This window comes from Ixodes scapularis, unplaced genomic scaffold, assembly GCF_016920785.2.
Source record: "Ixodes scapularis isolate PalLabHiFi unplaced genomic scaffold, ASM1692078v2 PGA_scaffold11__112_contigs__length_91849675, whole genome shotgun sequence".
In the NCBI taxonomy this organism is placed as follows: Eukaryota; Metazoa; Arthropoda; class Arachnida; order Ixodida; family Ixodidae; genus Ixodes; species Ixodes scapularis.
In genome coordinates, this window is record NW_024609837.1 from 5,060,010 (window position 1) to 5,132,098 (window position 72,089).

At 44.4% G+C, this 72,089-nt stretch overlaps 2 protein-coding genes across 2 annotated transcripts in view; both read left to right on the forward strand.

Moving 5' to 3' along the window:
• LOC115310243 (papilin-like) overlaps nucleotides 1-3,905 on the forward strand; it is a 20,044-nt gene extending 16,139 nt beyond the window's left edge. The window contains exon 6 of the mRNA XM_040216573.1: nucleotides 3,679-3,905. Within this exon, the coding sequence (XP_040072507.1) occupies nucleotides 3,679-3,905 (227 nt within the window). The remainder of the gene's footprint in view (nucleotides 1-3,678) is intronic.
• A 27,854-nt stretch (nucleotides 3,906-31,759) lies between these two features.
• LOC115309285 (papilin-like) lies at nucleotides 31,760-47,313 on the forward strand. Its single transcript, XM_040216574.1, has 6 exons — nucleotides 31,760-31,802; nucleotides 32,791-32,985; nucleotides 35,221-35,400; nucleotides 36,696-36,872; nucleotides 40,185-40,355; nucleotides 47,087-47,313. The coding sequence occupies exons 1-6, from the start codon at nucleotides 31,760-31,762 to the stop codon at nucleotides 47,311-47,313; spliced, it is 993 nt and encodes a 330-aa protein (XP_040072508.1).
• The last annotated feature ends 24,776 nt before the right edge of the window (nucleotides 47,314-72,089 follow it).

Consider the following 72,089-nt stretch of genomic DNA (forward strand, 5'->3'; position numbering starts at 1 on the left):
GGTTACGCCGACTCCGACGCCGTTACTGTTGTTTTTTCTTATTTGCCAGCGAATTCATTGTATTTCAGTTTCTTGTGTGTAACAGGGTTCAAGATATTTGCCGCAAGGGTATGAAATGCCCTAGTAAACACAGTGGCGTAGTGTGGTACACGCAGCAAAATAGATAATAAAATTAATATTAATAATAATACTTATTAGTATTATTATTATGTTCACTGATGTCTTCTGCATTCCGTGTTTTTACTGCGATTTGCAAGACTGTTTAAAACGGCAAATATTCCTCTAGAATAATGTCTACTCAAAAAATACCATGATTCTGAAATAAGCAGTCAAGAGACACCGCAAGTTTAGCTTTTAATTTCTGTTGGAATCTTACTTCCATAACAGAAACAGTTAATTTTCATTGTAAATGTAGGGATAATTACTTAAGGAAAATGATATAGCATGCGTCGAAACCGCGGACCACTGCAAGGTGCGTGCTTTTTTCTCTAAACTTTTTTTCAACGATTCCTGTATGAAAATCCCGTGATAGGACAATACCGCCTTACTTAATCTCGATTGATATTAATTTAATATACAGCTGCGCTTCTAGTTACTGTGTTGTTACTGTTACTGTTACTTGTAACTGTGGAAGCTAAGGTAGAACCAAACCTAACATTCTTTGGTTAAAGTCTTAAAATCGTGGCCTCTTTTGTCAGACAAGTGAAAAAGCTAGGCTTCACTGCTGGTAGATTGGCCGTCATCTGACATCTTCGAGCCTAAATTGACGAACATGGGCCCGGTTGTGCCGCACTGCTCCTCTTTCGGTTTATCAGTGCCATCTTTGAGTAGAGTCTAGCACTTCGGATGTTATGTGGCGAGCCAAAGCAAAGCCATATATATGCCAAATAAAAGTACTGTGGCACAAACAAACGCCTTGGAGCAAAACTGTGTTGAGTCACAATTAAAACCCTAGGCAAGCAAAAAAGCGCCGAAAAAATACAGGGACACAGACGAAGGGAAACAGGACAAGGCGCACTCTCAACTGATGTTTATTGAAAAATTCACACGTTATATAGCCACACACACACACACACACAAAAAAAAAAATCTTTTCTATCTACTCAGCCCGCGTTTCAAAAATTCAAACTCATTTGTAGATAAGGATACCGACGTGTCACTTATGCAATTCTTGTCTCTGGTCCTAATTGCATACGCCTCGTTTAATTCCCGCGACACTTTATCTTTGTATCTAGCCAAAATCTTGGTGTCATTGAAGGCCGGGGTGCAAGAGCATCTATTGCAATGAATTGCAAGGTGCCCCGAAGGCGTCGTTCTTGTAGAGGCAGCGTGCTCTCGGGTGCGATCATTAACGCACCTGCCCGTCTGGCCCACGTATGTCATCCCACACGTCATGGGGATTTCATAGACGACGCCAGTGGCACATTCAACGTACTTATTTCGATGTTTGGTAGTGCAGGGATCTGAAGATGGCTGTGGTGAATTGATCTGGCGACAAAGTCGCGCCATCTTATTGGGTGCTGAAAAAGCTACCGGTACATTGTAGCGCTGGGCTACCTTTTTCAGATTGTGCGTTACATTGTGCATATATGGAATGACAACAGGCCTCGTGGTCGGTCTATCGCTGTTTGATTTCCGATTACCTTTAATCTTTTTGATTAAGCTTTCTGCCACTTCAACCAAAGCTCTCAACGGAAAACCAGCCCTCTGCAGGCGTTCTATCTGACCCTCGAAGCTGCCTTGCGCACTGTGCAAACATGACTTTCTGAGAGAAGCCCCCAGGCACGAACTGGCTATGCCCCTTTTCACTACCTTCGAGTGGGCGGAATCAAAAGGAAGGATGCCCTTCCTAGTTCGAGGCGCGTACTTCCAACAAACATGGTCCCTAAAAAACGACAGCTCGAGGTCCAAGAATTGCAGTTTGCTTTCTTTTTGTAACTCATGCGTGAATGTCAACCCGGAGCAACACAATTTAAACACGTCTAGCAACTGAGAGACTTCACTGCAAGGGGGCCCCGCCGAGCGGCTAAGGATGAGGAAATCGTCGACGTATCTGAAGATCTTCACATTGTCATCGTTCGAAATGTTCAAAGCGATGTTTTTTCCACAGCTGCCTAGAAAAATGTCACACAAAACAGGTGCAACACAGGACCCGATGCAAACGCCTTTTCTTTGCACATAAAGTGAAGTCTCTCAGTTGCTAGACGTGTTTAAATTGTGTTGCTCCGGGTTGACATTCACGCATGAGTTACAAAAAGAAAGCAAACTGCAATTCTTGGACCTCGAGCTGTCGTTTTTTAGGGACCATGTTTGTTGGAAGTACGCGCCTCGAACTAGGAAGGGCATCCTTCCTTTTGATTCCGCCCACTCGAAGGTAGTGAAAAGGGGCATAGCCAGTTCGTGCCTGGGGGCTTCTCTCAGAAAGTCATGTTTGCACAGTGCGCAAGGCAGCTTCGAGGGTCAGATAGAACGCCTGCAGAGGGCTGGTTTTCCGTTGAGAGCTTTGGTTGAAGTGGCAGAAAGCTTAATCAAAAAGATTAAAGGTAATCGGAAATCAAACAGCGATAGACCGACCACGAGGCCTGTTGTCATTCCATATATGCACAATGTAACGCACAATCTGAAAAAGGTAGCCCAGCGCTACAATGTACCGGTAGCTTTTTCAGCACCCAATAAGATGGCGCGACTTTGTCGCCAGATCAATTCACCACAGCCATCTTCAGATCCCTGCACTACCAAACATCGAAATAAGTACGTTGAATGTGCCACTGGCGTCGTCTATGAAATCCCCATGACGTGTGGGATGACATACGTGGGCCAGACGGGCAGATGCGTTAATGATCGCACCCGAGAGCACGCTGCCTCTACAAGAACGACGCCTTCGGGGCACCTTGCAATTCATTGCAATAGATGCTCTTGCACCCCGGCCTTCAATGACACCAAGATTTTGGCTAGATACAAAGATAAAGTGTCGCGGGAATTACACGAGGCGTATGCAATTAGGACCAGAGACAAGAATTGCATAAGTGACACGTCGGTATCCTTATCTACAAATGAGTTTGAATTTTTGAAACGCGGGCTGAGTAGATAGAAAAGATTTTTTTTTTTTTGTGTGTGTGTGTGTGTGTGTGTGTGTGGCTATATAACGTGTGAATTTTTCAATAAACATCAGTTGAGAGTGCGCCTTGTCCTGTTTCCCTTCGTCTGTGTCCCTGTATTTTTTCGGCGCTTTTTTGCTTGCAATGAACCAACTGGCCCAAATCTCCACTTTAAAACCCTAGGATTGCACAGCTTGCGTCAAGTTAGGCGGGGTTTTTAAATGCTACCTAGGTTATCTCAGTTAGTGCTTTGCTGAAGCGTATTATAACCTTGCGTCTATATACTCGGCTATTCATATTGATAACTTCATAGTAGTGTCTAAACCAATTTAACCAAACAGGTGTTTCTTTAAAAAATGCACACATTAGATTTCTTTCGAGCGGTGTACTGGAGGAAACATTTCGTGAACTGAGATTTAAACATACTGAAACCACAACATGTAGCATTATCCACATCAGTATAAGCCAGCCTTATGCTAGTGTGCGCATTCTCGTTCATTACATACAATTTCAGGTTTATCCGTTAAAATATTTTAGGGTTTGAATGTTAATAAAACCGAAGCACATATTTTCCTTCCAGAAAACCCAATAAGTCCTTGTGCGCAAAAGCCCGACATTAGTAATTTGAAAGGAGCATTCTATCGCTATTATTATGACATTGATAAAAACGTATGTGATTATACAAGTCAATTTGCAAAGCGCAGTGTCTCTGGACAAACAAACATCTTCTATACTCTCCAAGATTGTCAAAGACTTTGCACTGGTAAGTCTATAAGTTTTGTTCTTGCTATCGGCTTCAGGAGTTAGTGAGAACAATATCAATAATAGCTCCTATTATTGAAACCTCAACGGTGACACACTATGTACACTATATAATAAGGTGATCAAAACTCACCACGTCTTGCGTTTTTTAAGATTTCAGTGAGTATAGAAACTCAGAGAAGGACCACCATAGGTGTCCTGCGTTACCCAAGGGGTGCTGCGAAAAGGGACTTGTTAGGATTTTTTTTGGGGTAGTGCAATCTTGAGCGTCTCAAACTGTCACAGATGTAGAAGCGTGGCTCTTCTGGTTTGAAATCCCAGATCGCGAGAAAAATACAAAGAAACAACAAAAATTTGAACGCAGTCCAAGCGCAGGTTAAAGCTAAGACGCTAAAGGTCCACAAGCACAATCGCGTTTCAACGCATTTGAGTGCGTTGCGGCGCCTTTGCGGCCGGGGGCGGTCGCTTGCGGTACGACGCACGCGGTCCCGCAACGCTCAGTAGTGTGGCGCATGGCGAGGAGATCAAACTATAGGGGGCGGGCTGACCCGTACGTTGTTCTCACAACTCGGTGTTTACCCAACACAAGGCCTTTTGCACATGCCCACAGGCCTTGTGGGCATGTTCATGTCACCTTCTTCAATAGAGCGCTGAGCATGGTTTAATGCAAATATACTAGCAATAAACGAGATTAGCTTAAGTGCCAGATATCTCCCGAAAGCAGTCGTCGGAGTATAAGAGCCTAAACCACTCCGGCTTTTGACCTGGGCTAAGCACCGTGCATGCTGCATTGTTCATGCTGGCCCGATTGGTATAAAAGAGACCCTCGTCCTGCTCACAGAAAAACACGAAATCCAGCCGAACGCTGACACCACGTTCGGTTATGTCAGCCAAGCGCTGAGTCATTGGATTTCTTGCCCCAATCCCTGTAGTTCTAAAGTTAGCCGCTTGGGGTGCTACGGTCTGATCTCATCCCCAATAGAAACTCGCTCAACTTTCTAATACTTTGCGGTGCGTTCGGCCGATCAGAAACCGAGGAAGGAGCGGAAGGTCACGTGTTTGCTCGCGCCACTAATGATGCGTATCCGGCACTCCGTTCGCGGTACCTGCATGTTCCTTTTGGGGTGCGGTGGGAAATGCTCAAACAAGTTTTAATGCAAAAGCATTAACTATTCCATCGACCAAACCGGCGTTATCAGATTTTTAAGTTGCGCCAAACGGCACCTGAATTCCCCTGTCCCATGGAGCGAAGCCTGTAGTCTGTAACAGTCACCCCATTGGCTGGCGCGCGGCGTAGTTCCGAGGAACGCCATCCCACTGAAAAACCCACTTCAGGCGCAGCGTCCCGGCCGCCAGTAAGAGGGAGCGGCTGGCCGCACAGCCAGCAGTGCCCGGCCGGGTAGACTCCTGAGAAGCTGCACGGCCGAGCTCAGCGCGGCGCGCCGCTTGCAGGAATACGCTACGTATACAACTACTTTTGCACTACGACAGGTTAGCAGTCTTAAGTTTCGTTGTTTCTTTTTTTCATTTTTTTCAAAGACAACGATGGTTAAAGCCGGACAGAGTTTGTGACTGCTTGGAGCTCAGCTGGTTGGTATGACATGCTTCTGACTGTTTCTATCTGAACGCTGAAGGAAAAAACGAAGGAGCGGAGGAAATAAGACACACACTGCTGGACTATCATCCATTTACTGAAATTCGTCTTTTTCATATGCTCTCATGAATATACTATCGAGTTCTCAGGGGTAACTTCACCTTCTTTGGTATGACATTGGGTGGCTAACGTTCACGTGTGCCTGACTAGGTTTCTCACATGGAGTGCTCCCAGAAGGTACAGTTTTTCTTTCGAAAATAGCCTAATGGAGGCAGCACTCGCACAGTCGTCCCCGTTCGCCTCAATAGCCAGAGACTCCAAGATTTTCCCTGCAAGCTGGTTTTTGTGTATTCTAACAATGTTAACGTTTGTAGAATCAGGAGCACATTGGCATACTCGGCAATGCGCCGGAAGGTGGCCAGCTAACGCTAGTGCACCAACGGAAGCTACATGCTCCCTGTTGCGGTCATTAATACATCGCCCAGTTTGTCCAATGTAGCACTTGCCACATGACAACGGAATACTGTACACAACTTCTCTCTCGCAAGGGGCGTATGGTGTTTTGTACCCGATGCCGCAGGTGGACTTCTGATTTTGGTCGCTCGTACAATTCGCCTTGCGGCACATGGCATATGCCTTGTTGGGGGCTGAGCATACGACCTGTACGCCTTGTCGGCCGGCGATCGTTTTTAGGCGATGCGTTATCCCGTGGATGTATGGCATCATCACAAGAGGTTTGGGGGGCTTCTTTTTTTGTTGGTTGTGTAATTTGTTATTTTTTGCCACACTTGCTTGCAGAGGCTCTCGCATACCGGTATTAGGAGTGTGCTTGTGTAACCAGAGTCCTGAAGCCTACAGAGCTGTTTATGAGAGTTTTGCCCGACTCTATGGGGGCATGATTTTTGTAATGCGGAGACAAAAGCTTTGGTAGCCAACCCTCGTTTTATAGTTTCTGTGTGTTCTGAGTTGCTTGGAAGGAATCCTTTAGATGAGCTGGCTTCATACATCCAGCACATATGGGTAGTTTAGAACTCCAAGGAGAGATATGGAAACCGTATGGACAGGTTTACGCGAAGTTCCTGGGTGAAAGATAATCCTGGGAAGCTGTCTTTAAACTTGCGTTAGACACTATCTAAACACCTGTTACTCAGCTCGTCTGCATCGGAATTGCACAGTATGAGAAAGTAATCTACATACAGGAAAATGGCCTCAATCCGTCGATCTTTAAGATTTTCTACTCGGGATCCTCTGCAGACTCCACTTTCCTGCACATAGTGTTGCTCCTGGTGTGAAACCACAGTCGCTAAGACGTATATTCCTAAACGCTCCAAGAAGCTATCAAGGCTCATACCAGCTGCACTTTGGAAGCATTGAAGGCCCTGCTCCTTGATGGTTGTCCGGAGGATCATCAGGAGAGTGACATGCGGAATCGAATAGTACATGTCTTGGATATCTAAGAAGAAACCTGGAAAAATTTAACATCTTTTTTCATTAAGAAAGTAAATCACTCGGTCCGAGCTTGTTATCCTGAAGGGTCGTTTACTTTAACTTACGATAGAATCTTCGCCAAAACCTGTAACACTTGACTTTGCCATGTGTGTCTCTCTGATACGGTGGCGCGAAAAGGAACTCCGTTTTCGTGTGTTTTGTTGCCGAGAAAAAAACACACAATTCACTTGGTTGCGCTCCTTTGATAATGATGATAAGGCCTCTGCATTGTTTAGATTCGAGTAATTTTAGGATGGCTTTTCTTGCTGATTGAGTTCGTTTTGGATCTACTTGTTTGAAGTTCTTCGCTATGGCTTGTGTGGATTTTTCTTTATCCGACCCCGAATCCAGAACTACAAACCCTCCCTCTTTGTCTGAAAAGCATAGCCTTTAGTTTTTGCGACGCAGTTCCTGGACGGTTGAGGCAAAGGTCAACTTTGCAGTGTCCGGGTTGTGTAAGCCGGCCAGGCATTCAAGTCCCTCATAGATGACTTGCAATGATGTTTTCTGGGGTGCTTTGAATGCTCTTTCTCGTACCACTAGGAGCTTATCAATGGCGTCTTGCCTTGGTGGGAGGCAGAACTTAGGTCCTTGTTCGATCACGCGTCGGGCTGGTGGCGAATAAGATACGACCCCGATGAACTGGAGCGGCGAGCTTTTGGGTCCCGTCGTGACTCTTCGTGCTGTATGTTGTTTTCTTGTTGGGAAAAAAACACATTTTCGAAAGGTACTCCGTGGTATATCTTGAGTTTCTTCGCACCACCACCGCGCGATAGCAAGTGTTGACCACATAGTCATCACGCGCTATAGGTCTCAAACCTTGAGCGCGTGATTACTATGGGGGCAACTTTCTTTATATCGAGTCACCCAGGAACGAAGCGGTGTGGCATTGTTTCCATAGAGTGGTTACCGAGATCCGAAAAATTTAGTCGACGCTAACAATAGAACCAGCTTTTAAAGTATCTGCAGTTATTTTTTTTTCTGTCCTAGAATGCACGTGACATAGCAACCCATAGCTCTCGTCAGAAAGGGTTCATTCACTCAATAGAGCGTTTTCGTAGATCGTTTTCGCCGCTCCTCAAAGCTCTCCCCAACCCACTCTGATACCCAGAACTCTACAGTCAAGAACATCGGCGCGCAGGCGCAGTAGCGGCTGTTTCGTTGCTGATGGCTCAGCGGAAGGGGAAACGCGGTCTACGAAAACTCCCTATTCACTCAATAAAGGGTCTTAGTAGATCGTTCTGGCAAGCCCCGCTCCGCTATACACTAAAGCGACGACGCTACTGTGCATGTGCGATGCTAGCGGTGCATTAGCAGAACTGCGGAAGCTAGCAGAGGCGCGCTATTTTACGTGAGTTGCGAGAAACGTGGCGCACGTAGCGCGGCGCCCTAGCGTGAGTCTCGTGAGAACAAGTCTCGGCTAGACTAGGGAGAGCCATCAACATGGCCGTCACGCCGCGACTGTCCGGTCTGTCCGCTTCGCGATCGCGGATCTGAGGGGCGGATTATATCTTGCTGCTGCGAGAAGTAGCCGCGACAAAGCCGATCCAGGACTGACACTGGTAGCGATTTATGGCGGACGTGCTAAATACAGCCACGGGGGGAAAACAAGCTGCGCAATTCGTGGTACCTTGAGCACAGGGTGCGGCCTCCTGCTCGGCAGCTATTGTCGTGAGGACACAACCGACCAAGGGAGCGAGCGAGCAGGCGGATCTGAAGGACTTCTGTGGCGTTTTATTTGCGTAATGAGTGAGAAAGATGAAAGAAAAACAGACCGCAACGACACAACAAAAGAGTTTCGGTCGTGGTAATTTATTTTTGAAGATTTCTTCTGATGGCTTTGGCTCTTGACTCATATCGGATTGGCTTGAACAGCTTGACCATCAGTTGTATTCAATTACAAACAAAATAATCATTTACTTAAAAAGAAAACAAGCAAAGAGTAGCACTTTATTCGATAAAATAAGAATATTATATAAAGATAACTACGTTAATAAAAAAAAAATGCAAAAAAATGCTTTACAAACTTTTGCTTTACTCAAGCCTTAGTGTCTCAAAGAACCGCTAGTGGCGTTGCGTCAGTTTTTATAACGCTGTAACATGTAGCAGTTTGCAAACGTTCCACTAAAACGTGAAATGGCTGTTCCGCTACGCTGTAGACAGCACACTCAGCAGAAGACGTTAGGGGATTGCGGATAGCGTAGCGGGAGTGACGGAACGATCTACTAAAACACTTTATTAGGGAGTTTTCGTAGATGGTTTTCGGCGTCCCGCAACGCCCTCCGCAATCCGCTACGGTACCCGGAACTCTACAGACAAGACTATCGACAGGCAGCCGCAGTAGCAACTTCTTCGATGCGGAGGGCTTAGCGGAGGGGGAAACGCGGTCTACGAAAGCTCCCTATTGGCTGCTTGGGGTGTTTCGGGAAGGGGGCGCCGCCGCTGCTGCAGCTGCTTATCGTCTCCGCGGTGTTTGTCTACACCGCATGCGAACGCCGCCGTTGTTGAGGGTCCTGTACGGGTGAAGTCCGGGCGAAGTCATTGCACCGGGCCGTGACCCAACGTTCCGGCCACTTGCAACGCTCGTGTTCGTCGTTCTTCGCTCAAGAATCTCTTCATAATGTCCGCACCCCCTATAAGGCCTTTTTTCAGCCCGAACAAAAGATTAAGTAAAAGGTGTAAAAATATTTTCAAAGACGCACATAAATTATAGACGTTTCAGCACAAAAAAAAATTGATTTAAATATAGTTCTTTTTTAGTACGCCGCGACATGTAATGTATGACCATATACTCTCCGACCAAAACGCAAACGTATCTTTGGCAAGATATTGTGATTTTTAAGTTATTTTACAGTTACAAGTTTATTTTTCTTAATATTATTGAAGTGCGTATAAGTTCCCTGCATCCGTGCTATTAAAAACACACACACACACACAACGAACAAAAAAAACAAAAAAAAAAAGAACGACACAGTTTAACGGCAGTGACGCGCCACTTTTCGCCTTCTTGACCTCCATATTTATCCCCATTTCTACGAATACTACTATTATAAGTGCTACAAAAAATGTCTTCATACTTATTGGTTTGGTTTGATGAAAAAATAATAAAACAAAGTACTTTAAAAGGTATCTAGATTTTGTTCTTAGAAGCCAACGGCTGCTAATATCTACTTCACAAGTATTAGACATTATGCCTACAATATTTGACTTCCGTATTGAATTATTAGAAAGGCGCAAATGACTGAATTGTCTCGTCAACTTAGCTTGAAATTGTGTGAAAAGAAACATAAACCTTTAAAGTAATAACGGCCTTTAGTTTTGTTTATAACTGAAATATCCCCAATATTTACGACGATATGCAATTAAGGTGGTTGTAATCCTTCTTTACTGACATTTTTTACTGTTATCTCATTTATAGCTGCTCACGTACCTCAAGAGGAATATTAAAATGAAGGAGCTGATGGCGCCCTGACTTCTTTGAATAAACTTCATAACCTGATAGTCTTGCTGAGGCATTCCATGAGTCGGCAATGCTTTTAACGATGCCATTTCTTTTAAAAATCTTACTCTCAAAATAAAGGACCTAGTTTTACCTCATCTCTTGTCTTTTTTTATTTTCATATTTTACGTAATTCACGCATGATTACAGAAACTCATGAGGTAAAAAGGCTTGAGTAAGATTGACTACACGCCTTGGCGCGTGTCTGTGTATTTTGTCTGGAAAGATTATTATCAAAAATCAACAATGGGAAGGAACGACGTGCGTTTCATAACCAAGGGGCCTGTGCTGAAGATGAATAAATAAAATGGCAGTATTCATAAATAATTTTTGAATATTAATTTTGCCACTTTATTTATTATTTCCTTTCTATATCACGGAATATCATAAGATTTCAAACATTTGAGCTTTAAATATGAAAAGCCTCATTCATATTCATATCAGCTGTAAATTCATATGAGCTTTCTGTTGATAGTGAACTTAAATACGTAGACACCTGTAATTTAGTCACTATAAAACTCGCTTGCCTATAAGAATGTCACAATTTTCTTGCTAGGCGTACCTGATTTTCTCTATTACTAACCTCAAGAATTAGATTCACAAGCTCGTGACCTTAACGAAGTATTTTCGCGACATTATAAGCATACCTCGTTTCACCATTAGTCACTCAGAGCGCAGTGAAAGTCACGAGCTGATGAAGTCAATCGAGCAGCGTAACAAAACACGAGTCGTTCTTTTCTCAATACTGTGACCAGGGTGTCGAACCGGAACCGAACCGAACCGAAAACCGGAACCGAACCGTTATTTTTAGCCGAACCGGAACTGAACCGAACCGAAATCTTTGCCGCCATCTTGGAACTGAACCGGAACTGAACCCCCAAAAAATATAACGGTAACCGGTTCAAAGCGGTTCAAGGAATTGTTTTTGTTAGTATCACAAAATAAATATTCGAGAATAAGAAATTGGCAGCTGCATTTCTGCATATATTGATCAAATCGTCATATTCAGAACTGCTATGTGTGAGAAATTATGGGTTCCCGTAGCGCTTTTGTTCTGGCAGTAGGATTAATCATGTGTCACGTGGTCACTTGAAGTGCATAGTGTCATGTATAATGATTGGACCGCGTCAGCGACTGGTGTGTTTACCGCGCCAAAAAAAGTGGTCCCTCAATGTCCCCTTGATGACATCATAGAAGTGTTGTGCTGTCGCCGGTCGCGATCTTGGCGGTGTCCCAGCAGCGGTGGTTGATGTGGCCGACGCCTGTTCTGCTGCAGGTCGCTCTCCAGTGCAGCAGTTCACGGTAGCTTCGATAGCCAGAAGTTGGGACGCCATGACGACCGCGACACTCGCGTTCGCTCGTGCTTTTCGCCAGCATTCCTACGACGAACCGCCAGAATCGCGTCATCCGACAGCAGAATACTCCAGCTTTTATGACGTCATTTGGTAACACTTTGGGCCTACTGTTAAGAGAGATGGAACACTAAACACACCAGTCAAAAACGCGCTCCAGGCACCCTAGTGTCAAGACATGCTGTCAAGTAATGTCACGTCACTTGGCCCAGTGACGTCATGTGACTCACTTCGTCAAATTGATTTAAATTTAGAACGTCACGAGATTTATTGGCGTTGTTGACATCGTGACGTCACATGACATCACGACTTCGCACCGCAAGTCATGTTGCACCCTAGCGTACTCGCTTGTCAGGAGCCGGAGTCGAGTGCTCGGGTTTATGACAGTCAGCATCACCAACCTCTCGCGTAATGGGTCGTGGTCAATTAAAGATGAGAATAGTAGAACCTTAACAATGTCTGAAGCTCACCCTTTACTCTAATTAGCGTCCGTTCACGCGACCGCTTGTTCTAATTGCGAGTTGAGTAGGGGGGGGGGGGGATCGTTTCTTTCCTTCATTTTTTCTGCGTCTCATCGGTATTACTATTTTTTCAAGTTATCATAGTCAGGGATTAGCTCTTTACGGTATTTACTGAAAGTACAAAAACTGCTGCACGACCTATTTTACGCCTATACATCATTGAGGCACCCAAACATGTTTTCGTTGTTCCTACTGCCTCAGATAGTTGTCTTCGTGAAGCATTTACGAAATGTATTATTAATTAATCCTATGTTACATAGAACTACAACTGTGTACGAGAGGGATATCGGAAAAGAAAGATTCTAGTGGCCTCGGAGGGACATTTTCCCCCAAGCTTCGACCATCTCCGTAGTTTGTTTATTTTTGGGTGCAAAATAAAAGCGATGGAAAATTATCCTAACAAGCCGAATTAACACCCACAAACGGAGTAGGGAGTCCCTCAGTAAGAAAAAGTAGTCTCTAAAGAAGCAACGAAAAAAGTAAGAAAAAAAGTAAGAGGGGGGGGAGGGTACTTTTAAGAGCGTACTGTGTTGTAACGGTTTCTCTGCTCCGAATTTTCGGCATAGACAAGAAAGCGTGGCCCCGGAAACAAGCATCTTTGCAAAAGATACTCTAACCAGAAACCGCGATTTCGTGGTGCCAGGTTCTCGCGCCGTTCCTCACGACGCTGCTCCAAGCAAGAATAATTTGTGTCTCTCAAAGACATGGCTTGCACTCAAAGTGAACGTTCTGCAGCGTGCATTTTGCATTACCTGTTTTAGAGCGCAGCTCTTAGGGGCCCGTTTCCGGCTTGAGCGGCGTCGCCGTCGCCGTCGCCGTCGGCGTCGCCGTCGGCGTAACCGCGCGGTGCATCATGGGAAATGTCCCATAATGCACCGCGCGAGCCCCCCCACCGGGGTCACGTGACCTCGTGGGGGGTCACGTGACCCCCCCCCCCCGAGGTCACGTGACTCCCCTGAGGTCACGTGACCCCCTCCTCAAGGTCACGTGACCCCCGCCGATGTCGCGTGACCCCCCGATGACGTCATCGTCACTGATGACGTCACCGGCATCCACATCGTCATCGCCATCATCACTGATGACGTCACCAGCATCCACATCGTCGTCGTCATCATCACTGATGACGTCACCGGCAACCACATCGTCATCGTCATCATCACTGATGACGTCACCGGCATCCGCATCGTCATCGTCATCATCTCTGATGTCACCGGCATCCACATCGTCATCGTCATCATCTCTGATGTCACCGGCATCCCCATCGTCATCGTCATCATCAGTGATGACGTCACCGGCATCCACATCGTCATCGTCATCATAACTGATGACGTCACCGGCATCCACATCGTCATCGTCATCATCACTGATGACGTCACCGGCATCCGCATCGTCATCGTCATCATCACTGATGACGTCACCGGCATCCCCATCGTCATCGTCATCATCTCTGATGTCACCGGCATCCACATCGTCATCGTCATCATCACTGATGACGTCACCGGCATCCACATTGTCATCGTCATCATCACTGATGACGTCACCGGCATCCACATCGTCATCGTCATCATCACTGACGACGTCACAGGCATACGCATCGTCATCGTCATCATCACTGATGACGTCATCAGTGACGTCACTGATGTCGTCACCGGCATCCGCATCGTCATCGTCATCATCACTGATGACGTCATCAGCGACGTCACTGATGACGTCACCGACATTCGCATCGTCATCGTCATCATCACTGGTGAAGCCATCAGTGACGTCACTAATGACGTCATCGGTACCCGCATCGTCATCGTCACGGATGACGTCATCAGTGACGTCAGTGATGACATCATCGGCATTGGGGGTCACGTGACCCCCAAGGTCACGTGACCCCCCCTGGTTAGTTTACCCCCCCCCCCCCGTGCCCTTCCCTCCTCCTCCTCAAGAGCTGCGCTCTAATTCGGCATTACAGGGAGTTGTAAGCGGCTTTCATATTTTATTTTCTGACTAAGAGCAATTGCAATAGAGCCTTCCGGAAAATCCCAAAAGATTTCGCTGCAGTGGGAATCGTGGGGCTGTTCCGATATACGCTCGGTGCCGGCTCGAACGCTTCGTATATTTTAGTAGCGACGCGGTTCATTCTCTTATAATTAGGAGCTTAGAACGCCCAAAAATAACGCGGACACAAAAAGAGCTCATCGTATTCTCCGTTTTGCTTTCCTTCTGCCTTCTCTGTGTTATTAAACCACAGAACATTAAACCAACGTCAACTTCGTCCCGACCTCCTGATGAATTTCACGTGCCGTACATCGGAACGTCACAATGCGTCAAGCATACAATGGGGGCGCCACATATTTCCGGAAAGGTCTATTACCACCAGCATAGTGCGATGACGTCACGTGCATACCATGTTAAACAGTTCAGTTTCCTTATGAAATGCGATGTTCGTAACACTAGCGAAAGCAGATAATCGAATTGTATATTTGTGCAGTATAGATAGCAGTCTCGCGATGATATATAGCAGGCAAACAAAATGTTAGAGCGCATGACTGAAAGCACAAAGTTGTAAAGTGAGTGCAAAAAACAAGTGCACGTCAAGGCCGAATGTAACATTAATTTCCGAGGCGGTATCTCCCGAAGTTTCAAGTTTATCCAAACTGATGGCCAAATGTAATTTAAGTTAGTGATATATGAATCTTCGTCGGTCCTTTGTGCTATCTATGTGTAATGGGTATATCATTACGTCTCTACAAAAAATTTTTTGCGCTAATGCGTCGTGCATCAGATTCTTTTTAAGATTACCCATTTATTTTCGTTCTCTTTCTGCCCATTTCGCGTATTTAACTTCAGATCTATTATATTAGCACAAAGTCCTATTATGCATATCCGGCGACCCGGTGTTTCACACTTCCCAATGGCGAAATAAAAGAATAAAAAATGTTGCCACAGCCCTCAACCGCTGGTGTATTCGAGTATTGTCCTTCTGTATCGGTCTCAAGCAGTTATGTGGCATGGTAAAAGAACACCACGTAAAAGACGGGGCAGAGAAGTAACACACAGGACCAGCGCTAACTTGCAACTAAAAGGTATATTTCGTCTTCTATGCGCAACTCTTTGATTACGTCTGTCAACAACTAACGAGCCCGTCAATTCATTGTGTTCAGTTATGTGAACTTAATACAGTCACGTTTATTGATGATAATAAAACTATATTGAATTACTGACTGAAGGTTTTACAACATAAATGAAAGGTCGATCACCTTGAAGATATAAATCATTAGTAAATTCACCCGCAAATTATCTGAAAGATCCTCTGCAAATCTCTTTTGGCATTTTTATCCTCGATAAACCCGAAGCGATTTGCAGTAGCGCTACTGTGTTCCTCACACATATCTAACTTAACAAACATATAGAAATCTGTTATTCCCTCCTTTATGTCACGAACAGCAGTTTTATGTGTCTTTGGGCAGGACCAAAACAAAGTTGACAGGGAAGCGTGACGGAACTATGACGATTACGCACGCAGAACGTCAGGGCTGTCATGTCTAGTAGAGCATAAAATACTATTTTGTTCTAGGAACCACGATGAGTTTCCTCTCCAGCCTATGTTTGCTCGAACTAACATTTTCAAGTTGTAATTTTTGCCACGCACTATATCTAATTTGAACGCACTGCCCTATAATGTTTTTATCTCCCTGACTTCAATAAAGCACTAAATCATACAAACTCGGAAACAGCGCAAAAAAAAACTATAAAAAAAAGCAAGGGACAAAAACGAGAAGTGACCGAGCACAACGCTGACTGGCAACTGAAGTTTATATTTTCTGTCACATTTTTGAATTCGAGCGTTGATTGCATATTGTCACAGTCTTTGCTATTCTCCTTACTGCTAGTTATGTAAAACGAGGATTGAAATTTTAAAATGTGCCTTTTATATATAGATCTTTGCATCTTTTAGATCAGTACGTTGATCGTTTCTTCCGACAGTCATTGCTATTCTTTTTACTGTTAGCTATGTAAAACGATAGTTGAAATATTGAAATGTGTCCTTTTTTATTAAATACATCTTTTGGAAATGTACCCCACACCTGCAAGGTCCTAATCAAGGCCTGCAGTATGTAATAAATAAATATATAAATAAAATATCAATTAACTAGTGCGATTCTTATTTTCAAATGGAATTGACCTGCATAAGAAAAATGTTCACTTGAGTACGCGCTATTTTAGGCTAGATTCGACCTGAGTGCGAAGCTGCGTATAAATGACAGTGCACCATTTCGGATCCCTTTTATCGGCATGGTTCTTCGCCTGCATCACGGCGCTGAGTGTAAAGGGTGTTAGTTAGGAAAACGAGTGTTGTGATTGTCACCGTTTTTATAAAAGGTATGTCACTGATCCAGAGTGACTACAAATGCATGCGTTTGTCATAAATATTTCAACTGCTTTTAGCTCAGTCGCGTCGTCATCATATACTGGGTGCGGCCATATGTACTTACACATTTGGCACGCCTTGCGAAATTCGAATTCAAAACGTACATACTTGAAATTGGGCACGCGAACCTAATCTCGCAAAAAGTTTTGATTTTTTTTTTTTTTTAGAGCTAAGGTCATAGTAAAGTATTAAAAATATAGCAAAAATGGCGATCGTACATTTCCTATGCCTTGGACCGGATGTTCATCGTCTTCACACTGGTTTGTGAGATTGCTCCCAAGTAGGCATTGTTTATATATTTCGTTAAAAGTAATAATTATCGCGATTATCTTGCTCATCGCCAGCTTCTGCTATTGAGTTTCGGCGTTGTTGCGTTCAGCAAGCAACCTGGGAGTGACCTCAGAAACAAGTGTGCAGACGACAAACAGGCAGGTATAGGACACAGGAAATGCACGGTCTACGATTTTGCTTTATTTTTTAATAGTTCACGACTTTAAAATTGAGCTCTAAAGAAACAAATTGGAGATACAACTTCTTAAAAACTACGTCCGCGCGCCCAAATTCAGATATGTACGCTTGGAATTCGAATGTTGCAAGGCGTGCAAAATATGAAAATATGTTGCTCCTTACGGCCGCTCCCGGTATATTGTAAAACGTACTTTGTAAAGTATATGTTATGATATTTACAGCGACAAGATACCCATTCCATGATTTTAGGTACTGCAATTAATTCAATAGTTCAAGAACACAATAACGATTCAGCTTTTAATCCTGCGATATAAAGCTGTACCAATCAGGGTGTTTTAGGTGGCCTACTATACTTCGTCACTACCTTTCGATCAAGGTAAAATATATATAACTGAGGTAAACAGATGAATGCTCAGTCGTATAAACACGACGTTTCTTTATGATAATCTAGATTTTATTTTACTGTTGTGTCAAAATAAATCACGCAATTTCTAATTTTTGGTACCTGAAAATAAAAGTAGACTGTACGAACGATAAACAACTATACAGTTACTCGTTTCAAGACCATCTTTAGTTACTTTCTTTGAAAATAATTAAATTTAAAGCCACCCAGATTTTGTTCCTACGGTGTCCACGCACAAAGCACCGACCAAGCGCTTGTCGGTAGCTCGCTACCAGTGTCGGCGGCAACGCGTTACAAGTAACGGCGTTGCTGGTAACGCGTTACTTTTTTCTGTAATGGAATAACATACTCGTTACTTCTTCGAGGCAGTAAGGGAGAACGTAATTACGCTACTAGTTTCAAATAACGCGTACTAGTAGTTACGTCACCTGTTACGTATTCTTCCCAGGACCTGAAAACAGTATTTTGTTTTCTTGCTTTCATACTTGGTCTTACTTTCAGCCCAGACGCAACCGGCGCTACGAGCTGAGGGGACCAATCGACTGCGTAAAAAAAAAAAAACATCATGCTGTCTGTCATGTTTCTGAAGTACGTGGTCTACCATCGCTGAACCAATCACAAAGAAGAAAGATTCAGTGACTCGCTCTTTGACGCTGCTTGATTGGTCCTATTAGCTCATAGCTTCGGCTGCGTCTAGATTTAAGCTGAAACCAAGTATAGGCCCCAAGTCATTAATTATTGCACTAAATTCCATCTACCTTCAAAATTTTGCTTGTCTTTTCCCCGTCCCACATAGGAAAAACCTTAACCCCTATGCCCTTTGTCCCAGTGCCGAAAAAATGCAGTCGGAAAAGAACAAAAAGAATATTGTTACCGTCAATTCATAATTAAAAAGTAATAGAAAAGTAACGTGCGTTACTTTTTAACTGAAACGCGTTCCTCTTATTTTGAGGTAACGTAGGTCGGTGACGCGTTCCTTGTATTCGCAAGTAACGAGTGACGTATTTCGTTACTTCTTTTCGGTAACGCTTACAACACTGCTCGCTACGCCCGTGCTACAAAGTGGAAGAGGACCGGCCGTTTGTCCGTGCCTTGTGATCATAAGGGTAAGGAAAATATCATGCCTCGACTTGAAGGACGCTCTATGTATTTAATTAATTAATAAATACACTTCCTCACACCCACTGTCTGCTGATCCACTGCGCTGATCCCGCCGGCAGCGCGGAAAGCGGCTCGAAGTACTTGTAGGCCTCGAGGGACCTGTACGCCTACACCCTGTCGGCCATGAACTAGCTTGGCGAAAAACAAATAAATAAACGACGACGTGAGCCGTTGACGTTGGTGGCAGAAACCTAACGTCGAAACTCCAGCAGTCCTTGTTTACGGCGTACAAATCGCCTGAGGCAACGCCGTCCACGCACAATTTGTCTCGATACCGCTGCCGTTCAGGCTCGGGTAGCGAGCTCAAATAGTCGGGCATAACGTATGACATACGTTGAGAAGACATACGACGCAGGAATAAAGCTAAAAGCGTCTCTACAACGTCCACAACATGCGCATGCTACACAATACAATGGCTAAAAACACGAAGAGAACGGCCGCTTTTGCCCACGTAGCTTTTGCGCATGCGCGGCCTTCTGTCCCTGTCGGTAAACAGAGGCGCGCCGCGTATCGGTCTATAATAATCCTCTTCACTTTAAAACAATTATAATACATGTAAAATGCGAGAAATTGTAAAGAGGAATGGAGAAGAAAGAAGAAAGGATGGGTGATGCAAAGGGGCGACTGACTGAATCGTCCTGGGCGCGCCAACGCTGGACACCTGTCTGCGCGGAGCGCGGGCTGGGGTGCGATGTCGCCTAACCCGGTGGGCCCCTGAAGGAAACCTAGCCCGGGCTTGGCTCAACTGCCAAGACCGTAGTTTCATCAGACACGGGGACACTTAGCTCAGCCAGACATACAGGGGTTCTGAACCCATCTGCAGGGCTCGGGGCCTATGGTGATTGAGGACACCACTCACCAAACACCCCCAAGGGCACAAGTCGCCTGTGGCAACGCCACCCTGTAAAAAGGCATTCAGTACATGAAGTAGATACTGATCGAGCCAAGCGAGAGATACACCTGAACGAAAAAAGAATGAAGTCACAGCTCAGATATATGATGGACGCCAAAGCGCGGTTGTCTGTCACGTCCAATCTATTTTACATCCTTCAAGTGAACTAATAGCCATCATGAATGAATTCAAAGCTACGAAGTAAAATGTGAAAAAAAAAATAATGAAAGCTGAGCTAAAGTATGCACAGCTTTCTTAACCGAAATACCTAATAATATTTTTGCTTCAGATCTCTTTCTAATTAAGTGTGACACCACTTTTTCAGCTACAAATAGAATGTGCTCATCTGAAACCTATGACTTCATGCTAGATTTGGGTCATTCCTCCCCTGCAGTGTGCTGGCTTTCTCAAAATGAAATAAGGTGGCCTGATATCGATCACAGAAAAAATAATTTTCAAGGCCAGTGCAGTTTTTGCAAAGCTTTTCTTTGAGGCTTCCTTACGCTCAGTTACTTTTGAGAAAAACAGCCAATAAGTAGATTATGGGCAAACAAAATCAGAATTAGACAATCCACTGAAACAATTACCCAAGTAAAATCATCAATTAGTTGAATGTTCAGGCGGTCCAAACTTGCCAACTCGATAGCATTCACCAAAAACTCTTTTCATTGCATCAGTTGCCAAAGTAAACGTGAAACACGTTTAATTTGGCAATTTTAGCACGGCTATTTTTTCGGCTAAATTTAGCAGAAAATTTTCCCTGCAAAGTTTAGCGAAAAAAAAAAATCTCCGCTACATTTAGCGGGAAAAATTTTCCGCTAGCATTTGCTTGAACATTTTTTTCACTAAATATAGCGGAGATTTTTTTCTTCGCTAAACTTTACAGGGAAATTTTTCTGCTAAATTAGGCGGGAATTTTTACCACCAAATTTAGTGGGAAGATTTTCCCGTTAATTTTGGTGGGGAAATTTTTTCGCTAATATGGCGGTGACATTTTTGGGCTAAATTGAGATGGAAAATTTTCCCGCTAGTTTTAGACGGGAAGTTTTTCCGCTAAATTTAGCGGGGATTGTTTTCCATTAAATTTTCCTGCTAATTTAAGCGGGGAATTGGACCAGAAATTTTAGCGGGAAAATATTCCCACAAAATTTGATGGGGAAATGTTTCTGCTAAATATAGTAGGAACATTTTTTCCGCTAAATGTGGCGAGATAATGTTTTCTTAAATTTAGCGCAAAATGTTCTCCTCCTGCTCCGCGCGGTCACGCCGGTGGCGCCGGCGACGGCGACGGCGCTCAAGCAGGAAATGGTCGCCTAAGAGATGCGCTCTAAAAAAAGCTGCACTGAAAGTTCACTAGCAGCAGATGTTGAAAGTGCGTCACAACCATATCTGCGAAAGCAGGGAAGAATGACGCACAACGGATTTGTTAATGCGTCATAGCAGAAGCGTTTGTTATTTATGCAATGAAATATGAGTTTTTCTTATATGTTAAATTTAATCTGCTTTTTTTTCTAGATACAGCCAGTTTTTAAGATGCGTATTACACGAAATATATTTATTCATTTTTTTCATTCAAAATACTTTATAGGGTTGTCGCAATTATATGAAAATGGACTATACAGTCTGATTAGCATTACAAAGGAATTGCAGCGAGCACCCCGACTCCATACAAACAATAATACGCAACTGCGCGCATTAAAATGACCCATAGATTTGCACAGCTGGGTGTCATAAGGCGCATAATGACACAAAAAATGTTAATACCCACATCCTTTAACATCTCATGTAATTCAAAGTATAGATACAGTGCCCAGTTCACAAGGAAAAAATGTCGTTATTTAATTAGCTAATATGTATGTGGTTAACTTTAAACGAAAATTGTTGGATCGGAAACTGAAACAGCGGCTTCGGGAAGATCAGTTCAGAGCTTGATGGCACGTGGCAGGGAAGAATCATTTAATGAAAATGATGTGCCAAAAACGCGTTTAAAACGTTTAGTTTTAAGGTTACGTAGTTCCTTGTTGAGGGGTTCCAGGTGGAAGAACTAAGTCCCACCTGGGCTGTGGCATAATCGTTGAAGTAAGCATAGAAATGTCACGTCAATTCAAAAGGCGGTCAAAAAATTGACCGCCTCTTACTAATACTTCGCAATGATCTGCGACAGATGCTCGAGACCTTGTCGATAGAAGAAAACGAAGCAACCTGCGTCAGCGAGCCCTCAATCAAGCTCAATATCCGACTTCGTTTAAATTATTTTTATTTTGTACACAACGCACGAATATCCAATCTCCATTCTCAAAATAAATTGATCCGCTAGCGTCTTACAGTCAGCACATCGCCTGCAGTGGTCTGCCAGGTGTCCCCCCGCGTTGTTCTGCACAAAAAGATTATGCTCGCGTGCCCTATCGTTAAAACCTGGCAGACCACTGCAGGTGATGTGCTGACTGTAAGCCTTTTTTGGCTGAAACAAAGGTTTTAAAGAAATCAAAAGATAAGACCGAGAGAGAGATTATAGAGGCGTTTTATATCAAAAAGAAGGATGACAAATGCGTTAGCACGCCTTCTCTCTTTTTGCTTCAGAAAGAAGTAATGTTTCTAGATAGCTGCTTGTGAGAGTTTGTGATTGGTTGGAGTGTGGGTTTGGCATACGATCTTGTGTATAAAAGTGACAGTGTTGTTTCTAATAAAATCAGTTGTGAGTTAGCGCCCGTCCTGTCGTCTTCGTGTCTTTATTGTCCTTGTGTTGCGCTTTTTAACCTTTTAAATCAGTATGAACCAACTCGCCCAAACACAAGTTTTAATTCTGAAATTCACTCTTGACATCATTTCTTCCTTGAATTGCAGAGAGCAAGTTGACAGCCTTTTCATTGATTATCCAAAGGCTTTTGATAATGTATCGTACTCCAAGTTACCATTGGTGTTCAAAGCCATGCTTAAGAACAGCCTTTTACTGGACTGGAATTCCGGTTACCTGATTTGCAGGTCACAGTTTGTTTCAATTGCGGTTGGATCTCTTCGGAGGCTTCGGTTAGTTCAGGTGTGCCGCAAGGACCGCTGTTAAGTCCTCCTTTATTTATTTTGTATTTTAATGATGCAGTAAAACACATACCGGTTAATATTCGTATCCTTGCCGATGACAGCGTTCTGTGCAATGACATCACGTCTATTAATAATCAGCCTCTACTTAAAAATCTTTCGTGCACTTCATTAATTAGAGTAGGAAATGACAAATGAATTTGAACTTTAATGATATTTTAGAGCGCAGCTCTTAGGGGCCCGTTCCCGGCTTGAGCGGCGTCGCCGTCGCCGTCGCCGTCGGCGTAACCAAGGTCATCCCAAGGTCACTTGACCCCCAAGGCCATCCCAAGGTCACGTGACTCAAGGTCACGTGACTCCCAAGGTCACGTGACTCCCCAAGGTCACCCCAAGGTCACGTGACCCCTCTCCCAGGGTCACGTGACCCCCAAGGTCACGTGACACCCAAAGTCATGTGGCTCCCCAAGTCACGTGACCCCCGGGGTCACGTGACCCCCGATGACGTCATCAGTGACGTCACTGATGACGTCACCGGCATCCGCATCGTCAGCGTCATCATCAATGGTGACGTCATCAGTGACGTCACCGGCATCCGCATCGTCATCGTCATCATCACTGATGACGTCACCGGCATCCGCATCGTCATTGTCATCATCACTGATGACGTCACCGGCATCCGCATCGTCATCGTCATCATCGCTGATGACGTCATCAGTGACGTCGCTGATGACGTCACCGGCATCCGCATTGTCATCGTCATCAACACTTATGACGTCATCAGTGACGTCACTGATGACGTCACCGGCATCAGCATCGTCATCGTCATCATCACTGATGACGTCGCCGGCATCCGCATCGTCATCGTCATCATCACCATCCACATCGTCATCGTCATCATCGCTGATGATGTCATCAGTGACGTCACTGATGACGTCACCGGCATCCGCATCGTCATCGTCATCATCACCATCCGCATCGTCATCGTCACCATCACTAATGACGTCATCAGTGACGTCACTGATGACGTCCCCGGCATCCGCATCGTCATCATCACTGATGACGTCACCGGCATCTCATTGTCATCATCACTGATGACGTCATCAGTGACGTCACTGATGACGTCATCGGTATCCGCATCGTCATCGTTACTGATGACGTCATCGGCATCGTCATCGTCACGGATCCCCCTAGGTCACGTGACCCCCACCCAAGGTCACGTGACCCCCCCTCAAGGTCACTTGACCCCCCCCCCCCCCCAGTACCCTTCCCTCCTCCTCCTCAAGAGCTGCGCTCTAATTCGGCGTTACAGGGAGTTGTAAACGGCTTTCACTTTTTTAGAGCGCAGCTCTTAGGCGCCTGTTTCCGGCTTGAGCGGCGTCGCCGTCGGCGTCGGCGTCGCCGTCGCCGTCGGCGTAACCGCGCGGTGCATTATGGGTAAATTTCTCCGCTAAACCTAGCGGAAAATTTTTCCCGCTAAATCTAGCGGAAAATATTTTCCCGCTAAATCTAGCGGAAAAAATTTCCCCGCTAAATCTAGCGGAAAAAATTTCCCCGCTAAATCTAGCGGAAAAAATTTTCCCGCTAAATCTAGCGGAAAAAATTACCCCGCTAAATCTAGCGGAAAAAATTTCCCCGCTAAATCTAGCGGAAAAAATTACCCCGCTAAATCTAGCGGAAAAAATTTTCCCGCTAAATCTAGCGGAAAATATTTTCCCGCTAAATCTAGCGGAAAAATTTTGGTCACGTGACCCGGGGAGTCACGTGACACCCCGAGGTCACGTGACCTCTGAGGGGGGCGCGTGTTTGCCCCCACGTCACCCCACCAAGGTCACGTGCCCTCGGGGGGGTCACGTGACCCCCCCCCCCCCCCGAGAACACGTGGCCCTCAGTACCCTCCCCTCCTCCTCCTCAAGTCGTTTACCACTCCCTTACAGGGAGTGGTAAACGACTTTCACTTTTTTATGATATTTACAAATAAAAAATCGCCTTTGTTTCCAGTTATGGTACTTATAATGTACTTTTAAACGAAGTTCGCGAGTTTAAGTACCTGGGTGTTTTCGTTACGCCCAATCTTAGATGGGATAAACATGTCGACTTTAGCCGCTCTCTAGCCCTTAAGAAGTTCGAATACATCAAACGCACTCTCAAATGCCCCACCTTGGAAGTCAAACTAACCGCTTACAGAACCTGTGTTATGCCTACCCTAGAGTACAGATCTGCTGTATGGGATACGTATTTAAAATTAAAAAAAAAGGCTCGAGGTACACCTAAGCATTTCTTATGAGTTTTGAATGCGAAAGCATAAATCTCGTTCTTGCGCGCGTCCCCGGAGAGTTTCCGCGCCTCGCTGACATTGGCCGTGTCGTCGGCGGCACGGCCGATGTCAGTGGCGCGGTATGTATGTATGTATATTTGAGGCACAATCTCTTTGTAACGAGAGTCTTGTAAGACATGCCAATAAAAGCAAAAAATAAAAAATAAATAAAAAAGGACAACAACGAAAGAGAACTGGTTAGCACGTGTGTCCAAAGTTCGCCAACCGTCACTTTCGCACAGTCAAAGTTAATCAGTTCACATGACACCGTCGTTTTAAGTGAACGCTTGCCCCTCCAGCCAAAAGTAAAGCAGCGGCTATTGGCCATCTTGGTCACCTTGGTCGTCTTGGTCACGACCCCGATTTTTCAGTCGAGTCTGCCACCATGCCTCGAGCCTCCGCTTGGAGCATACTACATGGGTCTGTTCGTTGGTGAAACCAAGTGCCTGCTCCAAGCGGGCACCAACGAGAGGCCTTGGGTGTAGCGCCCTGCACGCAAGCAGCAAGTGGTCGATTGTCTCTTCGCCCGCTCCACACGCACTACATACCGTGTCAGTCACGCTGCTATCGTACTTGCTTCGGTATAGGCGGGTACGTAGGGCACCACCACGGGCCTCTATAAGTAGTCGACTGCCCAGTGTGTTCCCGCAGAAAGTAACCGGGGCAATCTCCGTCTTTAGAGACGCGTACATGTGCATGGAAGTGTATTGTAGCATGCCGCTCATCCAACGGTCCCTCTCAACCCTCTTCACTTCCTCCCGCACTGTGCTCATCCACTCTTTTTCTGTTTGAGGTTCAGTGGCCAAGCTGAAGATCTTAAACTTTGTCCCAAGACGAGTGACTCGCTTCCTCCACGTCGAGTTGATATGCTTCAGGTGAATGTACATAAAAACTCGCCTGGCCCACCGGTCTCCGTTCATGTACCGGAGACGTGTGTAGTACTGAAGCTTGCTGTTTGCCTCCCGCGCTTCAAAGGAAGACCAGCCGACATCGCCCTCTATCAGTTCATTGGCTACTTGTCCATGACACCCTAGTGCCTGTCGTCCGACCTCCCTTTGGCGCCGCTCGAGATATGTGCGTAGCTCACTAGGAAAACATATGACTGAGTTTCCAAAAGTCAGCCCGGGCACAGCCACAGCCTTCCAAAGTTCTCGGGTGACAATGTACCGGTCACAGCTCCATAGGCTCCGCCTTCGCAGTATGTTCCGCTTGCTAACTGAGGACTTCCTGAGGCCCTCATGGTGCTCAGTCAAGTAGTCCTCTCTAGCCGACAGTGTTATTCCGAGGTACCTGTATTCGGTGTGAAGAGGTATGGCTGAGCCTTGCAGGATGAGCGACCCGAGATTGCACCCCTCGCCAGAAAAGATGACTGTCGCTGACTTGCCAGCATTGAAGCGTAGTCGGAGGGGTTCCGCTGCAGTTTCACAGGCGACGAGCAACCTCCTCATGTCTTCCACACTGTCGGCCATCAGCACGAGGTCATCAGCATAGGCAAGGCCAGGGAGTCGCCACGCTACAATATCACCATGCTGGCGGTGTTCCAAAGTGAAACCAATGCCAGTGTCTTCAATGGCCTTTTCCATGCTAGAGGCATATAGCATATATAACGTCGGCGACAACGGACAGCCCTGTCGTAAACCTTTTCCAACTGTGACCTCGCCTGATGTCACACCATTGAAGGATGTCGTCACCACATTGCCGTCGTATAACCGACGGATCAACCTCACCCATGTTTGGGGCATATTAAGATGTCTCAGCCTTTCCAGCAGCATTAGGTGAGGGACACAATCATACGCTTTAGCAATGTCTAGAAAGCAGCATATCAGAGGTCGCCTCTCCGCTCGCGCTATCTCGATGCATTGGGTCAATGTAAACAGGTTATCGTCCAACCGCCGCCCAACTCGAAACCCGTTCTGCAGTTCCGTAAACACGCCGGCTCCCTCAGCCCATGCTGTGATTCGCCAATTGATGATAGTCGTGAATACTCTGTATACAACTGCCGTGACGGTGAGCGGTCGGTAGTCATGCAACAGCTGCTTGTTTCCACCTTTTTTCGAGATGAAGGTTACTCGACCGCGCCTCCAGTCAGTGGGGATCGGGTCATCTCCGCAGCATATGCGACTGAACAAGTGGGCCAACTGCTCTTGAGCGTCGGGTCCCAGGCCTTTCAGTACCTTAGCCGGGATTCCGTCCAGGCCCTGCGCAGTGCCGCCGTTCAACCGCGCGAGAGCGCGTGCGACCTGTACTCTTCCCACGATGGTGGTGTTGTCACTCGTCAAATTAAGTAGCGGTGGATCTTTGATATAAGGGCCTCCTGCTGACACGCTCTCATTACCGTGGAAATCCTGTGTCGTCCCAAAAAGATTGTGAAGGTGTTCATCCAAGAGAGCTCTAACGTTGTGCACTACACCTCCATTTTTGGCATCGATCAGTTGGGGAGAATTATCTCTTCCATCCAGTGTTCCAATATAACGCCAGAACTTTTCTCGGGCTCTTTTTCCACCCTTTCTGATATCTTTCATCACCTTGCAATCATGTATCTGTTTTTTCTCCTCGACGATAGATTGTGTTATTGCCTTGAGCTTCTGGTATTCCTCCCAGAGTCGCAGAGTCTCCGGTGCTTTTCCAAGCGTCCGCAGAGCCCGGCGATGGTCTCGGTTTGCGTCTTGCCTGAGTTGGATGGATCTCCGGATTTCAGCATCCCACCACGATACAAGCCGTCTTTTCCCGCTTGAGCCTCTCATAATCGACCGTGTGGTGATTGCCTGCCGAAGTGCATTGGCATAGTCATCATAGATGAGGGCATTTATGCGCTTATCACTTTCTTCGAACTCCTGACATACTGCCTCAATATCACATTCACGTAATTGGAACGTCATTTTACGTTTCGGCCGGCTGCGTTGTCGTTGGATTTCACCAAAATGAAGTATGATGCTGTTATGATCGCTGCCAATACTCCACTCGCCATCTTCATCTACAGTTATTTTTTGAAGGCGACGTGCGAGCCTCTTTGATGACAGGGCATAGTCGATACATGCTCGTCGGTCCCGGGCCATCCATGTGTGTTGCCCCTCACATTCCTCTCTGAGGTTTAGAATCTCCAGGTCGAACTCCTCCGACAGCTGTCTCAGCATTCGGCCATTGTCGTCCTCACGCCCGTCAATCTCAACCAGATGGCCATTAAAGTCCCCCATAACTAGCACAGACAATCTTCGATCTAGGTTTTCGATGTCACGTTGAACGCACTCCAGTATGGCCTTATTCTCCTCATGCCTGGAATTCCCCACGGAAAGGTAAAGGGTGCATACCGCCGTCGGTATGTTACCCACCTGTCCTTGAACCCACAGGTGTTCGCAGCACGTTTCAGATATCCTTATCCATGCTTGTCCTCCACTTGGCCAAAGGAGGCCCACACCACCTCCCCGTCGGTCACCCTCCACCCTGTTACACCCAGTCCAGCACCAGGAAGGGTCTACTGGGGGTTCCTCAGCGTCCCGCAAGTGTGTTTCAGCAACCCCGAACAAAGAAAAGCCTTGTTCCCGGAGTACTACATAGAGCTCAGCCCACTTTCGTTGACGCCTCGCACTATTCAAATTTAAAAAGCCAACGACAGCACTGCCTCTTTTCCGTGGTTGCCCTTGCTGCCGCCGCGCCAGAAACTCGGTCAACACTCCCGCTGAAGCTGCATGGCTGCTAGTTGCTCTCGGACCAGTTGATTCACAAAGTGCGGCAGCTCTTGTGATGGGGCACTAGTGGGGTGCTGAAGGCATCCGGTCATCAAGTCGGTCAGCATTGGGTTGCACACAGGAAAGGTCTGTCTCGCAGTAGGCCCTAGAGCAAACGTTCCTTCCTGACTGCCTGTCCTCGATGGGAGTGCCCCACAGCTTTGTCCTTGAAGATGTCCGTTGGGTGGTATGAGGAGTGGGGGCACCCATATTGCGTGCAGAGGTGACGACTGTGACAGAGGATGAGCGCGGGCACGCAGCGCCATGGGGTGGCGCTGATTGAAATTGTCATGGAACGGCCTCCTTCGGCTTCATTTTCTTGCCATTTTGCGTGAATTTTTGGGCGGGGCTGGGAGGCCTCAAATCGCAGCTTCACGAAATTATCTGCCGTTTAACACGGGTGATGAAGGCGGCTCACTCCATGGGGCATTAATGCTTTCGCAATAAAATATGACAATCTACTTGAATCGGTCTACACTAAGGCTGTACGATTTGTTTTTAATGGGTTTCTCATCTTTTGGGCTCGAACCACAGTGGTTGGAGGCGAAAGATAGATCGGTTCAAAATGTTCGACGGAATGGTGAATGAAGACTGCGGCATTGAGCGAACAAAATACTTTTTTTTTCTGCTACTACGTGCACCAGAGTGTGTCATCCATTAAATGGTCTATTTTAGTGACATGAATTGTTTTAAAATTTTCATTTTAGTGCCTGTCAGTCGCCGCCAAACGTCGGTCGTCCTTGTCGAAGATTATTCTAGGCAAACGTACGTCCGATCTTCCTGGCGTCGGGGGTACTGCGGCGCTGGAGGTTCACGTCGCGGAAAGGTCTTGCGGAGTTGTCGATGCCGCTGGTATTCAGGTCCAGTAAAGAAGCTGCGACGATTGAAGTATTAGGCGCGCCGGTGAGTCGTTGGAAGTGGCTTGCTCGGGCCGTCAGTGCGCGCTCGATGTTGGTGGCTTCACTCACAAAAGCGTTGACGGTCCTCAGCGGGTTGCGAACCAGGCCTCCGAACATTTCACCCTTCACGCCACGCATGAGGACGCGAAGTTTCTTCTCCTCGGCGGCCTCCGAATCGGCTCGGGCACTCACACGCAGGACATCTTCAACAGATCTGCTTACTCTTTCATTGAGGCCCTGCGCCCTTGTTTGAAGACGGGCCTCTGCCCGCTGCCGACGGTGGTGGTTGACGAAAGTCCACTTCAATTCGGCAGCGCAGGGCTCCCATGTTGTGAAGGAGGCTTCATGGTTTTAAAACCGGTGACTAGCAGTGCCTTAAAGAGAGAAGTAAAGGTTGTCGAGGTACTGCTCAGTCGTCCGACCGTTTTGGCGGGTTACATTTTCATAGTTTTGCAGCCAGTCTTCAATAACCTCGTGAACCTCCCCGTCGAAAGGCGTCGGAGTACGGGGTGCGACGGGCAGGTATACCACGGCGGCGGCGGGCGATGTCTTTGACGTCTGGGTGATTATCGTCGAACTCATTGGCTACTTGGTTTTGGGTGACAAAAGTCTAAATTCCGGGTGTAGGCCTTCAGTGCGACGACTTAATCGAGTCTCGGTAGTGCCTTCGTTGGATCTTCGTGGGCTTGGCGTCGGACTTGCACTGTTGGGCCATTGGAGGAGGACGCTGCAGGGACATGCATTTCCCCGCACCTCCACCGAATGGTCACGAATGATGAGGTGACGAAACAAAGAATAACTGAGAAAATCAAAATGTTTAATGGGGCGAACTTGTGCTCAAAACAAAAGGAAACAGAGGATAACAACAGAATGTCGAGGGCGTCGAAGCCGGCGTAACAGCAGGATCGAAGACTGGAGCGAGACTGACTCCGCTCGCCACGCGGAGTCCCTTATGTACCCGCGTGGGTTTCTGGAACATTCGGCGTAGAACGTTTGGCGTGTAGAAAATTCGGAACTTGATCAGTCGAGAATGTTCTCAAGTTTTACGAGAACGCCAAGTTAAAAAAATAAATAAAAGAACATTCCGACGACTGGAATCGAACCTAGGCCCTCCGCGCAACAGCAAAGCGCGGTAATCATTTGGCCACGCAAGCGCTCGCTCGGCGGCGCACGTGGCAATATTACTAAATCAGTAATTTTCATAAAGATTTCGAGCACATCGGAAGCGCAGTAGCGCGCTGAAATTTTTACTCGCGCAGCAGGTACAAGGGTAGAGCTCTAGTGAGGGACGGAAAAATCGCGCGGGCGCCTTGTGGCACTTCTAACTTTGTACCTGCTTCACGAGTTGTGAAGCAGGTACTTTGAGCGTGCCAGAAGCAGGTACGCTTCTGGCACGCTCAAAGTCTTTATGAAAATGAATGATTTAGTGGTTTTCGATGAGGCTCGGCAAATTTCCAGTTATAGCCATATGTCCATCTCTACAAATTCATAGGTAATTAGCCATTTTTAAATAATTAAAAGTAATTAGTAAGTATCGCGCATTTTCAGATATCCGCCATCCCGATTAATGCGGTCCCGAAATAAATTATTCATTTACTTCGAATACATTAATATTAGAAATTTTATGTCAGTCTTCGCTGAAACACCCAGTATGCAGGCATACATAATTACATTCCTATCGCATTATTGAAATATACTTTATTTCTCAAGTTTTTTAGGACGGTCGAAAATTTAATGGCAGCTCTTATTCTATATTTGAAGGAAATGCTGTAGTATGTTTTGTTCGTTTTCGGTGTTGCTTCTTTGCATTCAGAAAATAATTATAGTGCGTGCATCAGTGGAAATAATTTAAATGATGTTGAAAAACTTAAAACGAAGAATAATGTAAAATATTCATGAAAAAAATCCGGAACACGAAAATCGTGTTACGTAAGCAGCCGCTGCAAAGTGCTGAAAGCGTATATTTCCTATTTCCGTTGACATGTGGTTGGAACGTTAATTTTTCGGTATTTGCCTTCGTACGTCGTGATATGCGTCATATACAGGAAATGCACATTCCATAGACGCTGTCATTTTTCAAACATTACATAAAGGCTCTACTTCTGACGATCCTGCAGACGTTGCAATATGCTGCTCAAGATCACACTGGTCCTCGCTCTTGCTGCGAAAGGTAAACCAAATTTATGACATCAAGGCTTGTAGTCATTGCAGAAGATATAAGCTTTATATAGCGTTTATTAATGCGCTTCTCAAGCGTAAACTGTTAACAATAACTACAGCCCCCCATATTCCGCATTAAAAACAAAAGGTCTATACGCATAAAAGTAGATGCTGCATTTTTAAGGGCTTTTAATATGAGCGTTTTCGCTTGAGTTTCGCAGTTTGCCCAACAACACGCGTTGCTGCAGTTCGAAGCCCGTAGGTACATCGAATGACTTATTTCATATGTTGCACTGAAGACAGATGTAGATAGATGGAGCCTTTTATTAAATACAACGTCCTGTACTTTCGCTGTTCGTGAAGTATAGTTGGATAACCTCATATTTAAAATACCATAAAAGATAAGGGTAAAGAAAAAGCTTTCATTATGCCATTAGTATGCACAACCCTACATGGCTAAAGACCAGCTGTCAGAGACACTTTTTTTGTTGAAAAATATGTCATGACTTTGAGGATCGTTGTTATTGATAATGTTGATGTCAGACGGGATCCATCTAAAAGATGAACCCCAGATTGTATACCGCTTCTAATGCGAGCTTTTCTATACTGGGAGGAGTCAGCCGTCTGCATTGCAGCATGGCGCTGCAATGAGAGGCGGCCAGAAGTGGTCGAAACTAGAAAACAATATACCGCTGCTCCCACGGGTGTAAAATCCTGCCACTGCCAGTTGTTCACACATGCAACAAAAACGAAACATTATGCAATTACATTCTCCAACCCCAGACTCGCAGAACTAAAATTAACGGACACACACACACACACACACCGTCTTGAGGTGTGTTGTGTGTACGTCCGTTGTTATATTTCTTTGCCTTGACATGGGTTGTAGTATGGAAGTGATTCATCAGCTTGGCTGCGCTTTTTTATGATTTTTAAGCTTTATGAAAGCCTCAAAACTGCGAACTTACATTTAGTACAAAATGCTTCACTCGTTTCAGGTTCCTCCGATTGCCCACGTTGGCGTAACACAAGCGTGTGTTTACTCAAACCTGAGATGAAAGTCGGAATGCCCGCCGTTGGATGGTTCTATGAAGTCAGTGCCGGAAAATGCTCCCCAACTGTGTATAGAGGGCCTGGAAGTCCTGACGAAAATAGATTCTCATCCCAATCTGAGTGTAATGAAGTGTGCAGACGTGAGTCTAATGAAATATACAATATATGTGAATCCACACTTGTGTTCTTTATATGTTTCCGCCAGTAATACCTCCTAGAAGACAAGAGCCGGTACTTGTCTTCTCTTCTGCTTGTCATCTCCGCTCCATGTCTTTGATGTGTTCTTGTCTTCTCAGCTCCCTTTCTTTCTTGTCTTCCTTTTTGTCTTCTCCCCCCCCCCCCCCCCCCCACACACACTCATCTCCTTTAAACTTCATCACTATTAAGTCAACGCAGAGCCGCCTAACTATCGTCGGGGCAGGGCGCCTTGCAGCGTCTCACTGCGAACGTGACGCTCACACGCGGCGACGCCAAGACAAGCGACCGCTCTGTGTCTGGTTCATGCAATCCGTAGCTTTTTTTCTTTTATAGTGCGGCGTAGTCTAGTTGAGCTTCAGCACGTTTGCCGCTTGGGGAGGGGCAAGGATTCACCAATGATGAAGCAATGCGCAGGCCCTGTCTTCTAGGTGCTATGGGCCTGTACCGCGGGCTTGCCGCAAGACATGTCGGTTTCCGGTTGTTTTCTAAACATTCTTTTATTTTTATTTTTTTATTTCGTTGCTTAAGGTTACATTTGCTTTACACAGGCGGCAGCGGTGGTTTACGAGTCACATGTTTCTGACCCTCTGACTTTCAAAGACCCCCAACCAAACAGCGTGTTCAATGCTTTAAAAAAAAAGTAAACTCGCTAAAACATTTAATACCAATTACACGACAAGACCTGAGACAGTCCTGTTCTAGCCTCACCATAACATGATGTCGTATTGTTAACGACGCCTACCGATCGCTCCGAGAACATCCGAAGATTGCTTAAATACGTTTTCCGGAGTGCGCTCCAACATAAAGACACATACCCTTCTGTGTCACTCTGCCGCGTGACTTCCCGTCACGTGACCTTATGACTTCACGCAGTGACACTGTGCTCCACGATCTGACGTCATGCCGCGTGGTCACGACATGACATGATGTCAGATTACTTGACATCGGAGTGTGATGTCGTAGTGTCGCGTGACATCAATGTTTTTTAGCTCAGCAGTTAAACTCCCAGATTGACGAACCGACATTAATATTTATAGGAAAAGTTGGCTCAGTTCAAAGCATACCATACTTCGTTATTGAAAGTGCACCGGGGCAATGAACGTGACAATTATATAATCATCGTCGCAGCACAAATATGAACTCTGAACGCTGCAAAATAAAAGTGAGCGTTAGAGATTTCGAACATGACACCGATATATGCTCTTGCTACGAACCTTTGCCACTGGTACGATGCTCATTCCGAGCGAAACAGACACAGAGGGGGATTAAATCCCGGCGTTCTGCAGCGAGAGCACAGAATGCTTTTCTTTTCGAAATACCTTACATTGGCACTCTCGGCCACACATTTTTTTTTCCGTGCAAATATTATCAGGTAGACGTAAGCATAGGGTATATTGATGCGAAGACAATGAGCTGAAAGGAACAACAGACAGACACCAGAGAAAAAAGGTATATGTGTCAAAGCTTTAAAAGAGCGCCATACTAAGGGCTTTTAAAAGTGCTTCATGGTTGCCAACTATGTCATCCTTATAATTGTTAACGTTGTTTTTTTTTGTGGGAAAGGAGGGGGAAGCGGCTTTGGACACTTTTATAAAAAAGGTGTTCCAACAGTTTAAAAAATGTTCATTGTCTTCGTGTGTTTTACACTCCAATATGCATTCGGTATTTTCATCAACAATGATGTGTTTGTTGGCAACGTTTAACTGCGTAGTTTTAGAGACGCAAGAACCTTAGGCGTGAGGCGTCTGGTGCAATTTAATATTTTACACAGTACTCGGTTAAATAATTGTAAATATATCGGGCTATAATTTGAGCTCCACAAGATGATGAGAAATATAATGCTTATGCTTAATATCATTACTAAGGTCACAAATATAATTGAGGTCTTAATAATACCGCATCTATATATATATGAACGAAAAATGAAGGATTTTGCTTCAGAAAATATTACATCTTTGATATAAAAATACCTTAAGGGGTACAGCGTTTTACATCAGATGCATCTGGTTTTGTCACCAAGATTTTGGACACCAGGTAAGTTCATGCCACTGCTATCACTCCTATTTGTGTAGCTACATCTCATTTTATATCATATTATTTTGTTACTTAAACAAGAAATCAACTGATCATGTATATTTTTTCTATTTAGTTAAATTGAATATGTTTTGCTATCCTAGGAGACGTACCAGGTTTTTGCTTTGAAAATCCTCCAAACAACCCCGGGAAAGGTGCACGCTCTCAAAAGTGGACTTACAGATCTTACAACGGGCAGTGTGTCCAAATACAATGGAATGGCGCTATTCAGTCTTGCGAGAACATATTCGACTCGTCTCAGGAATGCGAACGAATGTGTAAAAGTAAGTGGAGCACTGTACACCCACAATAGCTGCCGGGGAAATAAAATTATTGTAGCGTTTGCAGCTTAGGTATGGGATGTAGATTGTGTTTCATAGTTTATTTTGACTCATATATATGAATTACAAGCGACGTTCGGTTTAATAAATAGGCAGACACTCAAATCATCTACTGCTCGTTGCATTACCTGTGGCCATCAGTAAACCCAGATGGTGGATGTCAGCCTATGGGACAATGTACACATAGAAAGATCGACGCGTATCTGCAATAAATCATGTAAGAGAGCGTCGCGTTTGCAAATACTTATAATATAAAAGTAATCATTTTCATAATATGCAGAATGCTTAAGCATGTCCAACTTTAAGAGAATAAGATAAAGTTGAACTAAAATTTCTAATGACGCACTTCAGGCACATATACATAAACAAGCGTTGTTTATTCGCGACTGCAACCCTGAGCATGCTCCCTCCATTTCTCTGTTTCACTTATTAACCGCCAGGTTGCGGAAGTTCTTGCTGCACACTTGGAGAGGCGGTAGCTCCCCGCGTATATACACCACGTCCTTTTCGCTGGGTGGCGTTGCCTCCCCTAGAGTTCCGAATATTCTAAAGTAGTTTGAACCAATGTCAAACCACTCTTTTGATTTTCTCTGCTAATTTTAGAGATATCACGGCACTGTCTCGAGGACGAAAATCGCTAAAGGGCATTTGTCTGGAAGCTCGAATGAACGACGTTGTTGTATAGTTCAATGCTCGCAGAAGTGTCTGCAAGCAATGCCAGAAACACAAAGATCATCAGACGTAGCAACCACGCTGCGGGTGCCTCCCACAAAGAAAGAATGCGAAATGAAGGATGGACGGATCACGATGTCAGATATTCCAACAACTGTATACACAAAGAGCATTCAATTGAGGAATGTCTACTATCATAAATATGGCTTAAAAACTGGTGTTTTTTATTTTTGTTTCAATTTCTAATTCAATATCTTCTATCTAAAAAAAACAAAAAAACTGGTGATGCCTCTAACAGAAAAAAAAACTTAAAGGGTTAAAAAATGTCATGAATCACGTTTGGTTATCAAGTATATAGCGGTATTCGAGAATCGTATTGGTATAATTATCTGCTTAGGTTATATTTTTAACTAAAACATTTTGAGTATTTACAGATTTCTTAATCATTCTTGCTTGTTTTATATGCTTGAAATCAACTGTAAACAAACTTACTCCTCTCACTCCTCTCCCGACACTCACAACTAAATGACCATTTTGTTTAGGGTGCTGATAAAACTTCTATTAAGTTCCAGATTACGGAGTTTGCGCAAAGGGGATTAAGAGCGGGTGTATACCTACAGACGCCAAGTGGTATTGGTTCAATTATAAAACACTTACATGTCAAGAAATGAACAAAACCGAGTGCCCAGACGGGGAAGGAAATACCTTTCGAACGTTCTATGAATGTAACCGGCGATGTGGAAGTAAGTTTATACAGTTAGTTTTTTTTCTAGAAGGGTCGTATTCATCAGAGATGGAAACAATGTGATTAATTTCAAATCGTCGTGAAATAGCGTCATTATTCTGCCACCATATTTTGCCTCTCCATTTGATAATAAACGCAAGACATAGAAATACCCAGTTTCTCGTGAATAATAAGCGACCTTGTTGAACGTATAAAAAAAGTATTATGGGTCAAACAATTTCGTATAAATGGTGCGGCTTTGGGGTAATCCACCCAGAATTAGTATCTATTTGACAAAGTTTATCATCTGTAACGGAAAGTTTAGCTGGCTATTTAGGCAGACTAAATCCCCAATGTATGAACGCATGCACAAACAATTACCTTTAACCCTTTCTTTGGCTCCAGCTACCTAACTGTGCGATATTTGCCATCACTAAAATATTGACCTACAACGGTTAGTCAAACGATCTTTGTTGTTCCGTTGTTCTGTGTTGGACTAAAAATTGGCAAATGAAGTTAAATTTTTTGAAAACAGCCGTCATGACAGTGTCCTGTAAAAAAAAGCCAGTTCAATTCAGTTACCTACTAGAAGGACAACCAGTAAAGCGGATCCAGGAGCACAAGTATTTAGGACTTCTTTTTAACAGTAAACTGAACTGGAACCAGCATTTATAATTAACGGTTAACAGAGCGAGGGGCACTTTGTTTGCGTGTCGTAGGAAATTAAAATTTGCCGATTTTGACACTAAACTTATTGCTTATAAAAGTTTTATAAGGCCGGTGCTCGAATATGCTAGTTCAGTATGGTGCCCTTTCACTCAAAATGGTATTAACAAGCTTGAAAGTATCCAAAAGTTAGCTGCTCGGTTTATTTTTAATGATTTTTGTATAGAAACATCGTCCACTGAATTAGTTATTAGAGCGAAGCTTCAACCGTTGCAAATGAGAGCGAAAATTGATAGATTAAAATTGCTGTTCAATATTCTTAATGGCACTCTTCATGTTCAAAGCTCTAGCTATATACAACCATTATCGACCGGGTCCTCACATCTAAAGCACATGAGAGCGTTAAAACAATACAGGTTCAAAAACGACTGTTTTAGATATTCTTTTTTCCCTCGGGCGATTCAAGAATGGAACGAGTTACCAAATGATGTCCTCGTCAACACAACTGTTGCTAATTTTGTATCTGCTCTTGAATTTATACTTAATTGAGTTTTCATTTATAAATCTGCATCTTGTTTAGATGTTTTGTACCCGCCCCCCCCCCCCCCCCCCCTCTTACCATGGCTCCTTGAGTGCAGCCAGTAGTATTCCTAAATAATAAAAACAGAAAAGGCTCGAGGTCATGTGATACAAACAAATTTGAATTATACGAATATTTCTTTTGTTTGCTCTAAGTATCACGGGAATTCAGTTTTACAAGTTTGTAATTTATTTCATACAAGGGATAAAATGAGTGCAGCGAGTTAATTTTTGATTGAACTTAAAAACGTCCACCTGGCAGCTGTGGTAAAGCTGGAATGACCGCCATTCTTGCAACATAGATTACTTCTCAAGATAAACTGCCTTCCCATAAAATACACTAATGTGGTTATTGACATCCTCGTTCTGTAGTCATAACTCAAATTACGAGCTCTAAGCGTCCTAAAAAAAACAGAATATACATTAGTGTGCGGCCGATTTGCGCATTAAAAGAGTGGTCACAGTCCCCGTCGGTGCAGTACGACCAATGGCGCTATCGAACTACCGACCCTTTCTAAATGTGGTCGAACGACGGCCGGCGCCTATCAGCCTATCAGAGCGATGCGTTCCAGCGTCGACAAGAAGGACTGGCCGGCCATTCGTCCACGCGGGAACCCTTCGCCTGTGCAGTGTACCGCCAAGTGGGAGCTGGCCGTTCCTGTTAAAGGAACAGCTAGCTCCCACTTGGCGTTACACTGGAGGGACTCTGCCTGTACACCGTTACTTGACAAGGCCATTGTTTTGTATCAATACAAAGACCAAAAAGCTCGAGAGATTGTTGAAGCTCATAGAATAAAGAAGGAGGGGCCAGCCTGCGTAAGTCAGGCTTCCTTGAATTTGGTGGACAGTGAGGTCGAATTTTTAGAACGGGGATGACGCATATCGAATTGTGTAACAGAAAGTACCCAATTTTCTGAGGTGTATGCGCATTTCCGTCGTGATTGAAGAGTCGTGTTGCTGTATGTTTTCTTCGTGGTTTTCTGATAATAAACCTCTCAGCTGTTAGTCAGCGCTCGTCCTGTCCAGTTCCTTCCTCTGTCCCTTTAAAATTCGCGTTGTTCCATTATGATTAAGTTGTGGCATTAAGCCCTTAGTAGCACTGCGCAACATCAGAGTTCAGTGAGTGATTTAGGTCATTATTGTCAATCTCCGCTCTTCCATCTCTGTTGGTGGTCTTGCATGTTGGAACCGTTTAACAGTAAGCAATAGCCAGTTCAAATTGACGCTCCAAGACTTAAGCAATTACCGTGTAAAGAAAATGGCATTGAACTTGTTACTATTTCGCACTACTTTAACGAATATTGGATGAAGTCTAATATTTAAGCGTCGTTCAAACTATTACACTACTTTAACGAATATTGTATGAAGTATAATATTTAAGCGCCGTTCACACTCTTGCAACCGAGTAAAGGTCCATTCACAATTTTGCGACCGAATAAGACCTAGAGAGACCACACCGGTTTTTAAGCCTCTTGCGATTTCTTAGGACCAACTCCGCTGCAGCACATCCGGTCATAAGACGTCGCAAGGGGCTTAAAAACCGGTCTGGTCTTTCTCGGTCGTACTCAGTCGCATATATGTGAACGGCACTTGAGACCGAGAGAGACCAGACCGGTTTTTAAGGCTCTTGCGGCGTCTTAGGACAGGATGCGCTGCAGCGGAGCTGGTCCTAAGACGTTGCAAGATGCTTAAAAACCGATCTGGTCTGTCTCGGTCTTACTCGATTGCAAGAGTGTGAACGGCACCTTACGATGAACAATGAAAACTATTATATGAAACTATGCGGCCCAGAATGCGGTGCCACCATTTACATGACTCAGGAGCAGTATTGTGACCGGCAGGCTTGACCAGATATAAATATGTTTAAATAAAAATCCCAGGCGAAATCCGCAGAATTCAAAGGCACAGTTATGTACCTGTCTTTTTTTTTTTTTTGTCTTTTCAACTTCTTTATTATCGTCCGCAACTAATCGAGCTTTGTGGTTTACTCTTATTTGTTGGTTTTGTTAAAATCCGCTCTGTGTTAATAATATGTGAAAACTCTGAAACATTGCGTTATCTTGCTCAATGGCTTAAAAATATACAGGGTTTGTACAAGACAAGTGCGGAATGCCAATACAAAATATAAGTTCCTGCATATATCTGGCATATCAGTATGGGTACAATACCCTTACCAAAAGGTGTGAACAGTTTAAGGGATGCGACGATGGCGGAAACAGCTTTGATACACACAAGCAGTGTTGGGAGACTTGCGCAAGTAAGTAACTATGTCTATTTTGAGATTGCAAAAATGAAATGCGAGGCTAGACGATCCAGGATATAAGTACAGCTTATACATATAGATGACTTCTTTTAGAGCGCAGCTCTTAGGTGCCCGTTTCCGGCTTGAGTGGCGTCGCCGTCGGCGTAACCGCGCGGTGCACTATGGAAAATGTTCCACAATGCAAGGCGCGGGACTCGTGACGTCACATGTGACGTCACGAGGGACGTTACGAGGGTACTGCGCGGTGCATTATGGGACATTTCCCTTGATGCAACGTGGGAGGAGGAGGAAGGAGGAGAGGGAGGAGGACGAGGGGAGGGGAGGAGGAGGAAAGAGGAGGAGGGGGAGGGAAGAGGGAGGAGAGCAGAGAGGAGGTTGAAAGATGATGGCGAGGAGGAGGAGGGGTATACCCTCCTCTCAGTACCCTTCCCTCCTCCTCCTCCTCAAGAGCTGCGCTCTCATTCGGCGTTACAGGGAGATTAAACGTCTTTCTTTTTTTTTTAATACATTGCTTTGAGATATAATGAAGACGCCATTATTTTATGAACACCATTAGATGTCGGTACTGATGGTCGGCTGACGTAGCAGCAATAGCAATACACTGGCGCGTGCCCGTCTGTGTGCGTGTACACACGTCGATCCCGGTTTTATCATTTCCAAGTGCGTCTTCAGAAAGCACCTGTGCGTAGAAGGTTTTATCTGCTTAAATAATATTTTTAGTTGGACGGGGTTCGATGAAGAATTATTTCTGGTACCTTCGATATGCTTAGAGTTGCCCGAGAGTGTAAAGTTCCGATTTATTTTATACATATATTGAATACTGTCAATTTAATGTTCGTATTCTGCTATTGCATGTTAAGAGCGCCTGTTATTCCTTTGAGATACTACATGTCCCACAAATTCCAAAGCACTGACATAACCTGAATACTTCTTAACGAACTCCCATTAAATCTGCAAATTAATCTGGACGCTTTACATTAAAATTAAAATATGGAATCAATCAATATGCTTATTATAGTGCCCAGAAACAACCTTGGGGTCGTGGTACTTGCACACTGGATGGAAATGAAGACATAAAACACACAAATACAGAAGAGCAATGCACTGTACAGTAACTGCATATAATCATACCCGACATATACTGAGCCGAATGATAACAAAATGGAATCTCTAGTTCTTGTTTACAATTATGATAAATTACAGTAACATAAAAACAAGTTCGAGAGGCACTCGAAACGAATAATATACGAAGCAGTAGCACAAGCACACAGCCAACACTGTCTTTGCTCTCCGAAATCAATATTAAAGTGAACCACGTTCATAATTCACACGCCGGACAGGTGTTCAATAGATTTTACAAATGCCCTGTAGCACGAGTTAAAAATAACGAGTTTCTCCGAGTACTGGTTATAACACTTATATCGGTTGATTCTGATTCGAAGAGTGAGTGGGTGTCGTCGTTATAATAATAACGGATAACTTTAGCAGAAAACAAAATTGTATTAACACTGACAAAATAAACGTAACTATTTTTGCACTTGAAGATTCTCAGTCAGTTCATGGCGTTCGTCTCGTCCGATCCGTCCGGTTCGATCCGACTGCTCGCCTTCCGCTGGCGTCCAGCTCGTTTCGTTCACTGTCCGGCGTTCATCTGGCGTTCCGTTCGCTGTCACTCTGGCGTTGCGCTCGTTCTGTTAGCGATCAGCCTGGTGTTCCCCCCGTTCACCATCACTGTCCAGTCCTCGATCTTCCTTCTCTCTTGCTTTTCGCGTCGCTAGAGTGTACTAGAAGGAACGAGTTAGACGAGCTATAGGCTCCGCTCATGCTTTCAGTTGCACCTCAAAATGTGGAAAACGATCAGGTGGAACCGCGGTGGAAGATTGTAGGTGGAACCAAACCACTTCGATTGCAGCGCCACCTTCGCTGCGATCAAGTAACGACACAAATCAAGGTCATATGGGCAATAAGCCCCTTGTGGGCTATATTATACTTTTTATGATTTTGACGTCCGAGGTAACGTCAAAGCAGCACAACACGACGACGCCACAAAGTCGTCGTCGACGACGTTGGGCGACGCCAAGATGCTGTCGTAAGGCCGTCGTGGCATCGCGTCGCGTCGAGGACGACGCCATTTGGCGACATCAAGTCGCCGTTGTGACGCGGTCGTGACATCGCGTCGCGTTGAGGACGACGCCGTTACGCATCATCAAGTCGCCGTTGTAACGCGGTCATGACGTTGCGCGCTACATCGAGGACGACGTGGACGTGGCCGTCGATACCGACGTTGACGTCGACGCTCCACGCAATGTCAAACATCGCTATGACGTCTCGTTAACGCTGTCCTAACGTCATCGTGAACGTCAACGTCACGACAAAGCCTTGACGGCGTGTAACGTCGTCAACGATGACGTGGATGTCGTGAAGCTGACGGGACGTCTTCGTGACGTCGAGTTGCGTTATGTCGACAACGACGTCAATGAACTGACACCAAGCGTCCTTCTGGCGTTGCATTGACAAGGACGCCATCATCTTGACGTCCCGTGACGCTGTCGTCGTCGTCATCAGATTCAACGTTGACATTTTCGTCGTTGTCAACGCAGTATGACGTCAGAACGCAGTCTCGATGTCGTGTAACGCAGGTTCTCAACGTCGATGACGACGCTGACGTCAAGGCGTCGTCGTGATGGCGCATGCGTTGTGACAAGTCAGGTCGCGGTAGAGTTATGTATTGATGTGACGCCTGACGTCTAGGTTGCATAAAATATACTCCTGCGTTCTATCGCCTCTATGACCTTGACCAGTGTGCCGGCCGAGCTTGGCGTTGGAAGGAAACGCGTTTTGTATAAAAAGCGGCTAATGCGAACCACTCGTTCCTTCTAATACACTCTAGCGTCGCCGAGATTTCTTTTTCTCGTCTTCTTTCTTTTTGAACACAGTCACGCGCTCTCAGTCAAAAGCTGAACAGGTTTCACTCGCGAAGGCCGATATCGCAGGTGTCACGGTTGAAGTGTAAATTAGTGTTGTTTTTAGTTACTTTGCCCACTGTGTGTAGTTAGCTTATTTTGCAACAAAAGTTGTTGCAAAATAAGCTAACTACATAGTCAGTCTAATAAATGGGCTTAAAAAACTAAAAGTTTTGGAAATAGAAAAGGATGATTGATTCCGAGTAGACACACGTGGAACCCTAGGGCACACTTCAGACAAGAGGCTTGGTGAATTAATCGAACCATGCAACGTTTTAAACAAAAACAATAGTTCCGACTTCTGACGGTACCGGTGCAGGCTTAACAAGTCAACACGCTCTAACGTTGCGTCGGAAGTTGAACAATGAACATCCTTCATAAGGTAGCGATGTTTAAAAATGGAAATAAACCTTTCCCGAACTCGTTCGATTTGGAATGAGTTAGTTTTAGAGATTCCGTTTCAGACAACTGAGGCATATTCTAACTGGGGCACGCATAACGAGCGGTATAACGTGAGCAACGCAAAAGCTTAGATGCTTGAAGTCCTTCGTTGAGCGAAAGGAAACAGCCCGCGTGCGCACAGACGAGTTAACGAGCCTATGGTACGGGACTAGAGAATTGCAGGGTTTTAGCACGGTTTAAGAGTAGATTTTTTATTGGCTGAGCACCACCTAAAGAAAGAAAATGCATCTTCCTGAAGCCTAACGCAGTCATTTAAAGTAACTATTTCTTTGTAAGTTTTAATGTCATCAGCGTATTGCAGGAACGAATAGTGTAAAATAGCATCAGAGACGTCATTTATAAAACTTGCGAACAGCAGTGGACCTAGGACAGATCCCTGAGGAACGCCAGAACTTGCCCTGTACAATGAAGAGTTCATAATGTTGACTCGAACGTACGCTCTCCTGTTTGACAAATAGCTTTGAAACCAGTCGTATACTGTGCCACAATCCCCGTAGGCGGAAAGATTTGATAATAGGATCATATGATTTACAGCGTCTATTGCCTTGCTTAGGTCAAAGGAGACCCCGTCTAGCTGGCCTCTGTTGAAGGCTACCTGGGATGCGGTAGACATAAAACTTACAAAATTTGTAGTCGCTAATCTGCGGTCATAAACCCATGCTAATTAGAGAGGGGTTAAGTTTCTAAATTGGAAAGACAAAAATTGATGAATGACTGTTTAAAAGAGTTTGGAAAAGAAAGAGAGTACGGAAATCGCTCTATACTACAGAACATCCCCTTTCTTTCCCGACTTCAGAACCGGAACGACCACGGCAATTTTCCACCTTTCGAAGGATACTCCTGTCCTTAATTAGGTGTTAAATATTGCACATAGTGTAGGTGTGACTATTTCATGAAATGTTTTGACAATTGCAGGTGGTATTCCATCGTGTCCCGCAGACAGCGCAACTTTCAGTTTTTTAATACCTTGCTCTACACATTCCTCGTCGACATTAATGTAACTTTGTAGGTCACCGAATTAATTTAAGTGAGCCAACGTGACGTAGGAGCATACGGTACTGTCTTTGTAGGCTTAACTAAAATGATCTGCAAACAGCTCAGGCACGCACTCCGCAACTTTTTTATGGTTATCCAAAAATATTTTCGATACAATATTCTTCCCGGAACGTGATCTAGAGTACCTCCAAAGTTTTTACGGTTTTTGACAAGGTCAGGTTTCACTGAGGCACGATACGCCAAGCGGTCATGGTTTAGCACTATCATACATTTCTTCCTGCAACTCTTGAATTCTACCTCCCACGTTGGGAGACCACCTTTCTTGAACTTTCTGTGCAAGAAGTCTTTCCTTTTAGTAGAATTCTTAGTTCACTAGAAAAACATTTAGGAAAGCAAGGTTTCTTTAAAGACCTTAAAGGGATGAATCTGTTGATGGCCTTTCGAATTAATCTCGTAAAGAGAGGTACCTGTTAATATGCATCAGAGGATTCTAAACCCGGAAAACAATCAACACTCGAGAGGTGGGAGAGCATCGTCTCCTGATGAACAATTGTATAAGATGCGTGGTAGAGAAGCCTCAATAGGAGCGCAAACCGAGGAATCATCATAAGAAAGCACCAAGTCAAGGGCTGGATGATACTTAACCAAAGGAACCATTGAGACTTTACCTCGAGCTACACGCACGCAATCCATGTTTGAGAGACACAAATCTAAAGCATTACCTTGGTGGTTAAGAATAACGTTGTGCTGTGCAAGATCTATAAAAGAAACAAAGTTTAGGATGTCATTGTCTTTCTGCTTGCCATGAAATTTGTCAGTCGAAACATTAAACTGGGTCCAGTTGGTGCCTGGAGCTTTCAAATCACCTAAGATTAAGACATGACGCCCGTGTAACTTGTTAACGATGTTCTCCATGCCATTGAGACACATGCGAAGGTCGTTGGGCGTCGTTTGCGGAGGCGGGTAAAAAAGGCCAATAAAAAGGGGTACTTTTTTGGACACTTGATTTCTACCCATAAACTCTCGGGAAATGTTTCTACATCTTCCCGTCTTTTCGAGCAGAAACGCCTGTCAACGGCCGCTAACACGCCGCCTCCAGTTGTATCACGCGTTGCCAAGTCGCGGTCACGCCGGTGCACCACAAAATAAAATAAAAAGTAATCGGAGGACCCAATGTCACAGGATAACCAAGTTTTTGTTAAACAGAATATAGAATAATTGGATAGGATAACGTTATAAAAAAGAAAACAAAAAAAACATTCGTCCCTTTGTGCATGAGCCGCGGACGTTTCGATTAACTAAACCAACGTGACTCATCACCTTTCGTCGGTCGTCGGAACGCCCTTTGAGACATGGAGAAGGGCTTGTCGAAGGGCGCCTCTGAAAGCTTTAGAGGGGCAGGATTTCGGCCACACGGCAGGGTGAGCGAGTTTCTCAAAATCCCCGGCAGCAACGGACACATGGATGGAGGCGTACGAGTCGTGCCGATTCCTCAAACGCCGGCACTCCAGTTTTTCAAGCCCGACGGAGGACAGGTGAGAGGGGATATCCTCACAGGTGGTGTCCAGCGCCAGTTTGGTGACGCAATAAGGCTCTCCGACTCACTGACGGCGAAGCGACGCTCAGCTTTGAGGTCTCGGATGCCGCAGTCAGCGCGGGGGTTCGAGCCTTCGGGCGCGTCGGACCCAAGTTCACGGCGCCGAGCAGCCGCGCGAGCCGTGCAGGAAGAAATGGGCGAGGGAAGCAGCCCTCCCTCTGGTTGTCGCCGTCGTCGTTGTCGCCCGCAAGCTGCTCGGATGTTATGTGGCGAGCCAAAGCAAAGCCATATAAATGCCAAATAAAAGTACTCTGGCAGAAACTAACGCCTTGGAGCAAAACTGTGTTGAGCCACGGTTAAAACCCTAGGATTGCACAGCTTGTGTAAAAGTAGGAGTTTTTTTTTAAGTGCTACCTAGGTTATCTCAATTAGTGCTTTGCTGAGGCGTAATATAACCTTGCGTCTATATACTCGACTTTTAAATTTGATAACTTCATACTTGTGTCTAAAGCAATTTAATCAAACAGGTGTTTTTTCAAAGAAATGCGCACAGTAGGTTTTTTTCAAACGATGTACTGGAGGAAACATTTCGTGAACTGAGATTGAAACATACTGAAACTACCGTCTCTAACATGATCCACATCACTATAAGCTAGCCTTATGCTAGTGTGTGCATTCTAGTTCATTACATGCAATTTCAGGTTTATCCGTTCAAATATTTTAGGGTTTGTTAATGAAAACGAAGCACATATTTGTTTTCCTTCCAGAAAACCCAACAAGTCCTTGTGCGCAAAAGCCCGACGTGAGTCAGTGGAAAGGAGCATTCACTCGCTATTATTATGATATTGATAAAAACGTATGTGTACGTACAAGTCAATTTTCAAAGGGCACTGTCAACGGAAAAACAAACATCTTCTATACATTCAAAGAATGTCAAAGACTTTGCATTGGTAAGTCTATAAGTTTTGCTCTTGCTACCGGCTTCAGGAGTTAGTGAGAACAATATCGATAATAGCTCTTATTAATGAAACGTTAACGCTGACACACTATGTACACTATATAGTAAGGTGATCAAAACTCACCACGTCTTACGTTTTTTAAAGATTTCAGCGACTATAGAAACTCAGACAAGGACCACCATAGGCGTCCTCCGTTACCCAGGGGTTGCTGCGAAAAGGGACTTGTTAGCATTTGTTTTTGGGTAGTGCAATCTTGAGCGTCTTAAACTGTCACACATGTAGAAGCGTGGCTCCTCTGGTTCGAAATCCCAGATCACGAGGCAAATACAAAGAAACAACAAAACTCTGAACGCAGTCCATGCGCAGGTCAAGAATAAGGCGCTAAAGGTCCACACGCACAATCGCGTTTCAACGCATTTGAGTGCGTTGCGGCGTCCATGCGGCGAGGGGTGGTTGCTTGCGGTACGACGCACGCGGTCCCGCAATGCTCAGTAGCGTGACGCATGGAGAGGAGATCGAACTATAGGGGGCGCGCTGACCCGTTTGTTGTTCCCACAACTCGGTGTTTACCCAACACAAGGCCTTTTGCACACTCCCACAGGCCTTGTGGGCATGTTCATGTCACCTTCTTCGATAGAGCGCGGAGCACGGTGTAATGCAAATATACTAGCAATAAACGAGGTGAGCTTAAGTGCCGGATCTCTCCCGAAAGCAGTCGTCGGAGTATGAGAGCCTGAACCACTTCGGCTTTTGGGCTGAACTAAGCACCGTGCATGCTGCATTGTTCATGCCGGTCGGATTGTTATAGAAGAAACCATAATCCTGCTCACAGGAAAACACGAAATCCAGCCGAACGCTGACGCCACGTTCCGTTTTGTCAGCCAAGCGCAGAGTCCCTGGATTTGTTGTCCCAATACGTGTACTTCCTAAAAAAAGTGGGTGTAAACCTTACGCCCCTTGTCACATATACGACACTCCAAAACTTCAGTTTGATGTACAGCGCGCTAACGTTGTACCGACGCTACCAAATTTCACGAGCGGTTTGATAGCCGCGTTGTACAACTCATTAAAATAGTTAATGTAAGTGTGACTGACCGCAAAAAAAAAAGTTATCGGGGTTTTCTAGACTCAGCTGCAAAACCTGTGTGCTTTCTTTTTTGTGGACTTTGATAAGTACTTTAGTTGTTTAATATGTTGCATCGCACCGTCATCAACCCTCTGGCAAAAGTTGGGGCAGTCAGTTCGACGACAGTGCGCTGTACGTCGAACTGAAGTTTTGGGGTGTCGTATTTGGGACAAGGGGTGTGACGTCTACACCCCCTTTCTTTAGAGTGTAGTTCTAAAGTTAGCCGCTTGGGGTGCCACTGTCTGCTTTCATCCCCAATAGAGACTCACTCAAATTTCCAATACTTTGCGGTGCGTTCGGCCAATCAGAGACGGAGGAAGCAGCGGAGAGTCACGTGTTCGCTCGCGTCACTAGTGATGCGTATCCGGCGCACCGCTCGCGGTACCTGCAAGTTCCTTTTAGGGTGCGGTGGGAAATGCTCGAGCAAGTTTTAAGCAAAAGCATTAACTATTCCATCGAGCAAACCGGCGCTATCAGATTTTGAAGTTGCGCCAAACGGCACATGAATTCTCCTGAACCATGGAGCGAAGCCTGTAGTCTGTAGCAGCCACCTCATTGGCTGGAGCGCGGCGTAGTTCCAAGGAACACCATCTCACTGAGAAACCCACTCCAGGCGCAGCGTCCCGGCCGCCTGTAAGAGGGAGCGGCTGGCTGCACAGCCAGCAGTGCCCGGCCGGGTAGACTCCTGAGAAGCTGCACGGCCGAGCTCAGCGCGGCGCGCGGAGCGCGGCTTGTAGGAATACGCTACGTATACAAACGCTTTTGCATTCCGACAAGTTAGCAGTCCTAAATGTCGTAGTTTTTTTTTTTTTTTTTGAAGACGGCGATGGTTAAAGCCAGACAGAATTTGTGAATGCCTGGAGCTGAGCTGGTTGGTATGGCATGCTTCTGACGGTTTCTAGATGAACGCTGAAGGAAAAAAACGAAGGAGTGAAAAAAAAAAAAAAAGAGACACACTCTGCTGGACTATCATCCATATACTGAAATTCATCTTTTTCATAAACATTAATGAATATACTATTGAGTTCTCAGGGGTAACTTCAGCTTCTTTGGCATGATATTTGGTGGCTAACGTTCACATGTTCCTGACTTGGTTTCTCACATGGGGCGCTCCCAGAAGTTCCAGTTTTTCTTTCGGAAATAGCGTAATTGAGGCAGCACTCACACAGTCGTGCCCGTTCGCCTCAATAGCCAGAGACTCCAAGATTCTCCCTGCAAGCTGGTTTTTGTGTCTTCCAGCAATGTTAACGTTTGTGGAATCAGGAGCACATTGGCATGGTCGGCAATGCGCCGGAAGGTGGCGAGCTGACGCTAGTGCGCCAACGGAAGCTGCATGCTCCCTGGTGCGGTCATTAATACATCGCCCAGTTTGTCCAATGTAGGACTTGCCACATGACTACGGAATACTGTACACAACTCCTCTCTCGCAAGGGGCGTATGGTGGTTTGTGCGAGATGCCGCAGGTGGACTTCAGATTTTGGTCACTCCCACAATTCAACCTACGGCACATGGCATATCCCTTGTTGGGGCTGAGCATACGACCTGTAGGCTTTGTCGGCCGGCGATCTTTTTTAGGCGATGCGTTATCCCGTGGATGTATGGCATCATCACAAGAGGTTTGGGGGGCTTCTTTTTTGTTAGTTGTGTATTTTTTATTTTTTTTGCCACACTTGCTTGCAGAGGCTTTTGCATATTGGTATTAGGAGTGTGCTTATGTAACCAGAGTCCTGAAGCCTACAGAGCTGTATTTGAGAGTTTCGCCCGACTCTATGGGGGCAAGATTTTTGTAATACCGAGACAAAACCTTTGGTAGCCAACCCTCGTTTTATAGTTTCTGTGTGTTCTGAGTTGCTTGGAAGGAATCCTTTAGATGAGCTGGCTTCATACATCCAGCACATATGGGTAGTTTAGAACTCCAAGGAGAGATCTAGAAACCGTATGGACAGGTTTACGCGAAGGTCCTGGGTGAAAGATAATCCTGGGAAGCTGTATTTAAACTTGCGTTAGACACTATCTAAACACCTGTTACTCGGCTCGTCTGCATCGGAATTGCACAGTATAAGAAAGTAATCTACATACAGGAAAATGGCCTCAATGCGTCGATCTTTAAGATTTTCTACTCGGGATCCTTTGCAGACTCCACTTTCCTACACATAGCGTTGCTCCTGGTGTGAAACCACAGTCGCTATGACGTATATTCCTAAATGCTCCAAGAAGCTATCAAAGTTCATACCAGCTGCATTTTGGAAGCATTAGAGGCCCTGCTCCTCGATGGTTGTTCGGAGGATCATCAGGAGAGTGACATGGCAATCGAATAGTACATGTCTTGGATATCTAAGAAGAAACCCGGAAAAATTTAACATCTTTTTTCCTTAAGAAAGTAAATCACTCGGTCCGAGCTTGTTATCCTGAAGGGTCGTTTACTTTAACTTACGACAGAATCTTCGCCAAAACCTGTGACACTTGACTTTGCCATGTGTGTCTCTCCAATACGGTGGCGCGAAAAGGAACTCCGTTTTTGTGCGTTTTGTTGCCGAGAAAAAAACACACAATTCACTTGGTTGCGATCGTTTGATAATGATGATAAGGCCTCTGCATTGTTTAGATTCGAGTAATTTTAGGATGGCTTTTCTTGCTGATTGAGTTCGTTTTGGATCTACTTGTTTGAAGTTCTTCGCTATGGCTTGTGTGGATTTTTCTTTATACGACCCCGAATCCAGAACTACAAACCCTCCCTCTTTGTCTGAAAAGCATAGCCTTTAGTTTTTGCGACGCAGTTCCTGGACGGTTGAGGCAAAGGTCAACTTTGGAGTGTCCGGGTTGTGTAAGCCGGCCAGGCATTCAAGTCCCTCATAGATGACTTGCAATGATGTTTTCTGGGGTGCTTTGAATGCTCTTTCTCGTACCATTAGGAGCTTATCAATGGCGTCTTGCCTTGGTGGGAGGCAGAACTTAGGTCCTTGTTCGATCACGGGTCGGGCTGGTGGCGAATAAGATACGACCCCGATGAACTGGAGCGGCGAGCTTTTGGGTCCCGTCGTGACTCTTCGTGCTGTATGTTGTTTTCTTGTTGGGAAAAAAACACATTTTCGAAAGGTACTCCGTGGTATATCTTGAGTTTCTTCGCACCACCACCGCGCGATAGCAAGTGTTGACCACATAGTCATCACGCGCTATAGGTCTCAAACCTTGAGCGGGTGATTACTATGGGGGCAACTTTCTTTATATCGAGTCACCCAGGAACGAAGCAGTGTGGCATTGTTTCCATAGAGTGGCTACCGAGATCCGAAAAATTTAGTCGACGCTAACAATAGAACCAGCTTTTACAGTATCTGCAGTTATTTTTTTTCTGTCCTAGAATGCACGTGACATAGCAACCCATAGCTCTCGTCAGAAAGGGTTCATTCACTCAATAGAGCGTTTTCGTAGATCGTTTTCGCCGCTCCTCAAAGCTCTCCCCAGCCCACTCTGATACCCAGAACTCTACAGTCAAGAACATCGGCGCACAGGCGCAGTAGCGGCTTTTTCGTTGCTGATGGCTCAGCGGAGGGGGAAACGCGGTCTACGAAAACTCCCTATTCACTCAATAAAGGGTCTTAGTAGATCGTTCTGGCAAGCCCCGCTCCGCTATACGCTAAAGCGACGACGCTACTGCGCATGTGCGATGCTAGCGGTGCATTAGCAGAACTGCGGAAGCTAGCAGAGGCGCGCTATTTTACGTGAGTTGCGAGAAACGTGGCGCACGTAGCGCGGCGCCCTAGCGTGAGTCTCGTGAGAACAAGTCTCGGCTGGACTAGGGAGAGCCATCAACATGGCCGTCACGCCGCGACTGTCCGGTCTGTCCGCTTCGCAATCGCGGATCTGAGGGGCGGATTATATCTTCTGCTGCGAGAAGTAGCCGCGACAAAGCCGATCCAGGACTGACACTGGTAGCGATTTATGGCGGACGTGCTAAATACAGCCACGGGGGGAAAACAAGCTGCGCAATTCGTGGTACCTTGAGCACAGGGTGCGGCCTCCTGCTCGGCAGCTATTGTCGTGAGGACACAACCGACCAAGGGAGCGAGCGAGCAGGCGGATCTGAAGGACTTCTGTGGCGTTTTATTTGTGTAATGAGTGAGAAAGATGAAAGAAAAACAGACCGCAACGACACAACAAAAGAGTTACGGTCGTGGTAATTTATGTTTGAAGATTTCTTCTGATGGCTTTGGCTCTTGACTCATATCGGATTGGCTTGGACAGCTTGACAATCAGTTGTATTCAATTACAAACAAAATAATCATTTACTTAAAAAGAAAACAAGCAAAGAGTAGCACTTTATTCGATAAAATGAGAATATTATATAAAGATAACTACGTTAATAAAAAAAAAATGCAAAAAATTGCTTTAAAAACGTTTGCTTTACGCAAGCCTTAGTGTCTCAAAGAACCGCTGGTGGCGTTGTGTCGGTTTTTATAATGCTGTAACGTGTAGTGGTTTGCGAACGTTCTACTAAAACTTGAAATGCCTGTTCCGCTACGCTATAGACAGCACACTCAGCGAAGACGTTAGGCGATTGCGGATAGCGTAGCGGGAGTGACGGAACGATCTACTAAAACACTCTATTAGGGAGTTTTCTTAGATGGTTTTCGGCGTCCCGCAACGCCCTCCGCAATCCGCTACGGTACCCGGAACTCTACATACAAGACTATCGACAGGCAGCCGCAGTAGCAACTTCTTCGATGCGGAGGGCTTAGCGGAGGGGGAAACGCGGTCTACGAAAACTCCCTATTGGCTGCTTGGGGTGTTTCGGGAAGGGGGCGCCGCCGCTGCTGCAGCTGCTTATCGTCTCCGCGGTGTTTGTCTACACCGCATGCGAACGCCGCCGTTGTTGAGGGTCCTGTACGGGTGAAGTCCGGGCGAAGTCATTGCACCGGGCCGTGACCCAACGTTCCGGCCACTTGCAACGCTCGTGTTCGTCGTTCTTCGCTCAAGAATCTCTTCATAATGTCCGCACCCCCTATAAGGTCTGTCTTCAGTCCGAACAAAAGATTAAGTAAAAGGTGTAAAAATATTTTCAAAGACGCACATAAATTATAGACGTTTCAGCACAAAAAAAAAAAATTGATTTGAATATAGTTCTTTTTTAGTACGCCGCGACATGTAATGTATGACCATATACTCTCCGCCCAAAACGCAAACGTATCTTTGGCAAGATATTGTGATTTTTAAGTTATTTTACAGTTACAAGTTTATTTTTCTTAATATTATTGAAGTGCGTATAAGTTCCCTGCATCCGTGCTATTAAAAACACAGACACACACACAACGAACAAAAAAAACAAAAAAAAAAGCACGACACAGTTTAACGGCAGTGACGCGCCACTTTTCGCCTTCTTGACCTCCATATTTATCCCCATTTCTACGAATACTACTATTATAAGTGCTACAAAAAATGTCTTCATACTTATTGGTTTGGTTTGATGAAAAAATAATAAAACCAAGTACTTTAAAAGGTATCTAGATTTTGTTCTTAGAAGCCAACGGCTGCTAATATCTACTTCACAAGTATTAGACATTATGCCTACAATATTTGACTTCCGTATTGAATTATTAGAAAGGCGCAAATGACTGAATTGTCTCGTCAACTTAGCTTGAAATTGTGTGAAAAGAAACATAAACCTTTAAAGTAATAACGGCCTTTAGTTTTGTTTATAACTGAAATATCCCCAATATTTACGACGAAATGCAATTAAGGTGGTTGTAATCCTTCTTTACTGACATATTTTACTGTTATCTCATTTATAGCTGCTCACGTACCTCAAGAGGAATATTAAAATGAAGGAGCTGATGGCGCCCTGACTTCTTTGAATAAACTTCATAACCTGATAGTCTTGCTGAGGCATTCCATGAGTCGGCAATGCTTTTAACGATGCCATTTCTTTTAAAAATCTTACTCTCAAAATAAAGGACCTAGTTTTACCTCATCTCTTGTCTTTTTTTATTTTCATATTTTACGTAATTCACGCATGATTACAGAAACTCATGAGGTAAAAAGGCTTGAGTAAGATTGACTACACGCCTTGGCGCGTGTCTGTGTATTTTGTCTGGAAAGATTATTATCAAAAATCAACAATGGGAAGGAACGACGTGCGTTTCATAACCAAGGGGCCTGTGCTGAAGATGAATAAATAAAATGGCAGTATTCATAAATAATTTTTGAATATTAATTTTGCCACTTTATTTATTATTTCCTTTCTATATCACGGAATATCATAAGATTTCAAACATTTGACCTTTAAATATGAAAAGCCTCATTCATATTCATATCAGCTGTAAATTCATATGAGCTTTCTGTTGATAGTGAACTTAAATACGTAGACACCTGTAATTTAGTCACTATAAAACTTGCTTGCCTATAAGAATGTCACAATTTTCTTGCTAGGCGTACCTGATTTTCTCTATTACTAACCTCAAGAATTAGATTCAGAAGCTCGTGACCTTAACGAAGTATTTTTGCGACATTATAAGCATACCTCGTTTCACCATTAGTCACTCAGAGCGCAGTGAAAGTCACGAGCTGATGAAGTCAATCGAGCAGCGTAACAAAACACGAGTCGTTCTTTTCTCAATACTGTGACCAGGGTGTCGAACCGGAACCGAACCGAACCGAAAACAGGAACCGAACCGTTATTTTTAGCCGAACCGGAACTGAACCGAACCGAAATCTTTGCCGCCATCTTGGAACTGAACCGGAACTGAACCCCAAAAAAATATAACGGTAACCGGTTCAAAGCGGTTCAAGGAATTGTTTTTGTTAGTATCACAAAATAAATATTCGAGAATAAGAAATTGGCAGGTGCATTTCTGCATATATTGATCAAATCGTCATATTCAGAACTGCTATGTGTGAGAAATTATGGGTTCCCGTAGCGCTTTTGTTCTGGCAGTAGGATTAATCATGTGTCACGTGGTCACTTGACGTGCTTAGTGTCATGTATAATGATTGGACCGCGTCAGCGACTGGTGTGTTTACCGCGCCAAAAAAAGTGGTCCCTCAATGTTCCCTTGATGACATCATAGAAGTGTTGTGCTGTCGCCGGTCGCGATCTTGGCGGTGTCCCAGCAGCGGTGGTTGATGTGGCCGACGCCTGTTCTGCTGCAGGTCGCTCTCCAGTGCAGCAGTTCACGGTAGCTTCCATAGCCAGAAGTTGGGACGCCATGACGACCGCGACACTCGCGTTCGCTCGTGCTTTTCGCCAGCATTCCTACGACGAACCGCCAGAATCGCGTCATCCGACAGCAGAATACTCCAGCTTTTATGACGTCATTTGGTAACACTTTGGGCCTACTGTTAAGAGAGATGGAACACTAAACACACCAGTCAAAAACGCGCTCCAGGCACCCTAGTGTCAAGACATGCTGTCAAGTAATGTCACGTCACTTGGCCCAGTGACGTCATGTGACTCACTTCGTCAAATTGATTTAAATTTAGAACGTCACGAGATTTATTGGCGTTGTTGACATCGTGACGTCACATGACATCACGACTTCGCACCGCAAGTCATGTTGCACCCTAGCGTACTCGCTTGTCAGGAGCCGGAGTCGAGTGCTCGGGTTTATGACAGTCAGCATCACCAACCTCTCGCGTAATGGGTCGTGGTCAATTAAAGATGAGAATAGTAGAACCTTAACAATGTCTGAAGCTCACCCTTTACTCTAATTAGCGTCCGTTCACGCGACCGCTTGTTCTAATTGCGAGTTGAGTAGGGGGGGGGGGGGGGATCGTTTCTTTCCTTCATTTTTTCTGCGTCTCATCGGTATTACTATTTTTTCAAGTTATCATAGTCAGGGATTAGCTCTTTACGGTATTTACTGAAAGTACAAAAACTGCTGCACGACCTATTTTACGCCTATACATCATTGAGGCACCCAAACATGTTTTCGTTGTTCCTACTGCCTCAGATAGTTGTCTTCGTGAAGCATTTACGAAATGTATTATTAATTAATCCTATGTTACATAGAACTACAACTGTGTACGAGAGGGATATCGGAAAAGAAAGATTCTAGTGGCCTCGGAGGGACATTTTCCCCCAAGCTTCGACCATCTCCGTAGTTTGTTTATTTTTGGGTGCAAAATAAAAGCGATGGAAAATTATCCTAACAAGCCGAATTAACACCCACAAACGGAGTAGGGAGTCCCTCAGTAAGAAAAAGTAGTCTCTAAAGAAGCAACGAAAAAAGTAAGAAAAAAAGTAAGAGGGGGGGGGGGAGGGTACTTTTAAGAGCGTACTGTGTTGTAACGGTTTCTCTGCTCCGAATTTTCGGCATAGACAAGAAAGCGTGGCCCCGGAAACAAGCATCTTTGCAAAAGATACTCTAACCAGAAACCGCGATTTCGTGGTGCCAGGTTCTCGCGCCGTTCCTCACGACGCTGCTCCAAGCAAGAATAATTTGTGTCTCTCAAAGACATGGCTTGCACTCAAAGTGAACGTTCTGCAGCGTGCATTTTGCATTACCTGTTTTAGAGCGCAGCTCTTAGGGGCCCGTTTCCGGCTTGAGCGGCGTCGCCGTCGCCGTCGCCGTCGGCGTCGCCGTCGGCGTAACCGCGCGGTGCATCATGGGAAATGTCCCATAATGCACCGCGCGAGCCCCCCCACCGGGGTCACGTGACCTCGTGGGGGGTCACGTGACCCCCCCCGAGGTCACGTGACTCCCCTGAGGTCACGTGACCCCCTCCTCAAGGTCACGTGACCCCCGCCGATGTCGCGTGACCCCCCGATGACGTCATCGTCACTGATGACGTCACCGGCATCCACATCGTCATCGCCATCATCACTGACGACGTCAGCAGCATCCACATCGTCGTCGTCATCATCACTGATGACGTCACCGGCAACCACATCGTCATCGTCATCATCACTGATGACGTCACCGGCATCCGCATCGTCATCGTCATCATCTCTGATGTCACCGGCATCCACATCGTCATCGTCATCATCTCTGATGTCACCGGCATCCCCATCGTCATCGTCATCATCAGTGATGACGTCACCGGCATCCACATCGTCATCGTCATCATAACTGATGACGTCACCGGCATCCACATCGTCATCGTCATCATCACTGATGACGTCACCGGCATCCGCATCGTCATCGTCATCATCACTGATGACGTCACCGGCATCCCCATCGTCATCGTCATCATCTCTGATGTCACCGGCATCCACATCGTCATCGTCATCATCACTGATGACGTCACCGGCATCCACATTGTCATCGTCATCATCACTGATGACGTCACCGGCATCCACATCGTCATCGTCATCATCACTGACGACGTCACCGGCATCCGCATCGTCATCGTCATCATCACTGATGACGTCATCAGTGACGTCACTGATGTCGTCACCGGCATCCGCATCGTCATCGTCATCATCACTGATGACGTCATTAGCGACGTCACTGATGACGTCACCGACATTCGCATCGTCATCGTCATCATCACTGGTGAAGCCATCAGTGACGTCACTAATGACGTCATCGGTACCCGCATCGTCATCGTCACGGATGACGTCATCAGTGACGTCAGTGATGACATCATCGGCATTGGGGGTCACGTGACCCCCAAGGTCACGTGACCCCCCCCCTGGTTAGTTTACCCCCCCCCCCCCGTGCCCTTCCCTCCTCCTCCTCAAGAGCTGCGCTCTAATTCGGCGTTACAGGGAGTTGTAAGCGGCTTTCATTTTTTATTTTCTGACTAAGAGCAATTGCAATAGAGCCTTCCGGAAAATCCCAAAAGATTTCGCTGCAGTGGGAATCGTGGGGCTGTTCCGATATACGCTCGGTGCCGGCTCGAACGCTTCGTATATTTTAGTAGCGACGCGGTTCATTCTCTTATAATTAGGAGCTTAGAACGCCCAAAAATAACGCGGACACAAAAAGAGCTCATCGCATTCTCCGTTTTGCTTTCCTTCTGCCTTCTCTGTGTTATTAAACCACAGAACATTAAACCAACGTCAACTTCGTCCCGACCTCCTGATGAATTTCACGTGCCGTACATCGGAACGTCACAATGCGTCAAGCATACAATGGGGGCGCCACCTATTTCCGGAAAGGTCTATTACCACCAGCATAGTGCGATGACGTCACGTGCATACCATGTTAAACAGTTCAGTTTCCTTATGAAATGCGATGTTCGTAACACTAGCGAAAGCAGATAATCGAATTGTATATTTGTGCAGTATAGATAGCAGTCTCGCGATGATATATAGCAGGCAAACAAAATGTTAGAGCGCATGACTGAAAGCACAAAGTTGTAAAGTGAGTGCAAAAAACAAGTGCACGTCAAGGCCGAATGTAACATTAATTTCCGAGGCGGTATCTCCCGAAGTTTCAAGTTTATCCAAACTGATGGCCAAATGTAATTTAAGTTAGTGATATATGAATCTTCGTCGGTCCTTTGTGCTATCTATGTGTAATGGGTATATCATTACGTCTCTACAAAAAATTTTTTGCGCTAATGCGTCGTGCATCAGATTCTTTTTAAGATTACCCATTTATTTTCGTTCTCTTTCTGCCCATTTCGCGTATTTAACTTCAGATCTATTATATTAGCACAAAGTCCTATTATGCATATCCTGCGACCCGGTGTTTCACACTTCCCAATGGCGAAATAAAAGAATAAAAAATGTTGCCACAGCCCTCAACCGCTGGTGTATTCGAGTATTGTCCTTCTGTATCGGTCTCAAGCAGTTATGTGGCATGGTAAAAGAACACCACGTAAAAGACGGGGCAGAGAAGTAACACACAGGACCAGCGCTAACTTGCAACTAAAAGGTATATTTCGTCTTCTATGCGCTACTCTTTGATTACGTCTGTCAACAACTAACGAGCCCGTCAATTCATTGTGTTCAGTTATGTGAACTTAATACAGTCACATGTATTGATGATAATAAAACTATATTGAATTACTGACTGAAGGTTTTACAGCATAAATGAAAGGTCGATCACCTTGAAGATATAAATCATTAGTAAATTCACCCGCAAATTATCTGAAAGATCCTCTGCAAATCTCTTTTGGCATTTTTATCCTGGATAGACCCGAAGCGATTTGCAGTAGCGTTACTGTGTTCCTCACACATATCTAACTTAACAAACATATAGAAATCTGTTATTCCCTCCTTTATGTCACGAACAGCAGTTTTATGTGTCTTTGGGCAGGACCAAAACAAAGTTGACAGGGAAGCGTGACGGAACTATGACGATTACGCACGCAGAACGTCAGGGCTGTCATGTCTAGTAGAGCATAAAATACTATTTTGTTCTAGGAACCACGATGAGTTTCCTCTCCAGCTTATGTTTGCTCGAACCAACATTTTCAAGTTGTAATTTTTGCCACGCACTACATCTAATTTGAACGCACTGCCCTATAATGTTTTTATCTCCCTGACTTCAATAAAGCACTAAATCATACAAACTTAAAAACAGCGCAAAAAAAAAAAAAAACAATAAAAAAAAAGCAAGGGACAAAAACGAGAAGTGACCGAGCACAACGCTGACTGGCAACTGAAGTTTATATTTTCTGTCACATTTTTGAATTCGAGCGTTGATTGCATATTGTTACAGTCTTTGCTATTCTCCTTACTGCTAGTTATGTAAAACGAGGATTGAAATTTTAAAATGTGCCTTTTATATTTAGATCTTTGCATCTCTTAGATCAGTACGTTGATCGTTTCTTCCGACAGTCATTGCTATTCTTTTTACTGTTAGCTATGTAAAACGATAGTTGAAATATTGAAATGTGTCCTTGTTTATTAAATACATCTTTTGTAAATGTACCACACACCTGCAAGGTCCTAATCAAGGCCTGCAGTATGTAATAAATAAATAAATAAATAAAATATCAATTAACTAGTGCGATTCTTATTTTCAAATGGAATTGACCTGCATAAGAAAAATGTTCACTTGAGTACGCGCTATTTTAGGCTAGATTCGACCTGAGTGCGAAGCTGCGTATAAATGACAGTGCACCATTTCGGATCCCTTTTATCGGCATGGTTCTTCGCCTGCATCACGGCGCTGAGTGTAAAGGGTGTTAGTTAGGAAAACGAGTGTTGTGATTGTCACCGTTTTTATAAAAGGTATGTCACTGATCCAGAGTGACTACAAATGCATGCGTTTGTCATAAATATTTCAACTGCTTTTAGCTCAGTCGCGTCGTCATCATATACTGGGTGCGGCCATATGGACTTACACATTTGGCACGCCTTGCGAAATTCGAATTCAAAACGTACATACTTGAAATTGGGCACGCGAACCTAATCTCGCAAAAAGTTTTGATTTTTTTTTTTTTTTTTTTTTAGAGCTAAGGTCATAGTAAAGTATTAAAAATATAGCAAAAATGGCGATCGTGCATTTCCTATGCCTTGTACCGGATGTTCATCGTCTTCACACTGGTTTGTGAGATTGCTCCCAAGTAGGCATTGTTTATATATTTCGTTAAAAGTAATAATTATCGCGATTATCTTGCTCATCGCCAGCTTCTGCTATTGAGTTTCGGCGTTGTTGCGTTCAGCAAGCAACCTGGGAGTGACCTCAGAAACAAGTGTGCAGACGACAAACAGGCAGGTATAGGGCACAGGAAATGCACGGTCTACGATTTTGCTTTATTTTTTAATAGTTCACGACTTTAAAATTGAGCTCTAAAGAAACAAATTGGAGATACAACTTCTTAAAAACTACGTCCGCGCGCCCAAATTCAGATATGTACGCTTGGAATTCGAATGTTGCAAGGCGTGCAAAATATGAAAATATGTTGCTCCTTACGGCCGCTGCCGGTATATTGTAAAACGTACTTTGTAAAGTATATGTTATGATATTTACAGCGACAAGATACCCATTCCATGATTTTAGGCACTGCAATTAATTCAATAGTTCAAGAACACAATAACGATTCAGCTTTTAATCCTGCAATATAAAGCTGTACCAATCAGGGTGTTTTAGGTGGCCTACTATACTTTGTCACTACCTTTCGATCAAGGTAAAATATATATAACTGAGGTAAACAGATGAATGCTCAGTCGTATAAACACGACGTTTCTTTATGATAATCTAGATTTTATTTTACTGTTGTGTCAAAATAAATCACGCAATTTCTAATTTTTGGTACCTGAAAATAAAAGTAGACTGTACGAACGATAAACAACTATACAGTTGCTCGTTTCAAGACCATCTTTAGTTACTTTCTTTGAAAATAATAAAATTTAAAGCCACCCAGATTTTGTTCCTACGGTGTCCACGCACAAAGCACCGACCAAGCGCTTGTCGGTAGCTCGCTACCAGTGTCGGCGGCAACGCGTTACAAGTAACGGCGTTGCCGGTAACGCGTTACTTTTTTCTGTAATGGAATAACATACTCGTTACTTCTTCGAGACAGTAAGGGAGAACCTACTTACGCTACTTGTTTCAAATAACGCGTACTAGTAGTTACGTCACTTGTTACGTATTCTTCCCAGGACCTGAAAACAGTATTTCGTTTCCTTGCTTTCATACTTAGTCTTACTTTCAGCCCAGACGCAACCGGCGCTACGAGCTGAGGGGACCAATCGACTGCGTAAAAAAAAAACCATCATGCTGTCTGTCGTGTTTCTGAAGTACGTGTTCTACCATCCCTGAACCAATCACAAACAAGAAAGATTCAGTGACTCACTCTTTTGACGCTGCTTGATTGGTCCTATTAGCTCACAGCTTCGGCTGCGTCTAGATTTAAGCTGAAACCAAGTATAGGCCCCAAGTCATTAATTATTGCATTAAATTCCATCTACCTTCAAAATTTTGCTTGTCTTTTCCCCGTCCCACATAGGAAAAACCTTAACCCCTATGCCCTTTGTCCCAGTGCCGAAAAAATGCAGTCGGAAAAGAACAAAAAGAATATTGTTACCGTCAATTCATAATTAAAAAGTAATGGAAAAGTAACGTGCGTTACTTTTTAACTGAAACGCGTTCCTCTTATTTTGAGGTAACGTAGGTCGATGACGCGTTCCTTGTATTCGCAAGTAACGAGTGACGTATTTCGTTACTTCTTTTCGGTAACGCTTACAACACTGCTCGCTACGCCCGTGCTACAAAGTGGAAGAGGACCGGCCGTTTGTCCGTGCCTTGTGATCATAAGGGTAAGGAAAATATCATGCCTCGACTTGAAGGACGCTCTATGTATTTAATTAATTAATAAATACACTTCCTCACACCCACTGTCTGCTGATCCACTGCGCTGATCCCGCCGGCAGCGCGGAAGGCGGCTCGAAGTACTTGTAGGCCTCGAGGGACCTGTACGCCTACACCCTGTCGGCCATGAACTAGCTTGGCGAAAAACAAATAAATAAACGACGACGTGAGCCGTTGACGTTGGTGGCAGAAACCTAACGTCGAAACTCCAGCAGTCCTTGTTTACGGCGTACAAATCGCCTGAGGCAACGCCGTCAACGCACAGTTTGTCTCGATACCGCTGCCGTTCAGGCTCGGGTAGCAAGCTCAAATAGTCGGGCATAACGTACGACATGCGTTGAGAAGACATAAGACGCAGGAATAAAGCTAAAAGCGTCTCTACAACGTCCACAACATGCGCATGCTACACAATACAATGGCTGAAAACACGAAGAGAACGGCCGCTTTTGCCCACGTAGCTTTTGCGCATGCGCGGCCTTCTGGCCCTGTCGGTAAACAGAGGCGCGCCGCGTGTCGGTTTATAATAATCCTCTTCACTTTAAAACAATTCTAATACATCTAAAATACGAGAAATTGTAAAGAAGGATGGAGAAGAAAGAAGAAAGGATGGGTGATGCAAAGCGACTGACCCAATCGCCCTGGGCGCGCCAACGCTGGACACCTGTCTGCGCGGAGCGCGGGCTGGGGTGCGATGTCGCCTAACCCGGTGGGCCCCTGAAGGAAACCTAGCCCGGGCTTGGCTCAACTGCCAAGACCCTAGTTTCATCAGACACGGGGACACCTAGCTCAGCCAGACATACAGGGGTTCTGAACCCATCTGCAGGGCTCGGGGCCTATGGTGATTGATGACGCCACTCACCAAACACCCCCAAGGGCACAAGTCTCCTGTGGCAACGCCACCCTGTAAAAAGGCATTCAGTACATGAAGTAGATACTGATCGAGCCAAGCGAGAGATACACCTGAACTAAAAAAGAATGAAGTCACAGCTCAGATATATGATGGACGCCAAAGTGCGGTTGTCTGTCACGTCCAATCTATTTTACATCCTTCAAGTGAACTAATAGCCATCATGAATGAATTCAAAGCTACGAAGTAAAATGTGAAAAAAAAATAATGAAAGCTGAGCTAAAGTATGCACAGCTTTCTTAACCGAAATACCTAATAATATTTTTGCTTCACATGTCTTTCTAATTAAGTGTGACACCACTTTTTCAGCTACAAATAGAATGTGCTCATCTGAAACCTATGACTTCATGCTAGATTTGGGTCATTCCTCCTCTGCAGTGTGCTGGCTTTCTCAAAATGAAATAAGGTGGCCTGATATCGATCACAGGAAAAATAATTCTCAAGGCCAGTGCAGTTTTAGCAAAGCTTTTCTTTGAGGCTTCCTTATGCTGAGTTACTTTTGAGAAAACCAGCCAATAAGTAGATTATGGGCAAACAAAATCAGAATTAGACATTCCACTGAAACAATTACCCAAGTGAAATCATCAATTAGTTGAATGTTCAGGCGGTCGAAACTTGCCAACTCGATAGCATTCACCAAAAACTCTTTTCATTGCATCAGTTGCCAAAGTAAACGTGAAACACGTTTAATTTGGCAATTTTAGCAGGGCTATTTTTTCGGCTAAATTTAGCAGAAAATTTTCCCTGCAAAGTTTAGCGAAAAAAAAAAATCTCGGCTACATTTAGCGGGAAAATTTTTCCGCTAGCATTTGCTTGAACATTTTTTTCACTAAATATAGCGGAGATTTTTTTCTTCGCTAAACTTTACAGGGAAATTTTTCTGCTAAATTAGGCGGGAATTTTTACCACCAAATTTAGTGGGAAGATTTTCCCGTTAATTTTGGTGGGGAAATTTTTTCGCTAATATGGCGGTGACGTTTTTGGGCTAAATTGAGATGGAAAATTTTCCCGCTAGTTTTAGACGGGAAGTTTTTCCGCTAAATTTAGCGGGGATTGTTTTCCATTAAATTTTCCTGCTAATTTAAGCGGGGAATTGGACCAGAAATTTTAGCGGGAAAATATTCCCACAAAATTTGATGGGGAAATGTTTCTGCTAAATATAGTAGGAACATTTTTTCCGGTAAATGTGGCGAGATAATAGCGAGTTTTAGTAGACCGTGTTTCCCGCTCCGCTGAGCCCCTCCGCTACCCGGAACTCTACAGCCAAGGCCATCGGCGCGCAGGCGCAGTGGCGGTTTCTTCGTAGCGGAGGGCTAGCGGAGCGGGAAACACGGTCTACTAAAACTCCCTAATGTTTTCTTAAATTTAGCGCAAAATGTTCTCCTCCTGCTCCGCGCGGTCACGCCGGTGGCGACGGCGACGGCGCTCAAGCAGAAAATGGGAGCCCAAGAGATGCGCTCTAAAAAAAGCTGCCCTGAAAGTTCACTAGCAGCAGATGTTGAAGGTGCGTCACAACCATATCTGCGAAAGCAGGGAAGAATGACGCACAACGGATTTGTTAATGCGTCATAGCAGAAGCGTTTGTTATTTATGCAATGAAATATGAGTTTTTCTTATATATTAAATTTAATCTGCTTTTTTTTCTAGATACAGCCAGTTTTTAAGATGCGTATTACACGAAATATATTTATTCATTTTTTTCATTCAAAATACTTTATAGGGTTGTCGCAATTATATGAAAATGGACTATACAGTCTGATTAGCATTACAAAGGAATTGCAGCGAGCACCCCGACTCCATACAAACAATAATACGCAACTACGCGCATTAAAATGACCCATAGATTTGCACAGCTGGGTGTCATAAGGCGCATAATGACACAAAAAATGTTAATACCCACATCCTTTTAACATCTCATGTAATTCAAAGTATAGATACAGTGCCCAGTTCACAAGGAAAAAATGTCGTTATTTAATTAGCTAATATGTATGTGGTTAACTTTAAACGAAAATTGTTGGATCGGAAACTGAAACAGCGGCTTCGGGAAGATCAGTTCAGAGCTTGATGGCACGTGGCAGGGAAGAATCATTTAATGAAAATGATGTGCCAAAAACGCGTTTAAAACGTTTAGTTTTAAGGTTACGTAGTTCCTTGTTGAGGGGTTCCAGGTGGAAGAACTAAGTCCCACCTGGGCTGTGGCATAATCGTTGAAGTAAGCATAGAAATGTCACGTCAATTCAAAAGGCGGTCAAAAAATTGACCGCCTCTTACTAATACTTCGCAATGATCTGCGACAGATGCTCCAGACCTTGTCGATAGAAGAAAACGAAGCAACCTGCGTCAGCGAGCCCTCAATCAAGCTCAATATCCGACTTCGTTTAAATTATTTTTATTTTGTACACAACGCACGAATATCCAATCTCCATTCTCAAAATAAATTGATCCGCTAGCGTCTTACAGTCAGCACATCGCCTGCAGTGGTCTGCCAGGTGTCCCCCCGCGTTGTTCTGCACAAAAAGATTATGCTCGCGTGCCCTATCGTTTAAACCTGGCAGACCACTGCAGGTGATGTGCTGTCTGTAAGCCTTTTTTGGCTGAAACAAAGGTTTTAAAGAAATCAAAAGATAAGACCGAGAGAGAGATTATAGAGGCGTTTTATATGAAAAAGAAGGATGACAAATGCGTTAGCACGCCTTCTCTCTTTTTGCTTCAGAAAGAAGTAATGTTTCTAGATAGCTGCTTATGAGAGTTTGTGATTGGTTGGAGTGTGGGTTTGGCATACGATCTTGTGTATAAAAGTCACAGTGTTGCTTCTAATAAAATCAGTTGTGAGTTAGCGCCCGTCCTGTCGTCTTCGTGTCTTTATTGTCCTTGTTGTGTCGCGCTTTTTAACCTTTTAAATCAGTACGAACCAACTCGCCCAAACACAAGTTTTAATTCTGAAATTCACTCTTGACATCATTTCTTCCTTGAATTGCAGAGAGCAAGTTGACAGCCTTTTCATTGATTATCCAAAGGCTTTTGATAATGTATCGTACTCCAAGTTACCATTGGTGTTCAAAGCCATGCTTAAGAACAGCCTTTTACTGGACTGGATTTCCGGTTACCTGATTTGCAGGTCACAGTTTGTTTCAATTGCGGTTGGATCTCTTCGGAGGCTTCGGTTAGTTCAGGTGTGCCGCAAGGACCGCTGTTAAGTCCTCCTTTATTTATTTTGTATTTTAATGATGCAGTAAAACACATACCGGTTAATATTCGTCTCCTTGCCGATGACAGCGTTCTGTGCAATGACATCACGTCTATTAATAATCAGCCTCTACTTAAAAATCTTTCGTGCACTTCATTAATTAGAGTAGGAAATGACAAATGAATTTGAACTTTGATGATATTTTAGAGCGCAGCTCTTAGGGGCCCGTTCCCGGCTTGAGCAGCGTCGCCGTCGCCGTCGCCGTCGGCGTAACCAAGGTCATCCCAAGGTCACTTGACCCCCAAGGTCATCCCAAGGTCACGTGATTCAAGGTCACGTGACTCCCAAGGTCACGTGACTCCCCAAGGTCACCCCAAGGTCACGTGACCCCTCTCCCAGGGTCACGTGACCCCCAAGGTCACGTGACACCCAAAGTCACGTGGCTCCCCAAGTCACGTGACCCCCGGGGTCACGTGACCCCCGATGACGTCATCAGTGACGTCACTGATGACGTCACCGGCATCAAATCAAATCATCAAATCAAATCAAATTTATTCGTTGTCACATTTTACATGACAACAGGGACTGGGGCAAAAAGCTGCTAAAGAGCAGCTTGACAAGGGTCCCAGCCCCCGTACAGTTTGCGACAGCTTCAAACAATTTAACGACTAAAATTTAGTTTACAACTACACAGTGTACAGAGACTAGTACACACCAATGCAGAAACTTGATTTATACAATACTAAATTTGTTGAAAACATATAGACGAAAAACACACAGGCCAGTGAAAGAAGAACTCGAATAATTAAAGCAATGATACAATCGTACATGAAATAATACATCCAGTTCATAACGAAAAATATCAGCAGTATTCAAAAATCGCCTAGAAAAGTAAGTTCTTTTAATTCCCTATGTGATAGTGATTCAAAATGGCGACCTTTTCTGTACAAACTATTTAACATGGTGGACAATCTGAAATGGAGCGTCTGATTTAGGTAATTTGTACGCGTTGGGCGAATCATCCAGGGTTCATTTTGTCTTAGGTTGCGTAGGATGACGCGATGTTTTAGGTTGACTAGTTTAATAAAATGAACATTATTGTGTTGAAGAGCCCTGCGATACGTTGACAGAAGCTTGTAAGGATACATTTGCTCAACGGTTTTGACATTTAGGGATTTAAATAGTGATTTAGTTGGATGAAGAAATGGAGTTCCTGAAATTGCACGTACGGCCTTCTTTTGTAATAGATGCAACTTATTCAGATTACTTTTTGTTGTGGTGCCCCATATCAGGTTACAGTAATTTAAGTGAGAAGAAATTAATGTATTATATATAGTTAATTTAATTCGAGTAGGAAGTAAACTTTTAAATCTTGTAAGCAGGCCTACATTTTTAGATATTTTTGCTTGCATGTAGTCTATGTGTGCATTCCAGCTCATATCATAAGAAAACAACACACCCAAAGTTTTAATACAATCCACAAACTCAATTTCTTCATTGTTTATTGTAAGATGAGGTAGGTTAATTATTTTCCTATTTTTGGGCCTAAACAAAATAGCTTTGGTCTTTTTACAGTTTAATTTTAGTTTGTTGTTAAGCGTCCAGGCGGCGATTTTTTTTAGCACTTCGTGCACTGTAGCAATAGAAGTAGAAAGATTGTTATGGGAGAAACAAATACTTGTATCATCAGCGTAAATTATCAGCTTTACATCATCGCTTTTGGCCACATGCACAATGTCGTTTATGTATAGTATAAATAGCAATGGGCCTAAAATGCTACCCTGAGGAACACCCGATTTGATAGAAAGCCTGTCCGAATGAAAATTCAGAAAAGACACGTATTGATTCCTATTTTCTAAGTATGATTTTATGAGATCGAGTGCTACGCCTCTTATTCCAAAAAATGGTAATTTGGCAAGTAAAATATCATGATCGATGGAATCAAAGGCTTTTGAGTAATCAAGAAAGACGCCTAGTGTCATCTTTCTTTCGTCAAAATCTTTCACAATTTGTTCTTTCTGGTTTAATAAAGCCAATTCGGTAGATCGATGTTTACGAAAACCGAATTGCGCATCGGAAATTAAAGCGTGCTTATCAAGATGTGTTATGAGTCTATTGTGTATTAGTTTTTCAAGTGATTTAGAAAAGACAGGAAGGATTGAGATGGGCCTATAGTTATTTATGTCAAGCCTATCACCACCTTTATGAAGAACACTAATTTTTGATACCTTCATTCTCAGGGGAAAACAGCCTGTTTCTAATGCGAGGTTATATATGTATGTTAAATATGGTGCAATAATATCAATGACGTATTTTATAGGTTTTACCTGCATGTTATCAGCGTCGACGCTTTTGCTATTTTTAAGATTTATGACGGTCGAGTAGACTTCTGACTCATCCGTGGGGAATAGGAACATCGATTTCGTATACGATACTGGCATGAAATCTAGAACTTTGTTTAGGCAGGACGATGACACACCAGAAGTACCAACATTTACAAAGAAATTATTGAAAGCATTTGCCATGTTCACTCCTGTTATTTTAATGGAGTTTATACTTATTTCATGGGGCACGTTTTGAAATGGCTTATGATTCAGTACTGACCGTATCTTCTTCCACATAACGTCAGGTTTCTTAGTTTCTAACGGATCGAAAAGATTATTGTAGTAGTCACGCTTAGCATTTCTTAGCAGACTTGTGAGTTTGTTGCGGTATTTCTTAAAGGTTTCAAGCTTGCTAATTTCTTTTGTTCGTAAGAAATTTTGATATAAATTAGTCTTAACCCGTATCATTGAGAGTAGCTTTGGCGTGACCCAAGGCCTACGCGACTTCTTAGATGCTTTGAGGTTGACAAAAGGAAAATGTTTACTATAAATTGCACTAAATGTATCGAGGAATAAATTATATGAGGAATTTGTTGATTTTGTTGAAAAAATATGTTGCCAAGATGTCTTTTCAATTTCTTCTCGAAAACTACGCAATTGATCAGGGGTGATAGACTGAATTTTAACCATTGGAACAGGGTCACTGCGGTTTTTCTGGGAGTGCTCACTGTACAAGCAAAAATAAATGGGAAGATGATCACTGATATCAGTAGAAAGAACACCTGATGATACCACCGATTTTTCATAGTTCGTGATGAACAAATCAAGCATAGAAGATGACGTATTTGTTATTCTTGTAGGATGTGTGATAATATTCGACAACCCATTTGAAGCAATAAGATTTGAGAAAGAGATTTTTTGGCCAGAGTTCGAAATCATATCAATGTTGAAGTCACCACCCATGATTACCTTGTAATTGTTATCATTGACATAATTGAACAATGTCTCCGCAAAATTAAAAAATGGTATGACCGGAGAATTTGGTGGCCTATATACGACGGAGAGCAGAGTATTTTTGAAACGTACAGTTACAACCTCATAAAAATCAGTAATTTCACAGAACGATTCTAATATCTCACAATTTTTTTCATTTTTTACCAACATAGCAACACCACCGCCTAGCCTATCATTTCTATTTAGGTTGAAATGAGAATATCCCGGAAGCAGAAAGTAATCAGCACTACAACTGTACCACGTTTCAGTTAGCATGACGACGTCAATATTCGGTCCAATGCAGTCAAACAAAACAGCGAGGTCATCGTGCTTATTCCTTGCAGATCGAACATTTAGGTGGATAATTGTCATTTGAAATGCAGACTCATTCTCAAGTAGATTTTTTAGTTTAAAAGGTGAAATGAAGGATTCAGACATCGTTTTTCAAGAGACAACAAAAAAAAAAAAAAAAAAATTTTTGCTAGCTCGCCGTTATCTTGCACACGTCATCAGCACACGTTACTTTCAGAAACGGCGTCTGTTCAGCCTTACGAGCAAATATGCTACCGTTTCGGACCCAAACGAATTTCCAGTTGCATTCCTTCTTTTTTGCTACAGTCACTCCCAGCAGTTTTTTTAGCGCGGGGCAAAGGTGCTCGTTCACATACACAGAGCTACCCGAACTAATGCCAAGGTCCTCGCAACTGACGCGTCGTTTTTTGGCATGCCCAAGGAAGTTATCTCGCCTGTCCCGGCGTATGAACTGAACAACAATGTTCCTAGCCGTACTGTTCGGAACGGGAACGCGGTGACACACCTCGATATCAGTTTCAAGTATGGGCGCGCCAATCACGACTCCCAGTTTTCCCACGATGTCAAGCAAGTTTTCATTTTGCTGGGGTGGGATTCCCTTTATCTCAACATTTCGATTTCGGCTGTATTGCTCGCAATATACAAGCCGACTTTCACTTTCTCTGGTCTGTTGATACAATTGCTTGCATTCCGATCGAAGTTCGTTGTTTTCCGCCCTGAGCTCCGCATTTTCCCTTATTGTTGCATTTAGCTTATCCTTCATTTCCTCAAACGTTTTGTTAATAAATTCCATACTTGCTTTCACTTCCCTTAACTCTCCGCGCAGCTCTCTTTCAATCGTGCTTTTTAATTCTTTGTGGTCTTGCCTCAGTTCTCTCTTAAGGTCTTCAAATAGTTTGGCCATTTCCTTGGCCATCTCTCGTTTATCACAAGGAGTTGTTTGCTTATAACGACACAAAAAAATCTGTGATGCACTTTGAAACAGGAGACACAAATACACGCTTTGCAGGTAGAAAACACAAACGTGCTGTGTTCGGCAGCAGTAAAAAAGGAAAAAAAAAAAATAAAATTAAAATTAAAGACTCTCACCTGCAAAGCAGATAAGACAGAAATTATATGCTTGTTGGTCGAAGAACTGCTGCCGAACTGCGACGGGCCTGGCTCCGCTGTCTTCTTTTATAATCCCCGACGACGGTAGTCGCCGTCTGTTGGCGTCCTTTGCGTTGACCACGTGACAGTGACTTGAATTTCCACGGATGATGAACAGCGAGAAATGCCAATAACCGTCGCTGCAAAGCAGATAAGACAGAAATTATATGCTTGTTGGTCGAAGAACTGCTGCCGAACTGCGACGGGCCTGGCTCCGCTGTCTTCTTTTATAATCCCCGACGACGGTAGTCGCCGTCTGTTGGCGTCCTTTGCGTTGACCACGTGACAGTGACTTGAATTTCCACGGATGATGAACAGCGAGAAATGCCAATAACCGTCGCTGCAAAGCAGATAAGACAGAAATTATATGCTTGTTGGTCGAAGAACTGCTGCCGAACTGCATCGTCAGCGTCATCATCAATGATGACGTCATCAGTGACGTCACCGGCATCCGCATCGTCATCGTCATCATCACTGATGACGTCACCGGCTTCCGCATCGTCATTGTCATCATCACTGATTACGTCACCGGCATCCGGATCGTCATCGTCATCATCACCATCCGCATCGTCATCGTCATCATCGCTGATGACGTCATCAGTGACGTCG

Excerpts from the sequence above, each read along its gene's own strand:
- LOC115309285 (XM_040216574.1), top strand. The coding sequence starts at position 31,760 with ATGCTGCTCAAGATCACACTGGTCCTCGCTCTTGCTGCGAAAG. Across the intron at positions 31,803-32,790 it reads CCTCGCTCTTGCTGCGAAAG|GTTCCTCCGATTGCCCACGT; the intron begins GTAAACCAAATT and ends CACTCGTTTCAG. Across the intron at positions 36,873-40,184 it reads ATGTAACCGGCGATGTGGAA|GGTTTGTACAAGACAAGTGC; the intron begins GTAAGTTTATAC and ends AAAAATATACAG.